At 42.5% G+C, this 72,089-nt stretch overlaps 1 protein-coding gene across 1 annotated transcript; it reads left to right on the top strand.

Annotated features, from left to right (window-relative positions):
- The first annotated feature begins 32,787 nt into the window (after positions 1-32,787).
- LOC115931550 (pregnancy-specific beta-1-glycoprotein 5) lies at positions 32,788-50,997 on the top strand. The gene is given in 7 exon segments (XM_063701406.1): positions 32,788-32,976; positions 34,202-34,567; positions 38,320-38,324; positions 42,827-43,100; positions 43,497-43,751; positions 48,861-48,944; positions 50,861-50,997. Coding segments are annotated over 6 exon segments (1,008 nt in total). The 5' UTR covers positions 32,788-32,912; the 3' UTR covers positions 48,905-48,944; positions 50,861-50,997.
- The last annotated feature ends 21,092 nt before the right edge of the window (positions 50,998-72,089 follow it).

The raw sequence follows: 72,089 nt of genomic DNA, 5'->3' as shown, positions 1-72,089 counted from the left end.
AAACTTGAAACTTAACATTTGTCAGTCATCTGAGTTAGGAAACAGACCTTCAGGCAAGAGACTGAAATTCACCACATCACCATCAGACAATGAGACACCAGATTCTTCATTTATCATGATTGCTTCCTTACCCCTCTTTAATTGCTGTTTTCCCTGCTGGTAGTTACCTCCCTTCCCAGCTATATAAACCCTCCAATTTGAGTTGGCTGCAGAGATGAATTTAAGACTGATCTCCCACCTCCTTGGCTGCAGCACCCAAATAAAGCCTTCTTCCCTGGCAATGCTCATTGTCTCAGTGGTTGGCTTTCTGTGCAGTGAAAATGGGACCTAGACCCAACCCCTGGTGTTTCAGTAGCATGGGGAAACCAAGGCATGTTGTTATCTCACAGAACCAGGATTTGAACCTCAGATTCTGGACCTAGTGTCTTCTTGCCTGGTCACTGTGCCATTGTCTATTTTTCTGCTTACTTGCTCCTTGAAGGTGATTCTGCATGTTAGAATCACCTTCTTCCAGTGGAAACTCTCCCTCTCCACCTGTTCTTGTGTCAGTCTCATGTGTAGCCTGCTCACTGTCATCAGGCTGAAATTCTTTAGCAGAGAGCAGTCACACCATGTTCTTGCTCCTGGACCCTTTGTGGCTTCTGGTGAAATTCACACTGAATTTTGGAAAAGGCATTCAACTTCAGCCATGATTGAAACCAAACACACATTCCAATACCTCATACAACTTCTTGTGAAATCAATGGCCCAGCATTAGTGAAACATCACTGGTATTCAAAGATTGCCTTCTCTACCTAAACAACAGCAAAAAAATCAACCGAATTTAACAAAATAGGCAGACGACCTGAATAAACATTTCTCCAAAGAAGATGTACAAATGGCCAGCAAGCATAGAAAATATTGATCAATATCACTAATCATTAAAGAAATGAAAATGTAAACCACAATGAAATTATACCTTATGTCAATTTAAATGGCTACTCTCAAATACAAAGCAAAAGCCCCAGAAAATAATAAGTGTCAATGAGACTGTGGAAAAATTGGAACCCCTGTGCACTATTCATAAGAATTAAAATGGTGCAGCCACTGTGAAAAACATTATGGTGGTTCCTCAGAAAACTAAAACTAGAGGTACTGTATGACTTGTCCATTCCACTCCCGGGTATAAACCCAAAATAATTGAAAGCAGAGACCCAAACAGATATTGGTACCTCCATGTTTATAGCAGCATTATTTACAATAGCCAAAAAGTGAAGGCAACCCAAGTGTCCATGGATAGATGAATGGATAAACAAAATGTGGTCTATCCATACAACAAAATATTATTCAGCCTTCAAAAGGAAAAAAATTCTCACGTATGTTACAACATGAACAAACCTTGAGGACATTATGCTAAGTGAAATAAGCCAGTCACAAAAAGATACACAGTGTATGATCTCATTTATGTAAGTCCCTAGAGCAGTGAAAATCATAGACACTGGAATAGTGGTTACCTGGGGTGGGGAGGAGGAAGAATGAGGAGTTAGTGTTTCATGGATATGAATTTTCCCTGTTACAAGATGAAAAATACTCTCTGAAGATGGGTGGCTCTGATGGTTGCACAATGCAAATGTATTTCTGAACTGTGCACTTAAAAATTTTTAAGATGGGGTCGGGTGCAGTGGCTCATACCTGTAGTCCCAGCACTTTGGGGCTAAGGCAGGAGGATCATTTGAGTCCAGGAGTTTGAGACCAGCCTGGGCAACATAGGAAGATCTTATCACTCCCAAAAATATAAAAATTAGCTGGGCGTGGTGGTATATGCTGTGGTCGCAGCTACTCAGGAGGCTGAGGTATGAGGATTGCTTGAGCCCAGGAGGTGGAGGCTACAGTGAGACATGATTGAGCTACTGCATTCCAGCCTGGGCAACAGAGCCAGACGCTGTCTCCAAAATAATAATAATAATATGGCAAATTTTGATGTGTATTTTATAATACTGCTATTAAAAAATTAAAACTGCTCACCCTTGCATCACTCCTGTACCTCTGCTCACTTTCACTCTTCCTGCTTCCATATCCTTCCTTTTAAATTCTACCAACTTTTAAAGGTCTAGTCCAACATGATCTCCTCCATGAAATAGTCCTTCTTGCAAACTGTGGAATGGAACTCTACCTTCTCTGAATGGCCATCAGTTTACTTAGGTTTTGATAGCCCTTGACTCACAAGTCCACACTTAGCGCTGCTCCAGGCAGGTCACACCACCACCCCTAGTGGCCCCCACAAGACTGTGAGTTCCCTAGGGGTAGAAGTCATATTTCCTGCCTCTCTTCATCTGCCGAGTGACTTATACATACATAATAAGCATTCGAGTTGAATAATTTGATAGTTATTTTCCTTTTTGTCAGAACTCTAGGAAAGATACTGGAATTGTCTCCTGTGCTTCTAAGGCTTTGCATTCTTTCATCATTGGACTATATATAGTTTCTCATATAGCAATTTACATTTTACAGAAAGACCTCAAACTCGCCTAAAGCTCTTTGAATGAATCCAGATAAGCTGCTTCCTAAAGAAAGAACCTCCTGACTTCCTAATACTCCTTTCATACCCTAATCTTTAAACAATGTTTCTAGCAATAATTCCATTTTCCACATATGTAGCAGAAGATCTGAGTATCATCTAAATATAAAATCACTATTTTTCAAATTTTATTAGGTTTCTGTTTAATGGAGAATTATCACTGTCAGTACATCAGATTTAAACATATGGTCATTTAAATGAATAAAAGGCAAACGTTTCATTATGATCTTTATGTTGTGGTAAGTTGTATATGTTTGTATAGAAAATTTTGGGAAATGAGCAAACTGTTTGGGTTGGATCAACTATTTCATATCAGTCTTTGTTTGTAAGCCACGTTATTGTTAAGGAGTCAGTCAGAACCACCCTTTTTGGTAATTTTACCTGGCTCACTCTTGGCAGATCTGGCTGTGAGTAGGGTTTAAAGTTGGCTTACTATATGGAATTATTTTTAGGACACCTTCAATGCACTCTACACTGAGCTAAAACAAAAAAAAAAATATGAGGCTTAGCTCCTGACTCTGGACAATCTAAATCTACATTTGCTACATCCAAAGCAAATAATTTCTGTTTATTTATTTATTATTACATAAGGAGTTCATTCTTATTATAAAAAGCATGAAACCGGCAGGAGCAGTGGCTCACACCTGTAATGCCTGCACCTTGGGAAGCCAAGGCAGGTGGATAACTTGAGTCCAGGAATTCAAAACCAGCCTCAACAACATGGTAAAAGCCCATCTCTACAAAAAATACAAAAATTAAGTATGCACGGTGGTGTGTGTGTCTAGTCTCAGCTACTCAGGAGATCGAGGTGGGAGGACGGCTTGAGCCTGGGAGGCACAGGTTGCAGTGAGCTGAGATTGCGCCACTGCACTCCAGCCTAGACAGCAGAGTGAGACCCTATCTCAAAAGAAAAATTGGCTAAAACCCTTGCTGTCTTTATTATTTATTCCTTCTCTTCTTTTTTTTTCCATGACAGCTGCTTCAGGACAAGAAAGTTCTTTTGGTCTCTCAGTTGGGGCCAATGTCAGCATCATGACTGGTGTACTGGCTGGAGTTACTCTCTTTATTATACCAAACTCTTATCAGAGTTTTAGCAATACTCATTTTACATGTTGGTCATTCACAGATAGTTGTTTTGATTCTTCCTGAAAGCATCTGCAATCAGCTACAGTCCAAAATTGCTTCTATTTCAAAAGATTTATGGAAAAGATACTGACAAGTACTCTTGCATACAAGTTTCTGAGCAGTTCAAGATTATATCACTGGACTGTCTATAGACTTCCAAAACTTTAACAAACTGGTTGATGCCTTCATGAAATATGCCAACCTAGATCAAGCAGAACAAAATAATTTCATTGAAATAAATGATAATGTGGATAATGTTTTTATAATTTTTATTTGAAAATTTGCTGATTCTTTAAATGATTTTTTCCAGATTTATGGAATTTTTCTTCTTTTAAGCTAGCTATATCTAAAGCAATTTGGTAAAGTATACTTTTGGAAACAATAATTGAAGCCCATTGATTTTTGCTCTTTACCTAACTGTCCCAGGATTGGGAAACTATTCATGAGTATTCATATGATTATGCTAATACAGTTATTTGCACAAGTTTAGTAAGAATCTTCTCTCTTTACAAAAGGGCACGTTTCAAAACATTGGTTATATTACCAAGGCTTTGACTCAGATGTTATATTTGAGAATATACGTAGAATGGACCCATAAGTACTGCAGTCCAAGTCTGAAGATGGCCTTCAAGAGGTTTGTAAAAGTTTAATCTGAGACTACTTATAAAAACTTCTAGCGAACCAAACTTTAGGAAGAGCCTCTGTGGTCCATTGCTACTCTTGATGCACCTATGTAAAGAATCCCGGCAAAGTTTGATAAGACTAAACCTACTTTGGAAACAAATTTGTTCTACTGGGTTTATGTTTGGTAAAAACAGATATGCCTATAGAGAGAAAAATAATGTTGAAAATAAAAAGTGTAGTATACCTGCTATGAAATTGCAGCTCTGTTCATTGTTTTTGAGTTTTTATTATTCACTGGTAGACTGGACTAGACCCTGAATTCTTCTAGTTCCTCCCATCCAGTTTTCTCTTACTGAATCAGTAAGAACAAATTCTGCTCTGTTCCTGAAGCCCCATAAGTTGGAGGTGGAAAGCTCAATGTAAATTTCACAGGAAAACCCTCGCGCCTGATGTATGAGTCACTCAGAGTGCACCAATATATTTGACACCATAACTACAGACATTCAAACGGAAAACCAGGATAAGAAGTTGACAGCTTCACACTGTGAAAAGCTTTCCCCAAGTTGTCTCCACATCAAAATCAGGCTCTTACCCCTCTTAATTTGTCCATGCTTATGCCTGCCTCTTTCACTTGGCAGGATGATGGTATCATTAGAATTTCACATGAAGTAGCTTCTGAGAGTGGCGTAACAGAGTAACAGATATATCATGTCACCCTCAAATTTTTACATAAGATAACATTTAGTCCACCCAATGGCTGACATTAGCAGCATCTTTAACACAATTGTTTGTTTAAATGTACAGTGGTCCCTTTTAAAGTTACATTTTCAGACTCACTTGTTCTCACTCCCTGTTTTAATTTAATGAGCCATCGAATGCTACATAATAAAGTTGTTCCCTACCAACTGAAGAGGGAGGAGCCTGTGCAGTTTCTGACACTGATTGTTGCACATAAACAAATATATTGAGTATAATAATGACTCAATCACAGAAGTTACCAAAGATACTACTTGGTTAAAACTGCTAGACTCTTCTGGCTCATTCTTTGATCTATTCTATTTTACTTGGTTTGCATCTTGCCTAAAGCGCATACTCCAAACTTTTGGTGTTATCCTCCCAATAGTCATACTAGTAGCCTCTCTGGTGTGATAAATTCTACAGGTTTTTAAATTCTACATTTTGGTGTGGTGAATTCTACAAAAGTTTTAAAAAAGTTTTGTGTGCAGCCATCAACAAATACCAAAGGGTCTCTCTTTGGCTGAAATGACAAAAACTCAAAGAAATGTGTGATCAGGAAGACATCATAAACCTATAAATGATGGAAGCCCAATATGATGGTTACTGAGATGAATGCCAATGCTTTAAATTTTGGTCACACTCTCACCTAAGTGAGAGCCTAGAGACTCCAAAATAGAACCACTCCTGCTAAATGCTACAGTCTACAACTGAAATTTTAATGAAGCAAAGAGATACCAGAACAGACCTTTGTTTTTTGTTGAAAACAGGAGATTCCACTCTACCTGAGACAGCATAATAAAAGTTTCCTCTGCTTTAACTTTTACAGAAAAGAGACCTGAAGTACCCTACTGTTAACCAATTTATTTATTTATATGGCTTTGTTTACTGGTTCCCACTTGACAAAACCCACTGTTTTGTTATTGTATAGCCCAGGGAGGGCTGTCACTATCTTTGTAGAGTAAGAGCTACCTCAAATACTAAACAAAAAATAAAATCTATAACTACATAAGTTGTAATTTTGTCTTTTGATGCATGCTCACACCCAGCATTGGCCAGTGGAGTTTCACAGGCTCATCATTCTCGCACTGATGCCCCTGCTTTTCTTTGTCACTTACAAGGACACTTCTGATTACAATGGGCCCACCCAGATAATCTAGAATAACGTCCACATCTTAAGATTTTAATTTTATCACCCCCACACCATGTTTTTATGAAGAAAAGTCAATGCACAAGTTCCAGAGCTAGGGTGCAAACATTTTAGGAGTCCATTATTCTGCCAACACAGGTAACTTTCATAAATGTTACCCACAACAAAAACTTGCTTTGCCTTCCTTCTGTGTGTCACTTTTCTGTCTGTGCACAAACGTCAAGGTGAAACACACAAGCTCTGTGAAGTAGCTGGATGACTCTAGACCACTCATTTGAGATCCCTCAGCCTCTTTTCTCATCTTCAGCAGAAGGGTGACCCTTTGCACATCAGAAAATGAAAGTGGAAGAGTAAATCAAAATGTGTAAGATATTAGTCACAGAGCAAGGTACCAGATGAGCCCCTGGGTAAACTTTTGTTTCTTTTTCTTTGAGATTGAGTCTCATTCTGTCACCCAGACTAGAGTGCAATGCCGCGATCTCAGCTCACTGCAACCTCCGCATCCCAAGTTCAAGAGATTCTCCGGCCTTCAGCCTCCTGAGTAGCTGGGATTACAGGTGCATGCCACCATGCCTGGCTAATTTTTGTATTTTTAGTAGAGATAGGGTTTCACCATGTTGGTCAGGTTGGTCTCAAACTCCTGACCTCGTGATCCACCCACCTTGGCCTCCCAAAGTGCTGGGATTACAGGCATGAGCCACCATGCCCAGCCGGTAAACATTTTTATCAGACCTTTCCTTTCACCATTCCATTTCTGTCACCCTCACCCATCTTCTCCTCTGACTTTTTTCTCTTCAGTGACTTACTCAGTCTAATACGCTGTTTAGCATCAAAAGCCACACTACAAATTCTTTTGTCACTCTCTTGGAATGTTTCTGTGATGCTCAGAACTTTGGAAGCCTAAGCCTTACCTCAGTGTGCCCTGAATATGAGATATGGGGTCAATGGAGATTATTTTGGAGCTTTAAGTTTTAAAGACTGCGCTGCAAGTTTTCAGACTTTCATGGGGCCTGTATCCTATTTCCTTCAGCCTATTTCTTCCCTTTGGAATGGGAGTATTTACCCAATGCCTATACCTCCATTGTGTCTTGAAAGTAACTAACTTGTTTTTGAATTCACAGGCTCATAGGTAAAAGGAACTTGCCTTGTCTCAGATGAAACTTGCTATTTCAGACTTTTGAGTTAATGCTGGAATGAGTTAAGACTCTAGAGACTGTTGGGAAGCCATTCTTATATTATTCAATGTGAGGAAGACATGAGATTTGGGAGGGACGAAGGGGGGAATAATATTTTTTTGGACCTTTACCGCCACCCAAATCTCATGTCAAATTGTAATCTCCAAAGTTGGAGGTGGAGCCTGGTTGGATGTGATTGGATCATGGAGGTGGTTTCTCATATGTTAACACCATTCTCCTTGGTGCTGTTGTAGCAACAGTGAGTTTTTATCTGGTTGCTTACCAGTGTGCAACCCTTGCTCTCTTCCTCCAGCTCCCATTATATAAGATGTCTTCCTCCACAATTGGCTTTCTCTGTGATTGTAAGTTTTCTGAGGCCTCCTCAAAAGCTGAGCAGATGCCAGAATCATGCTTACTCTACAACCTGCTGAATCATGAGACCATTCAAACTTTTTTCTTTATAAATTATTCGGGTTCATGTATTTGTCTGTAGCAATGTAAAAACAGACTTATACAGCCTTATTCTCAGTAGAAAAAAAACTAGGGAGTAAACCATTCTAGCTATGTACCAGATGCAAAGCTCAAGACAAAGAACAGAGCTATGAAGAAAATGCCTGGATAATCTAATCTCTCCCAGCATGGCCAAAAGGTACAGCTGGAGGATGGGATGGGTTTTGTCCCCAGTTCTTACTATGGTCATTCATCTAGAACTCAGAATTTAAAGCTTCAAATATAAAGACATAAGCTCACAGACAAATTAAGAAAATGTATATATATGGAAGCAACTGTTTGATAAACTTAAAACACCTAGTAAAGACAATGTAAACCTGCCTGCCAACAGACCTAGGCAAAAACGTATAAATTAAATTATGAAGACATTTCTACTTTATTTTACCAACAATTTTAAAGCTATCTATATTCACCAAAGGTTATTAAAATCACATGTATAGAAAAGCATTTGGGCTTATTCACTTAATTTGTGAGTACCCATTTATTTTTACGTTAATTAGAAACTGTGTGTCAACAGTATATAAATGTGTGACATAAACATGTATGTGATAAAACATATAACATATATGTGTTCACATAAGGATAGAGAGAGACAAAAAGATTTTAGAATTTTGATTTTAGGGCTTTAGGCATGAGATCAGTAAAACCCACCATTTTAAAGGAAAGTTGGATTCAAATTGCTTTCTTGTAAATGGTAAAGGTTAACATTTATCTGAGGAAGGCTTTACTGAGTTTTAGAGAAAATAAATAGCACATTTACATCTCAAAGCAAAGAGAGAGAGAGAGAACTTAAGCTTTTTCAAGAAAAAATTTGGTGTGTTCAAGGAAGATTAAAAAGATGCCAAGGTAACACAAAAATAGTAGAAATTTACCATGGGGTTTTATTTATTTATTTCTTATTAGACTTTAAGTTTTAGGGTACATGTGCACCACGTGCAGGTTAGTTATATATGTATACGTGTGCCATGTTGGTGTGCTGCACCCATTAACTCATCATTTAACATTAGGTATATCTCCTAATGTTATCCCTTCCCCCTCTTCCCACCCCACAACAGGCCCTGGTGTGTGATGTTCCCCTTCCTGTGTCCATGTGTTCTCACTGTTCAACTCCCACCTATGAGTGAGAACATGTGGTGTTTGATTTTTTGTCCTTGCGATAGTTTGCTGAGAATGATGGTTTCCAGCTTCATCCATGTCCCTACAAAGAACATGAACTCACCATTTTTTATGGCTGCATAGTGTTCCATGGTGTATATGTGCCACATTTTCTTAATCCAGTCTATCATTGTTGGACATATGGGTTGGCTCCAGGTCTTTGCTATTGTGAATAGTGCTACAATAAACATACGTGCACATGTGTCTTTATAGCAGCATGATTTATAATACTTTGGGTGTATACCCAGTAATGGGATGGCTCGGTCAAATGGTGTTTCTAGTTCTGGATCCCTGAGTAATCGCCACACTGACTTCCACAATGGTTGAACTAGTTTACAGTCCCACCAACACTGTAAAATGTTCCTATTTCTCCACATCCTCTCCAGCACCTGTTGTTTCTTTAGAGATGTAGCTTTTAATTTGGTCTCTGTTCTTCAACTGAATCACTGTGTTCAAGATAGAGCCCACTAAGCAAGAGGGACAACAATGTCTATGCAATTTTTAGATTCTAATCATTTAAATATGTAAAAAAGGGAACCAGTTGGAAGGGACAACATTTAGACATTAAAAATCAAGGATTTCACTGAATCCCAGGTCCCCAAGAAGAGGAAAATGCAATGGGGACCATACTGTGCAACACTCCCACAGATTACCTTGCTACAAAAGCATTTCCTTAATTGTTTAAACTGTGTCTTTTGCATCTAAACATGCAAAGAAATGAGTAGCCCTCTGAAGCTAGAATAATTTATTATAACCACTGTTAGTCACCTTCAAATCCATAGCTCTTACCACTGACCTGGCAACCATTACACACACAAGTCAAATATTTTTACAGTACAAATTAATGTAAAAGGCAAAGAGGTCAGGTAACACAATGGAGAGAAGAGCAGAGTTTTAGACCTGAGAGAAATCCGTTCACTTGCAAACCTTGGGGTTCCATGAGAAAAAAAAACTATGGTTACTCCCCTACAGGAGAGTCTGTGTCATCTTTTCTGTTTTCCTAAAGGGGTCCTAATACAGGAGTTATTGAGAAATTATTTTTAGGCAGCTAGAAAGGGTGAAAGAATTCTTGGTGGAATTTTCCTTTAATAAAAAGCGTCCCCCAACCATTTCTAACAGAAAAAATACTGAATGATCAGGCCGCAAGCACAGATATTCATATATAGATGCAGGCAACTAAGAGCCAGGTACTCCCAATATGGCGGCTCCTGCTCTTTTTTCCTTGTCACCACATGTGCAGGTGTCATGGTGACCACCAGGTAGAAGCCACATTTGCATAATAAAAGATTATTGTGGGAGGGCCAGTCTTTTCTCGGGCTATGTAAACAGCACACCTGGTTAAAAAAACAACCCCCTGGACCTTATGTAAATCAATCAGTGACTCCTCAAGTCTCTGTATAAAATCAATTGCATTCCACCCCAAATTGGAGACCCTCTCTTGGGTGACTGCTTTCTCAGTATGAAAAAGCTTTTTCTCTCTCTCTTCTTTTTTGTCTGTTAAATTTTTCACTCCTAAACCCACTCCTCATGTGTTTCCATGTCCTGAATTCTTTCTAGTGTGTGACAAAGAACCATGGATAGATTCCCAAACACAGCCATTTTATTTGGGAGTTCTCATCCGGGATTGTGATCAGAAGAGAAGATAGAAACATCAGAATGGTGAGTATGGAGCAAACCTCAAATCTGCCCTTTAATTTCAAGGTTCTCTTCAAACTACTTCCCCTTCATGGAGAAACTCACCATCACATGAGGCTGGGGGATGTCCTGGAGCAGCTGAGAATTTCTGGCCAGGAAACACCCTGATGTTATTCAAAGGCTTCTGGATTGAACACAGCCTCCAGCAGCTCATCCAGATGTTAGTAATGGGTCTCCTAATTTGCTATCCTGTTGCAAATTTGTTCTTCCTTTCTATCCATGGTCTCTATGTCTCCTATTCTTTCTGTGTATGCAATATGTGGAAATTTTTACAGTTCAGGGAAACAGTTCTGTTAGGAAAGATCGGTAAATGCTATAATAACTAACCCAATAGGTCCCTTCCTCTCTCTCTCTCTCCTTCCTTTGGTAAGCACATGGTATTTCTAAGCCAACAGTGTCACCTAGTGGAAACAGAAATCCTCCTCATGAGGCACATTGTTGGTCCTTTGCCATAACACTGCACTTTTACAATTCTCTCTTTTTGCACTGATAGAAAAGCCCTTTCTGTGAATGGGAAAGCTCTGGTTTCAACAGTTAGGAGTAAAATGTCTTCCGTAGCCAAATTTTCGTTCTGATACTGTCCCATCAGCAGGAAAAACTGCCATTAGGTCCCTATGTTCATCTAAGGTACTTATTCTATCTCCAATTAGAACAGGATTTAATTAGTAAGGGCATTTTAAGAACAGAGTTAACCAGGACCACTTTTCTGAGGGTAAATGTTTTAGCACGGGCCATAACTGGCAACTGGCACATTCCCTCTGTTAAAGAAAGCTTGCTCAAAGGCAACTGCTACAGTTTCTCCAGAGATCCATTTTTCAGGAAGCCAGGCAGATCACAGGCAGATAAGCTAAGGTTACATGGGTAAAGTGTGGCTAATCCCATCACTTCATTTATCCAGTTCCATGGCTTAGAGGGCCACACCTACAACCATGGGTGGCACATTTTACACAGTGCCAGGACTCAGGAACCAAGGAGAGAAAGCAGTTGGGGGGACGCTCCCACTGTCTTCCACTCCACTCTGGGTCACAATGAAAGAAGGAGGACTCTAAGGACACTTTTATTCTCACTTCTTTTTCTCAATGGCTAACAGCATCTTCAGCTTGCACCCCTCTGGAGTGCACTCTGAGGCACTAGAACTCTTTTAACCTCAGGACTTTGAAGGGAAAAGCAACTAATTCCATTTTGCACAATGACAGGGCATTTTTACTAAACGTTTACAAGCATTGTAACAGCAACCCAGATTTTTTTAACAGCCATATCAGGCAGGCCTATAAACAATAATCCTCTCGAATTAGAAAAGCAAATTCCAAGGGAACCGTCTGAGAACAAACTCCATAATTTGGGGTCCTTCCATGTTCCCTTCTCATTACAGGACCTTAGGCAAATAAAGTAAGACTTAGGCTGATTTTCAGACAATCTCGATAGGTATATAGAAGCTTTCCAGAATTTAAATCAGGTGTTTCACCTCACATGGAAGGATGTTATGCTGCTCTTAAACCAAACCCTAACTGTAGCTGAAAAACAGGCAGCTCTGTAAGCTGCAGAGAATTTTGGAGATGAGCAACATATCTCCTATAATACACCAAAAGGGAAGGAAGGAGATATGGAAAGTGAAGAAATAGCAGAAACACCATTCCAAATAAGAAGTGAAGCAGTACCTCTTGACAACCCTGATTGAAACCCCAATAGCTCTGCAGATGAATGGAAAAGAAAGACTAAGGCCAGGCCTCTTAATTTCTCTAAACTGTCTATGATAGACTCAAAGCCAGATGAGAATCCTACAGCCTTTATAGATAGGTTGAGAGGGGCACTATTAGCACACACCTTTTTATCTCCTGATTCAGTCAAGTGACAGCCCATTCTAAAAGATAAGTTTATTATACAGAAAGCTCCCAGTATTAGAAGGAAACTACAAAGGCAAGCTATAGTAGCAGATAGCACCTTGGAAAACCTTCTGAGGGGAGCCACTTCAGTCTTTTATAATAGGGACCAGGAGAAGGCCCAGAAGAAAGAGAGAAAGCTCAAGAGAAGGACAAAGCCTCTAGTAGCTGCTTTGCAGAGTTGCAAAGTCCAGGATCCCAGAGGTGTATCCACTAGTTGCTCTCGGTATGGCAAGCCAGGGCATTTTAGGAAGGAGTGTCCAAAGAGAAAGAGGAAGCCACCTTGACCCTGTCCAGCCTGTGGTGGAGACCACTGGAGATGCAACTGCTCCCAGAGTTGGAGGTCACTGGGTTCAGAACCAGTCTCACAGTGGTCCAGCAAGACTGATGGGTCCTGGGGCTCAAACCCCTGGCTCCAGCAGCTCAAACTGCCATTACAGCACAGGAGTCACAGCTGATTCTGGAAATTATAGGAAGGAAAGTAGACCTCCTTCTAAACACTAGATCCAGTCTCTCTCTTTTCTCCTTTCTTATCCAGGCCTCCCCTCTTCCCATAGCACAACCATAAGGGGTGTCTCATTAAAAATTCTTATCCAATATTTTTCTCAACCTCTTATTTGCCATTAGGAGGACCTATTGTTTACACCTGCTTCCAAACCACTGTCACAATAGCTCCACTAGTCAGAAAAGCCTCCAAATTAATCCTAGGAAAAAACGGTTTACACCCCCACTTAATGTGGCAAAATTAGTTTCCTCTAGAGGGAGACCTTAGCTAACAAACAGCTGGTAAAGCAAGAAATATATAAGGCAGGATAAGCAGTAGTCACCCTAAATAACATCTCCCTTCAGGTGCTGGTGCTCAATCAGCTAAACAAATGGTTCTTACAAGAGCACTTAAATTAAGCAAGAGAAAGGTAGCTAACATTTACACTGATTCCAAGTATGCTTTTTTAGTTCTTCAGGCTCATGCTGCCATTTAAAATAAAAGGCATTTTCTTACCACTAATGGATTTCCTATAAAATACAACCAAAAAATTAACAGGTTATTATCCTCAGTTTTCTTCCATGAGAAATAGCAGTGATACATTATAGGGAACATCAAAAAGGGAACAGATGAAGTAGCCAAAGGAAATAGGTTCGCTGATCAGGCAGCTAAGTCACTGGCAAGGCATCAACACACCTCAAAGCCTTCTAATCTAGGAAGACTCCATAAGATAAATTAAACCTCAGTACCTTCCTGCAGAAATAAAATAGGCCACTTCTCAGGGTATTCTTTCCAGTCCTCAGAATGGCTGCAGTCAGAGGATGGCAAACTCCATTTGCCAGCCTTCAGCCAAAGGGAAGTCCTTAAAATCCTTCACCAAGCTTTTCACCTAGGAAAGGATAAAACTTATCAGTGTGCTCACAGATTATTTTCATATAGAAAATCTCTACATTTGTTAAGCATGTAACCTCTCTAGCTCACTTCCTACAGGAACTGACACATCTAGCAAAAGCCCAACCCCAGGAAATAGGACCACCCTTATTTAACCCAGATTTGGTATTAGTGGAAACTCTCTTCTCTCTCTCTCTCTCCCCTTAAGTGAAGTAGTTAAAATGGCACATTATATATATCCATATATATATACACACACAGACACACACATATATATACACACGTATACATATATATACATATATACATATACATATATGCGTGCATATTTATAGACATATGTATCTATATATTAAATTTATATAAACATATATTCACATCTAACGAATATAAGTATGTATGTGTTTCTAACACTCAACCACAATTTTTTGAAAAGTGTTTGGTGAAAAAAAACCCACTATGTAAAACACACCCATCCTAATCAGATAGCCCTCATATACTTCCATGCAGACCTCTCATGACATTATCTGCAGACAGGTTCAAGAATTTAGGGACATGAAACAGTCCAGCAAACAGCACATGCACAACATAAATGTATTTGCAGAGACTGAGAACTAAGCTGGAGGCACGAACCTCAGCACCGCCGGGACACATACCCTCCCCCCATGGATTCTGACTTTATCTGACCAAGCCCACTATCCAGATCTTGCTGTGGGGCTGGGGCAGAGAAAGTCACAAAGCCTGTTCCCTGGACACTCTGTGTGACACACAAGACCACCCCCACCCCATCATTAGGTCTCCCCACACAGGTCTGACCATCAGGCATCGTGAGGAGGACTCTAGCATGGGCTCAGAAATCACACAAAAGAATTAGCCACAGAGAGAAACACTGAGCTAGAGGAGCTGGTTGCTGACATGGAACAGGGTCCCTGCAGTTCACGAGTCCAACCTGGCCTGAATTCCCCTCAATTCATAAGCCAGGCACCCCTGAGAAACAGCTTTATCCCACGGTCTCCTCTGTGGTAACACATTAGGGTCCCTCGCTTTCAAGATTCCAGAGATGGAAGAAACCTGGACAGCACACATCCCAGCTTCACCCATACTCTCTCTCTCACTCCCTCCCAGGAATCAGGGCTCAGGGCTCAGGGCTCAGGGCTCAAAAGGAAAGGCAGAGCCCAGTGAGGCCAGAGTTGGTGAGATATCTGAAAGGTGTTCAGTGAAAAAAGTGCATCCCCCTTTCATTCTACCTGACGAGCCCTGTCCTGCACAGCTTCCTCCACCCTGAGGACTTCCCCAGACACCCTCTCTAACAAAGCTGACTGCCCCGTTTCCTTTCTGCTCACACTTAGGCCTGTCCTGCCTTCCGGGAAATGAAAAATGTACCAAAATCAGCCAGAGTAGCCACCCCTGCCAGGATCCATAATGAGGCAATGTCCCCGGTCAACAGGAGAATGAGCTTCCACTGTGTCCCAGTCCAGGGCTCTTTCCCTCTGAGAGGCTGACTCATGAAACAGGCCACCTGAAAGAGATCAGTGACTCCTCCATCCATTCTTATAATCACCTGACAGGTTCTTGCCCTCTGCACAGGCAAAGCCAATTTATTGTGAAGGTGATGTGTAGTCAAGAATAGTTTTACTTAGCCCAAGGCTGCCAAACAGGAGGACAGAAGTTTATTATGACTCAAATCACCTTCCCCAATGGCTCTGAGGTTAGAGTTTTTCAAAAACTTTGAGGGGCAAAGGTGTAAGGAATAAGTACTGTTGACTGGCTGGAGATGAAATGATGCAGGTAGGGAAAATGGTATGTATTTGTTGAATCTGCCTCTGAGTGGGGGCCACATGACTGGTTGAGCAATTGGTCATGAGTCTAGATGAGGTCAGCTGGTTGCCAGAATGCAAAAGTCTGAGAAACATCTCAAAAGATAAATCTCAGATTCTACAGTAGTGTTGCTATCTATAGGAGCAACTAGAAAAGTCACAAATCTTGTGACCTCTGGGTACATGATTCCTGAGCAGTAAGGGATTATAGAAACTATGCCTGCATTTTAGCAGAATTTGGCCCCCTCCATAATTCATGGTCTTTTCTTAGATTTACCAAGGTAGTCCCCAGCAAGGAGGAGCTAATTTTAGGGAGGGACTATTATCATCCTTTCTTCAAAGTTAAACTATAAATCCTCCCATGCTTACCCTGGCCTATGCCCAGGAATCAGAGAAGAGAGCCAGTTTGAGGGTAGAGGTGAGATGCGGTCAGCCAAGCTAGCTTCCTCTCACCATCATACGTTTTGCAAAGGTGGTTTCTCTTTCTACATTGACTCACCAGGGTGTCAGAGGCAGAAGGACAGATCTGCAGTTTCCAAAGCCCATGGGCTCATTTCACCCATTTCACTCATGACTCCCTCTCCTCAACCTGCTGTGGGGCTCATATCCTCCAGTCATGCCCTAGAGAGTTTGAATTTCCATCAGGCATGTAAGTAGCTTAAAATTTTCACTCAGTTCTAAAAATAAGTAAAAAGCTGAACAAACTGAAAAATCAACAACTCGTTTAGATTTCTCAGGAAGCAAGGTCTCAGTGCTAACTGGCCCACATATTGGAGAGACCCACAGGCAAATACAGAGCATGCACCATACCTCAGCAGAAACACAGGCACAGAAACCCCAGTGGGAACCAGTGCTGGGGTCAGAAAACCTGAACTGTAATTCAGGAAATTCTGGAGGCTCAGTGGGGACACAGCACAGAGATAAACACACCAGTGGATGGATTAGTCTTGGAAATAGGGGGACAGTTTTATGACTCTTAGCTCCTGGAGCTCTACCAGGTTCTCACAGTCAATATCCAAAAAGAATCCACATCCTTCTTGTAGGAAGAAGGGAAAAAAGAACACTTGGAAGGTTGTCAGTGAATTATATTCTTCTTGGTAAGGCCTACATTTAAGAGAAACTATTTTACTGCTGCCTAATTAGCTGGGGTTTGATGGGAGCTTAACTGGCCAGGGGGAGGGGAAATATCCAACTCCAGCCTCCTCAAGTCATCATATTCCACCTGATGGAAACAAAAACCTGAGAAGCACTTGTGACATTCACAGCCCAGGACACAGACCGCATCCAGAATCACAGAACCCTTCCCTCCCCACACTCACCACCATGTCACTGAATGCCTGCTCACTCAAGCCCCTTTTACGCAGTACATCATGTATGGTTTTCAAAAAAATACAAGACAGACTATGGCAAAAAAAAAAATGCAGTTTGAAAGACAGAGCAAGGATCAGAACCAGACACAGATGTGGTAGGGATGATGAAATTATGAAACTGGAAATTGAAAACAAATCTGGTTAAGGATTATGATGGAAAAAGGAGACACCTTTCAGGATTGGATGGGTGATTTAAACAGAGATGGCTATTCGAAGAAAGAAGCAAAAGAAATGCTAGAGATTAAAAACACTTTAAGAGAAATAAAGAATGCCCTCCATGGGCTTACTGGTAGGCTGCACACAGCTGAGGAAAATATCTCTAGTTTAAGTGTGTATCAATAGAAACTTCCAAAACTGAAACAGCAAAGTTTAACAAGAGTGAGAAAAAGTGGAACAACATATTCAGCTTCATGTTCAATATTTTGTATTGACAATAGCATATTTTATATTCTGTAGTTGTATTTTATATTTTGTAGCCTAAAAAGCTGTAACATACACATAATGGGAATACTGATGGTTCCTAGGACCAGTTGGAGGTGGCCAGGTGGGTGCTGTCTGATTTACTGCCTGTTTCAGGCACACCTGTGTATTCATAATAACAACACTGTCATAAGGTGCGGTACTTCGGGTGGGGAGATGCATGAGCCACTGCTGCCTCACTTGGACACTTCTCAATTTAAACAATGTTAATCAAACTCTAATTGTTTGACCCTGCTCCATTCACAGTTCACCAATACTGCTGCTCAAGTCACACTTCAGAAGTCTGTGCATCTCCCACACAGAGCAGGTGGCCCCATGGCCTCTGAGCCCTCAGATCATCATGCATCCATCTATCTTTTGACACACAGACCTGCTGTGGGCTTTTAAGGACTTGGATTGGCTGAGAGGTGGGAGATGTCAACTCTGATTGGAAAATGCTCATGGAGAAATCAATGGTGCCACACAGGAGAATCTTCTCTGTTATCTGCACAGCGAATCTGCCCAAGCCCTATGTCACCAGCAACCCCATGGAGGATGAGGAGGCTGTGGTCTTAACCTGTGAACTTGAGACTCATGGCACAGTCTACATGTGGTGGGTAAATGGTCATAGACTCACACTCAGTCCCAGGCTGCAGATGTCCAATGATAACAGGATCCTTGCTCTGCTCAGTGTCACAAGGAGTGACACAGGACTCTATGAATGTCAAAGGAATAATGTAGTGAGTACAAGCCACAGTGACCAAGTCACCTGGATGTTCTCTGTGAGTATCCTCTTTTCCTTCATGGACAAGGCTGCCAGCCCAAATCCACATAACACGAGGCCAGGCCTCTCTGTCTCTCTCAGGTCCAAGTATGAAGACACTTACCCCTGGATCCCCAAGCTGGCCATGACTTCCTGTCCCAGGCAAACCTGGGTAGGCCCAGGAAGGGAGGGGCTTCTCTGGTCTTAGGAGACTCTGGTTCCACAGCTTGTGATGGGAGAAACAGGTGAAAGTCGTTGACTCCTCCAGTTCAGTGAACACAGAGGAAGTTTGGCTCGGACTTCGGGGTTGTGACTTGGCAAAAAGGAACACTGTGTCCCTTTCACAGACCAGGAGCTTCCCATTCCCTCTGATAACATTACCTGAGGCTTTATTCTCTTTGCTCCAGATGGCCCAGATGAACCCACAACTTATTCTTCAGACACCTATTACTATTGAGGGTCAAACCTCAACCTCTCCTGCCTCACGGGCTCTAACCCATCAGCAGAGTATTCTTGGCTGCTGAATAGGAATAACCAGCAAACAGGACAAGAGCTCTTTATCCCCCAAGTCACTACTGAGAATAGTGGGTACTATCTGTGTTATGTCCATAACCCAGTCACTAATGGCAAAAACTTCGCAACCAAGAAAATCACAGTCCCTGGTAAGTGAATCACTGGAGTATTGGCAATATGCTTTCAGGTGAAGCCTATCTGGCTTTCCAAGAAAGAGCCAGGAAAACATTTTTATTCTCAGCCTGTGTCCCATGCACAAACTAAATCTCAAATTTTTCTCCTGAACACTCCCAATTCATATCTACAGATTCTCTTCCCTTTGTTTTCCGGATTTCTGGCGGATGACCTTGGGTCCAGCCTGAGAAATGTAGGGAAATGGCTTTATCACCCCAAGCCCTATGCAGTGTAAGGGCCTTCACAGAGGGAGAAAGAGGAGGGTCCTCATGGTCAAGCTGTTTCTGTCACCAAAACATCCCTTCTGTCTCCTTTGTGTGTGTCTGTGTCTGTGTGTGTGTACTCCATGAGCTGCGATGAACATCAGAGTCTTCAAAACAAGCCCACACTTTTCCCAAATGAGAGGAGGAAGCCCCTTGGTGAGGGAGAAGCAGCTCAGACTCTGCTCCCTGCATTGCTGTGGGCTCCCCAAGTGACTGACCCTGCCCTGACTCCATCCGGGCTGGGGCATGTGGATAAGATGCCTGGGTGGCCTGTTCTGAATCTGGCTAAATCGAGCTGCCAGTAGAAGCCAAGCCTCCCATGGGTAAGGCTTTAAAAAATGGGAATAGGGCTGTGTCCTGGCTCTGAAGTCACTGCCTGTCTGAGTCTGTGGACACAGCTCTTGGAACACAGCACAGAGGACAGCGAGTGATGCACACTTGGAGAAATAGGGAGATTAACTCACAGAAACTCTCTATGGCAGGGAAGGAACAGTGACAAAAAGTGTGTATTTATAGAGAGGGTAAGAGTACCAGACACTATATATGTAAGACTTACCGTTAACTGTTTCTAAGCGTGCAATTTAGTGTTGTGTTACTAACAACACTATCCATTTCCAGAGCTTTTTTTATCCCACTATACTAAACCTCTGAACCCAATAAATGATAACTCTCATTCCTTCTCCCCTTAACCCCTGGTAATCACCATTCTAATTTCTGTCTCTATGTAACTGACTATTCTAACTATCTTACATAAATGGAAGTTTATAATAATTATCCTTTTGTGTCTGGCTTATTTCCCCTTGCATAATGTCTTCAAGGTTCATCCATTTTGCACCATGTGTCAAAATTTTATCCCTTGCTAAGATTGAAGAACATTCCAAAGTGTGGATATACCTTTTTGTTCATCCACTTATCTTTCAATAGACTTTTCGGTTGTTTCCACCCATTGGCTATTGTGAGTGATGCTGCTGTGAACATCAGTGTACGAATATCTGTTCAAATATTTTTCAATACTTTTGGCTGTATGTCCAGAAGTAGAATTGCTGGTTCAAGTGGTAATGCTTTAATTTTTTTAAGAATCTGACATACTGTTTTCTTTCCTGTTGTTGATGTTGAGACAGGGTCTTGCTCTGTCACCCAGACTGGAGTGCAATGGTGCAATCTTGGCTCACAGCAATCTCCACCTCCAAGGTTCAAGTGATTCTCATGCCTCAGCCTCCTGAGTAGCTGGGATTACAGGCGCATGCCAACATACCCAGCTAATTTTTGTACTTTTAGTAGAGATGGGGTTTCACCATGCTTGCCGGGCTGGTCTCAAACCCCTGACCTCAAGAGATCCACCCATCTTGGCCTCCCAAAGTGCTGGGATTACAGGCATGAGCCGGCCGTGCCATGCCATTTTTTCCACAGTGGCTATAACATTTCCCATTCTCATCAGCAATACACAAAGAGCTTCAATTTTTCCACGTAGTTGAAAACACTTGTTTTGTGATGTTGTTGTTCATGTTGTTTTTATCAAAGCCATCTTAATGTGTGTGAGGTCATGTATCACTGTGGTTTTGCTTTGCATCTCTCTAAATATTAGTAATATTGAGAATCCATGCATGTCCTCATTGGCCATTTGTATATCTTCTTTAATAAAATCTCTCCTTCAGTCCTTTGTCCATTTTTTAACTGGGCTTTTGTGTTTTTGCTGTTTTTGATTTGCAGTGTTCTTCATGTATTCTGGAAATTAATCCCTTATCAGATATATGATTTGCAGAAATTTTCCCTATGTCATAGTTTGCCTTTTTACATTCTTGATAATGGCCTTTGATATATAAAATTTTTAATTTTCATGAAGTCCAATTTATCCCTTTTTTGTTGCCTATGCTTTTGTAGTTATAACTAATAAATCATTCTGAAAGTCAATATCATGAAGCTTTTTCCTTATGTTTTCTCCTGAGAGTCTGGTAGTCTTCACTCTTCCATTTAGGTCTTTGATCCATTGTGGGTTCATTTTTTTGTATATGGTGTGAGGTAAAGGTTCATTTCATACTTGTCCATGGATAGCCAGCTTTCCCAGTATCATTTGTTAAAAAGACTGTCCTTTCCCCATGGAATGGTCTTGGCACTCTTGACAAAAAGCATTTGGCCATGTATGCTAGCTTTCTTTCTGGGTTCTCTATTCTATGCCACTAGTTTCTATGTCCTCCTTTATGCCAGTACCACACTGTATTGATTACTGTAGCTTTGCAGTAGATGCTGAAATCTGAAAGTGTGAGTCCTCCAGCTTCCTTTTTCCTTTTCAAGATTGAAGTGTTTAATTCCATCTTGTACATGCTGCACTCAGATATTTTTGGAGGTTTTGGGATGTGAGAAAGGCTGATTGCTATTTTCTATGACTATAGAACTCTTCACCCTTTCATAGCTGCATCTTTCTATCGGTGTCTCAGTTGTGGCAGCCATGAATGGCCTCCATGGCAGGGACTTGACTGACAGAGGGCCCTGGTCAGGGCATTCCAAATTCACCTTATATATGATAAGTCTATCATGTATACACTTACTTATGTGTGATAAAATCGGCATTTATATTACATATGTGGATTTTATGTATAAATGGCCTAGTGTTTATGTGTTACCTTTTTTCATAGATATGGAAATATGTACATATTTAAAATTGTTACATATTCTATATTTTTAGATTATTATATATTGTATATAAATCTATAGAGAGAAATATGTATATGCTTTTTCCATATATATAGAAAAAGAGAACACATAAAACACTAGGAGGCTGTGGACACAGCACATGGGCCACAGCACAGAGGACAGTGAGTGACACACACTTTGAGAAATAGGGAGATTTGGCCATGGGAGTTCTGCATGGGAAGGAAGGGGCAGTGACAAAAAGTGTGTATTTATAGAGAGGGTAAGACTACCAGACACTACATATATGTATAACATATGCCAATTTTATTATATGTAAATGTCCTGGTGTTTTATGTGTTACCTCTTTTTCCATATACATATATGGGAAATATGTATACGTTTTACATTACTATACATTTTATATTACATATTTTATCATATATTACATATAAATAAGTATATGGAAATATATATATTTTTTATACACATGAAAAAAGAGGTAACACATAAAACACTAGGACATGGTTACTGGCTACATGTGGGAGAGACAGAAAAAAGCTAAGTGCAAAAAAATCAAGCCTGGTATGTTAGTTTATGCCCACTGAGATGCATCCAAGATGAGATTAGACATGCAGGATAATGTATTAGGAAATATGCCTGTGAGGGAAAGTGGGGCAGGCATGAAAAAAGTCTGGGGAGCTTCGGGACCACCATGCAAATCTGATTCCTGTGAAGGAGAAAGAGAAAGAAGATTTAGCTACAGTTCAAACAGAGCATGGCAAGACTGATGGGGAGTCTTCCCACCAGTCACCCAGGAGAATAAAACAGAGTCTCATAGAACTGGGCTTGCTTTCATATCCCTGCTGGGAGCTTCAGGAAAGTGAGGACTCTATGCAAAGTAGGTTGTCAGTTTGGAATGCACTGATCTGGGCCTTCTGTCAATCAAGTCAATTGATTATTAATTAATCAATTATTAGCTGGGAGTGCTGGAATTACCTAGGGAAATTTTTCAACATACATAAGCCCATACTTTCTCGGCCCTATTCATTAATGGGCTCTACCAAGAACTCAGTAATCCTCTTGAGAAACACAAGCTGCCATGGAGACCTGACAGAGTCTTATTCATGCCTACCACAACTGACACACTGAGAAAAAGATGCAACCATGAAAGGGTACAAAGTTCTAATGACACAAAAAATAGCAGTCAGCCTTTCTCACATCATAAAGCCTTCAAAAATATCTGAGTGCAGCATGGTCAGGATGAAATTGACAGAAGACTGATCACTAACCTAGAAACACATTGATAGAGAAAAAAAACTACAAGAATATAGTTGGCTAATCATCTACCAGCAACCCTCCCACAAAATTAATGTAATCCCCAAAGGGACAAATAGAAACTACTTCATACTTAGTGATGGTTCCTAAGGTACCACCCTGTAAAATAACATCACCTTTATTCCTTCTCTTCTTTTCTTTCCATGACAGATACTTCAGTACAAGGAAGTTCTCCAGGCCTTTCAGGTAGAGCCACTGTCAGCATCATGATTGGAGTACTGGCCAGTGAGGCTCTGATCTAGCAGCCCTGGTGTAGTTTATTTCAGGAAGACTGGCAGGTATGATGGCCTTTCCTTTTGTCCTGTTTCCCGCAGGGCTGACTGCCATGCTTGGGAGAGGGAAAGGACGTTTTTGCCGGTATTTGGGACTGGATCTCCTCCTCCTCTAACTAAACTCCTGCTTCTCAGCACTCATTCCTGCAGGTCTCTTCTCCCCTGTTCTTCATGATCCCTGTACCCCACTGTCTCCTACAAATGATTATCCTCAGCCTCTGCTCATTTGTTTCCCAGATTCAATACCTTATAAAACCCTCTTGATCCTTTTTTTAATATCTCTCACTTGTGTCATTCTCTCCATTCCCACAACTTCAACAACTGCTAGAGGTACTGCTTGACTTATCTCCAGTCTTTGAAATCTTCCTTGTGTATGACTGCCTTATTACCTTCCTAAAATCTAGTTAACTCACCTATTCAAAAATCTTCAGGGATCTACTCTTGCCTATTTGATAAGTTCACATTTCTTCTCTTTACTAATTTTTATTGCTTCCATTCCCTCTATTCCCTAGTATAATTCCTCCATTCTAATTAAATCTGTCTTTCTACACATCCCTTCCCCTCCACCTGATATACACATAGAATGCTTAGTTCCAATGCTATGCCTAAAGACAGGGTGATCTCCCATCTACCATCTGCATTATGGGCTTACCCATACCCTTCATCACAAGCAACCTCTGACCTCCTGGAGAACAATGACTCTAGCATTAATGTGTAAACCTGAGACTCAGAACACAACCTACATGTGATTGAAAACATTTTCATGATGACCAACTCATATATTCATGAAAGATACAGAAATGAAGAAGGCAAGGTTTCTACCCCAAGGAACATAAAGCCTAAGATAGATGATAAGACCCAAAAAATAATTATAATACCAAAATAGAAAAAAGTGAATGCCACAAGAAATCAGAGGAATCTGAGGGGAAATACAGCTACACATTGGAATCACCGGAAAACGTTTTTTTAAATGGATGCCCAAGCCCCACCCATAGGATCCAATTTAATGGTCTAAAGTGAGACTCAGGCATTGGTAATTTTTAAGTCTTCCCAGGTGCTACTAATGTGTAACCAGGATAAAGAACAGCTGTTCTAATAGGAAAACTGAGACCTAAATTCATGGTTATTAGCTGGGAGTGTTAGAATTAATTAGGGAAATTTTTCAACATACATAAACCTATACTTTCTTGGCCCTATTCATTAATGTCCTCCACCAAGAACTCAGTAATCCTGTTGAGAAACACAAGCTACATGGAAAAGCCACTTTATTTGACATGTAAAATTATATGAAAAGCATTTTCAAATCAGAAGTGGTAAAGGATGCTAAACTTTCTCTATGTTATATTTATGAATATGCTACTGATATGATCGTTCCAGAAATTGTATGAGATTCCTAGAAATTAAATATGTTATCAGCCATAATGTCATATAACCACAGAAGTAACTAACTTTTTATGTGAGCTGTGTTATCATAATGAATTCTCATCAGAGTTTCAGCCATAGTCATTTAAAATCTTTGTCATTCACAGACGTTGCTTTATTCTTCCTCAAAGCATTTCCAATCAGCTACAGTCCAAAATTGCTTCCTTTTCAAGGAGATTTATGGAAAAGATGCTGACAAGTACTCTTTAATACAAGTTTCTGATAACTTTCACATTATACCACTGGACTGTCTAAGAATTTCCAAAACTTTAACAAACAGGCTGATATCTTCATAAATTTCTCAGCCTACCAAGCAGGAAAAACATTGATTTCATTGAAACAATTGATAGTAATGAGGATAATGTTTTTATGATTTTTATTTGAAAATTTGCTGATTCTTTAAATGGTTTGTTTCCTAGATTTATGGAATTTTTTTCTTTTAATCTATCTATAGCTTATAGCACTTCAATAAACTATACTTCTGGGAACAATAATTGAAACATTTACTTTTGCTCTCTACCTGACTGCCCCAGAATTGGGCAACTATTCATGAGTATTGATATGTTTATGGTAATACAGATATTTGCACAAGTACAGTAACAATCTGCTCTCTTTGTAACAGGACACATTTGAAATCATTGGTTATATTACCAAGGCTTTGACTGGGATGTTATATTTAAGAATATAGATAGAATGAACCAGCATGAACGGCAGGCAAAGTCTGAAGTCAGCCTTGGTTTGGCTTCCTATTCACAAGAGGTTTGTAAATGTTTAATCTCAGATTCCTTATAAAAACTTAGAGCAAAGAAAATTTTAAAAGACAGCCTACATGGTCCATTGCTACTCTTGCTGCACTTATGTAAAGAATCAGACCACGTTTGAAGAAACTCAACCTATTTTGCAAACAAACTTATTCTACTGAAATTATCATTGGTAAAACTAGAGATGCCCATAGAGAGAAAAATTATGTGGAAAATAAAAACTGTAGTACACCTGTTATGAGATTGAAGCTCTGTTCATTGTTTCTGTGTTTTTATTATCCACCTGTAGACTGGACATTACCCTGAATTCTACTAGTTCCTTCAATTCCATTTGCTCCCATGGAATCACTAGGAGCAAGACCCACTCTGTTCCAGAAGCCCTATAAGCTGGAGGTGGACAACTCAATGTAAATTTCATGGGAAAACCCTTGTACCTGAAGCGTGAGCCACTCAGAACTCACCAAAATGTTCGACACCCTAACAACAGCCGCTTAAACTGTAAACCAGGACAACAAGTTGATGACTTCACACTGTGGATGGTTTTTCCCAAGATGTCAGAACAAGACTCCCCATCATGATGAAGCTCTCACCCCTCTTAACTGTCCTTGCTCATGCCTACCTCTTTCACTTGGCAGGATAATGCAGTCATTAGAATTTCACATGTAGTAGCTTCTGAGGGTAATAACAGAGTGTCAGATATGTCATCTCAACCTCAAACTTTTACGTAACATCTCAGGGGGAAATGTGGCTCTCTCCACCTTGCATACAGGGCTCCCAATAGAAATGAACACAGAGATATTGCCTGTGTGTTTGCAGAGAAGATGGTTTCTGTAAAGAGTAGGAAAGCTGAAATTATAGTAGAGTCCCCTTTAAATGCACATTCTGTGGATAGCTCTTGCCATTTCCTAAGAGATACATTGTAAAACGTGACAGTAATACTGATTCTAGCAGAATAAAACATGTACCACATTTGCTAATACTGTTCTCTTAAAATAATTTTAAAAGAATGGGGTGGGCCCTCCCATGTGTCCAGGCCAGGTCTCTGAACAGAATCCTCCATCTGCGGTAACAATGCCTAAGAAGATGACATGGACTTGGTCCTGATATGCAGCCATTCCTGTATACCCTTCCCCTGCTGCAGGGCCGTACCAGCCCAGGGCCCAAATCTTCAGCTGCAGAGCTGAGACAGAACATGGGATACCCAGCATCCCTTACCTTCTTCCAGTCCACTGCAGTGGCTACTGGCATGGCCCATTTACCCCTGAGGACACCCATCTGCTGACCCACAGTTTCTAAGATTCAGACTTTCCTGGCTTTTCTGAGCCCCAGCTGCTTTCACTCTGCTGAACCCTTCTCCTCCCCACAGGTGTCATTGCCTTAGCAGACACCTCTTTCAGCTGCAGCTAACAGGTAAGCCAAGACCCAGACCCCAGAGGATAAACAAGGATTTCAAAACCTACTGTGTCCAGTGGAGATGCCCACTTGTGAGCGGCAGGACACCCAGTTGCCAAGGCAAGAGACTGAGGGCACGAGCCGTTCCAGTATAATAAAATATAAAAGAAGAATAGTTATACCAGATATACATCTTAGATATGATTATATATGAATATCATTAATCATTAGTTGGTAGCAATTGCTCTTTATTCCAATATTATAATAACCCTTGGTCTATAATCATAACCTAGGAAAAGCCCGGCCATACATAGATAGGAGCTGGGGAGACATAGTGAGAAGTGACCAGAAGACAAGAGTGCGAGCCTTCTCTTATGCCCAGACAGGGCCACTAGAGGGCTCCTTGGTCTAGCAGTAACGCCAGCATCTGGGAAGATGCCCATTGCCAAGCGGACCGTAGTCTAGTGGTAGCCTCAGTGTCAAGGAAAAACACCCGCTACTTAGCAGACCGGGAAAGCGAGTCTCCCTTTTCCTGGGGGAGTTTAGAGAAGACTCCACTCCTCCACCTCTTGTGGAGGGCCTGACATTAGTCAGGTCCACCAGCAGTTATCTGGAGGCCTGACCGTCTCCCTGTGATGCTGTGCTTCAGTGGTCACGCTCCTAGTCCGCCTTCATGTTCCATCCTGTACACCTGGCAAATTAACTAACTGTTTAGTTAGCAGTAGCAAATTAGTGAAAGTACTAAAAGTCTCTAATAAGCAGAAATAATGGTGTAAGCTCTCTCTTTCTCCTCTCTCTCTCTGCCTTGGCTACCAGGCAGGGAAGGGCCCCTTCTCCAGTGGACACGTGACACATGTGGCCTTACCTATCATTGGAGATGGCTCACACTCCTTATCCTGCCCCTTTGTCTTGTATCCAATAAATATCAGCGAAGCCTGGCATTCGGGGCCACTACCAGTCTCCACATCTTGGTGGTAGTTGTCCCCCAGGCCCAGTTGTCTTTTCTTTTATCTCTTTGTCTTTTGTCTTTATTTCTACAATTTCTCGTCTCCGCACATGGGTAGAAAAACCCACCGACCCTGTGGGGCTGGTCCCTACACCCACTGTACAGAGACATAAAGAAGTAGAGATGTATACAACTCCCCCAACAACACTGTATCACAAAATAATGTCCTCTCTGCCCCTCATCATGGAATTTACTGTCTCTTACCACTTGGGCAGGTGCTTCCAGGGTCTCACAATTCTTCCACAATAGGCAATGCACACTTTAACATAGCACTTCAGCAAATAAAGTGGTGACAGTTTATCTACTTAGATAAAGTTTCTTAAAAGGTTCTCCCAAATTTCCCCCTGAAGAAGACAGAAAAGACTTTCCCAATTGTGAAACATTGGCCTCCCCACCTTTCAAAAATGGACACCTGAATAGCCAAAACAATCTTGCCAAAATAAATTGTAGGACTTGAACTTTCTAATTTGAAATCTCACAAAGGACTACAATTATTAAAACAGAAGCTGCTGGCAAAAGAATGGACATAAAGAAAAATGGGATAGAATTGAGAGTCTAGAAATAAACCCTCACACTTATGGTCAATTACTCTTTGAAGAGGGTGTCAAGACAATTTAATGGATGAACAATTCTCCTTTCAAATGATAGTGCAGAAACAACTAGATAACCACATGCAAAACAGTGAATTTAGATAACTCTAGCTCCCATCATATCAAACAATTCTCTAAAAAATTCATCAGTGAGTTAAATATCAGACTTATAACCATAAAAACATCTTAAAATAGACATAGCGGTAAATATTGATGACCTCAAATGTGCAATGGATTCTTAGATATGATACAAAAGCATGAGAAACAAGAAAAAAAGATATATTGGGCTTTATCAAGATGGGAGCCTTTTGTACATCAAAGGAAATTATCAAGAAAATAATTAATAGACATAGAATGAGAGAAAATATTTGCAAACCACATCAAGAAGGACATGAAAGGATACTCAACATCATTAGTCACTAGGAAAATACAAAGTCAAAGCTGCAATGAGACACCATATCACACCTACAAAACTGGCTACCATTCTTTTACAATGTTAAATAACAAGTAGCAGCTTTATGTAGAATTTGGAATCCTCATACATTGCTGGTGAGAATATAAAAAGTACAGCCCCTAGGAGAAAGAGTTTTGCTTTTCCTCAAAAAGCTAATCATAGAATTCTCATTTGACCCAACATTTATTCCTAGGTGTACACACAAGGAATTAAATCCAGGGACTCAAACAGGTACTTGCATGGGAATGTTCATTGCAGCATTATTCAAGAGATAAAATATGACAACAATCCAAGTGTTCATCAACACATGAATAAATAAATATGGTGACACACACAACAGAATGTTAATCTGCCATAAAGAGGAATGAAGCTCTGACACCCGCTGGAACATGCATGGATTTGGAAACATTATGCTAAGTGAAATGTGTCAGAAACATAATAACATAATTGTATAATTCCATTTATGTGAAACACCAAGAATAGGCAAATTCATAGAGACAGAGTAGAGATGATCAAAGTCTAGGGTGGAACATACAGGGAGTTATTCTTTGAAAGATACAAAGCTTCAGTTTAAAATGATAAAAATTTTCTAGGAAAAATACTGGTGATGGTAATTTAACACTGTGTATGTGGTTAATTTCACTTGATTGTGGATTTCAAAGTGGTTAAAATAGCACATTATTCACAGAACTGTGAAAAATAGATTTCTGTTATTTAATTCACCCAGGCTAAGGCGTTTGTTATGGCAGCTGAAGCCCATGAATACATCATCTGACCCAGTGTTTCAATGAAAGGCATGAGTTTTTCAATCAAGTTACCTGGAAGCTCCTGTCCCCAGGAGAACCAGAGGCCCCAAAACAAGGGCTCCAGCAGGGGCTCAACCAGCAGAGGTCCCATAGGGCAGCCTCAATGTCAGGCCCTGGATGGCATGTGAGGCTACAATGATACAACCACAAAGTGAAAATGTAAGTATTTTTAATACTTACAGACACTAGGGAGCACTCAGCACACCTGGAGACCACAGAGTTCAGTGAGCACAGGCAGGGAGGAGAGAAGAGACCGGTAAGCCAATGGCTTTATTAAGTCCAGGGTGTTATCTGACAGGTTTCCAGCAGGGAGCTTTAATGGGTGTGTAGAAAGCAAGCAGCAAACACTGCGACCAGGAGCTCACGCTGTGACTGAGACATGGTCACTTTAAATCTGAGGGCGAATGTCAGAATTATCAGTTTAAAGAAAGCAGCTGGAGAGAGGGGAGCCCAGCACACCAAGCAGGAGAGATGCCTCTAAGATTTGATCTCTGGACACCAACTGGAGTCACTTAAACAAGATACAGTATTGAAAACTGCCATGGTGACCAAGCCCTGCCTCTGATTTGAGGCAAATAAACTTACACCTTAAAAAATGAATGCCAAGGCAACATGACGCTATGAGCATCACGACATTCAGGGACACCAGAAGGGTGTGATACTGTGCCCTGGAGTCAGAATCCTGGGTTCTGGTCCCTGGGAGTGAGAAAAGGAAAATGTCTTGTCCCTGACCCTCAACATTGATCTTCCCACCCTGCTGCTCCCTCTTCTGCTCCCAAGCCCATGTGCAGTGCTCAGCCCCAGACATCACTGCCCCCAGGGTATACACAGTGCCGCCTACTGCACACAAACACAAACTCACAGAAGGTGACAAAAATCTGCGTTTGGGACATCTGATTGTGAAAGAGGGAGAACAGTGAACGTAGAGCCACAGAGACTGGGACTCACGGGGCTGGAAGGTGATGGAGCTGTAACATAACATATGTGTGACCTCGTGTGAAGTGTGCAGATCCACATGGAATAAAACATGCAGCCTGGCCTGGGATTGCTGCCGTTCACACTTCCCTCCCTGTCCACAAGAGGGCGACAGAGTCCCTTCCAGCCTGGAGCCTTCCCAGAGGATGCCAACCTCCCTCAGCGGAACCCAAAACCCAGCAGGGTCCACCTCACCAGGGTCGCTTCGGCCCAAGTCCTCAGCGCCCTCCATGCTCCCCACACGGACTCTGTCAGTTCCTCCCTGACCTGGTGGCCGCCAACCTAACACCAATCCCTCTGCAGGGAGCTCCTGCCCCACACACCTGCTTCTTCCCTGGGCCCAGATAAAGGCATCTCCCATGGCAACGCTGCTACACGCGACGTCACACCGGGAGCTTTCCCCTCCTGACCTCCCTCCATCCTCATCAACTCTTTCTGTCACTGCTCCCTAAATGCCCACCCCTGCTCCATCTGTCCTGTTCTCTGGGGATTCCCAGGCCAAGCCTAGCGCTGACACAGAACAGCGGCTGCCTGAGGGCCCACAGCCTCCCCGGGAATCAGCCAGGCACCCTGTGTCCTGCCTGCCCGCTGCACCCCGCGGGGCTCAGAGCTCATGTGATGGTCACACACAGGCACCATCCGGGATGGGGCCACCTGCCCCGAGCTGTCCCTTGGGAAGACAGAACTCTCCTGTGTGCTTGCTGGGAGAAGGGGGGTGTTATTGCTCTTTGCTCCCAGAACACAACTCACCCCCACCCGCCCTCTCAGGTGTGAGCAACGTCCCTCCAGACAGGATCTCTGGCCACTGCCTGTTCCTCCTCTACAGAGAGCAGCTTGGCCAGGTCAAAACCCTCAGGACAGACCCCTGGGTATGCCAGCACATGGAAGGCTGAGCCCATCATGGCCACGGAGAAAGTCAGGATGAATCTCTCCAGCTCTGAACCCCTGCTCTGTCCCAGGCTCCCCCTCCTGCATCTCAACGAGCCATGTCCCGCGGGGTTCCTGGGTAACTCCCACTTCCTCCTGCACCACCACAGGGAAGGTGTGGTGACCACAGGACAGTCAGCTGGGCAGAGAAGAGAGGACATCAAAGATGGTCAGGAAGAACATGAGAAACCCTGAGCACTAGCTCAGCAGCCAAACCCCAGGGAGTCAGAGAGTGACCGAGAACTTTCCCTTGACTACGGGACTCACAGCCCCCACTGAGCAACCAGCACAGGCCTCTCCTACCAAGAGGCACGAGAGATTCATCCTGCACACCTCCAGGAAAGACAGTTTCCTCTGGGACACCCAGGTCCTGAATGTCCATTCTTGGAAGCTGCAGCCAAGCTAAACACGATTAGAGAAAGGAAGGGTCCCTCTCACCAGGCAACACACAGCTCACCCACAGCACAATGGGACGTCACTGTGACAGGGACCTGGTGCAGCTCCAGCCTCCTGCACTGCAGGGGAGAGCCAGATGTGGATGGAAGAGGCCAAAGGGCGTGAATGTGCACCCTGACCCAGAGCCATGGGGACAGCAGGAGGCTGAGGCCCAGGACTGTCCTTGCCCAACCTGCAGGGTATGTGTGTCACTGTGTGGGTCTGTGTGTGTCTCTTTTGTGTGTGTGTGTGTGTCTGCACAAAGTGTGTGTTGAGGTTTGGTGAAAGAATCACTGTTGAAAAAGGCAGAGGCCTCCACAATTCCCAGGGACCTGAAACACAGACAAAAGGAAAACAGAAGGAGGGACAAGGAGGCAGGACTGAGAGAGGAGGGGACAGAGAGGTGTCCTGGGCCTGACCCCGCCCATGAGCCTGAGAAGTGCTGCTGCCCCGGGAAGAGGCTCAGCGCAGAAGGAGGAAGGACAGCACAGCTGACAGCCCTGCTCAGGAAGTTTCTGGATCCTAGGCTCATCTCCACAGAGGAGAACACACAGGCAGCAGAGACCATGGGGCCCCTCTCAGCCCCTCCCTGCACACAGCACATCAAATGGAAGGGGCTCCTGCTCACAGGTGAGGAGAGAACTTCCTGGGAGAGGACAGGAGGAGGAAGCAGAGTGACTGGATGGGGTCTCCTGGAGAGGATGGAGTACTAAAAAATGAAAGAAGCCAGCACTTTGGGACGCTGAGGTGGCTGGATCACGAGATCAGGAGTTCAAGATCAGTCTGGCCAACACAGTGTAGCCCTGTCTCTACTAAAAATACAAAAAATTAACCAGGTATTGTCGTGTGCTCCTGTAATTCCAGCTACTCAGGAGGCTGTGGCAGGAGAATCACGTGAACCCAGGAGGCAGAAGTTGCAGCGTGCCGAGATAGCGCCACTGCATGCCAGCCTGGGTGACGGTACGAGACTCCGTCCCCAGAAAAAAAAAAAAAAGAAAAAAGAAATAAAAGGAAAGAAGGCTCTGTTGGAGCCTGGATAGGGGAAAATATACCAGAGAGGGACAGGTCAAAACAGGAAAGTCACATTGAACCGGAATTGGTAAGAGGTAGGAAAATCTTAAGTGTTCTGTTTTCCTGATTAATCATCAGGGGCCACCACATTTTGAAAAACGATAATAATAACTATATCAGATGACACTTCAAATAAAAATATAAGCAGGACATGAAACACTGTCCTCAGCAAAAAACCTCAACAATTGGGGGAGAAAAAAAAACACCCAGGGCATGGAGGGCCCTAAGAACTCTCACATCTACAGGAGTCTGCAGCCTGTTCCAGGCACTGGGGTGCAACCAAGATCACAAAAGTCCCTGTCCTCACAGAGCTCACACTGTCATGGGGAGGAAGACAGACATACAAAGAGATCTAGAATGTGAGGTCAGCTGTTAACAAGAACCCTGGAGGGAGCAGAGCAGGGAAAGGTCAGAAAGGGAAGACCCAGGGTCTCTGAAGGAGGTGTCAGGAAAGAAGTCTAAGGATGCCCTGATGTGAGCAGCACCTGACGGGGTCATGCGGACCCCTGGGCAAGAGGATTCCAAACAGAAAAATGCCAAGGTCAGAAGTGGTGAAGGAATGGGGGTCATGCTGCTGACCTTGACCTAGTAGGACAGTAGGACACACACACATACACACACAAAAACACACATACCCCTTTTGTGTGTGTGTTTGTGTGTGTGTGTGTGTGTGTGTGTGTCTTCAAGGCTGAGGATTGAAGAGACCTCCTCAGGACCCAGGGCCCCATCTTTTCACCCCAATACATAGGTATCAATATTGACTGATGCTCTCTCCACCTCCTAGCATCACTTTTAAACTTCTGGAACCCGCCCACCACTGCCCAAGTCACGATTGAAGCCCAGCCACCAAAAGTTTCCGAGGGGAAGGATGTTCTTCTACTTGTCCACAATTTGCCCCAGAATCTTACTGGCTACATCTGGTACAAAGGGCAAATCAGGGACCTCTACCATTACGTTACATCATATGTAGTAGACGGTCAAATAATTATATATGGGCCTGCATATAGTGGACGAGAAACAGTATATTCCAATGCATCCCTGCTGATCCAGAATGTCACCTGGGAAGACGCAGGATCCTACACCTTACACATCATAAAGCGAGGTGATGGGACTGGAGGAGAAACTGGAAATTTCACCTTCACCTTATACCGTAAGTGATTCCACATGATCCCTGGGTGTTGGGGGGCAGGGGTCATTTCTACTTCACACACACACAGGATTGTCAGGCCTAGACTGTGCCTGTGTCCCTCTCTTCATTATGTCCCATGCTGGGGTTTGGGCATTTAGTGCAGGACACACACACAGGAGACAAATTTCAACAGATCAGAATTCCATTCCCGCATCCAGACCCTGCAGACACTTGCTGCAGAGGAAGGACAGTCTGATGGGGGACTCAGCAGGAGGAGATCAGTCTCAGCCAAGCACCTCATGCCCTCTTCATAAATTTGACCCTGAGAAAGACCCTGGAGAACTGAGTAGGGCTTGGCCTGAGGGCTCCCTGAGATACTCTCAGAGAAGCTCAGCCATAGAAACCTCAACCTCCAAACCGTGTCCCTAAATCCTTGCTCCAGATAAAGCTGAGGAGCCTGTGCCAGGGCTGGGTTGTGGCTTCATGGGCAGGGCTTACTGGGACCAAGGATTTACCAGCTATGTGAGGACTGTGTCTCCTGGAGCTGTTCACCAGCCAGGGCTCAGCCCTCAGAGCCTCATCTGGGCAATGGTGTAGAGGACAGAGGTCAAAACAGGAGAGGCAGAGTGGAGAGGACAGAAAGACAAGCTTTGTAGGCCATCAGCCAACTGTCTTAGGAGGCTTAGGAGAGTCCATAGGAAGTCTAATGTCCCTAGAAGCAGAAACAGAAGAGAGAAGATGTACCTGGTAGCAGCTTGTCCACAGGAATCTGATGTAATGGTGCTTTCTCATGGAAGCAAATTAATAATAAATGCTGTTTGTGTGAAACCTCCACTGTGCCAAGCATTAGGTCAAGTGACTGTGAATACTTTAACATTTATTCACAGATAGCATGAAAAGCCACAGTCCATTTGCCATTTAGCTTATTTGATTGAGAGAAAACTGAGGCACAGGAAGGCACAGTCACTGAACCAGAGTCACACCAACACAAAGGGGAGATCGGGGTCACATGAGGTCTGTCTGCAGCCACAGGCCCATCCTCTCCTCCACCAGAAGTGAGGGCTTACTGGGTCCCAAGGACCCCATGTCATTTATTGGCTCAAATCCTCTCTTCTTAGGCATCCAAACCTCAGAGGAGTGAGAGCAAATGGTCAACTGATTAGTCTGTACTCCAGAACTAAATCACCTGCTTCAACCGTCAGAGTCAGTGCAAAAAACATGTCCAGGCCTCCCTCTCAGATCTTAACCCCCATCACTGAACCTGAAATCCTGTGTTTCCCAAAGTGTCCATGTCACTGTCATGAGAGGATCAAGGAGAGGACCTTGTTTTCTTTCCGCACTCACACCCTGCACCAGCACAGGCCCAGCGAGAGACCCACACTCAGGAGCTCTCACATAACAAATGAAGGAATGGAATGAAGAAATGAATGATCCAAAACCTCTTTAGAGACTGGATCTTGGATGCAGAATCCTAGGAGGTTTTAGCCACACCTGTCCCTTGTCCTTCAGAGGCTGACACCCATGTTTCATCCCCCCACTACCTCTTGCCCCTAAAGCAACCCCATCTCATGTAACTCTGAAGCTCTTTGGCCACTGGAGGGTTCTTGGGGCTCCTTGGTCCTGGACTGTGGAACTGGGGGCAGCTGGTCCCTGGGTTCTCTAAAGTCAGTGTAGCCCTCACTGCTCACTGCCATGGTGTCTCTGCCTCTCTCTGCTTCTCTGTGTCCCTCATCTTCCTCCCACTTCATTCTGACTGGCAAGCCCTGTCCTGCACAGCTTCTTCCTCCACCCCTAGGCCTTCCCCAGACACTCCCTCTAACTACGCTGGCTGTTCTGTCCCATTCACACCAACACTGTGGCCTAGCCAACCTCCCAGGAAATAGGAAAGGTGCACAAATCACCTGGAGTTGCCACTCCTGCCAGGCTTCATCTCGAGCCAATGTCCCCAGGTCACTAAGAGAATGAGCTTCCACTGTATTCCCATCCATGGCTATTTCCCTTTGTGAGGCTGACCTGTGGACAAGACCATGGGACAGGGATAGGCAGTCCCTCCAACCACTCTTATAATTGTCAGACAAGTTCTTCTGGCCTCCTGAACAACAACAAAAAAAAATTATTGAAATGGTGATTTGTAGTAAAGAAAGATTTTAATGACTCCAAGTCTGCCAAACAGGAGGACAGAGGTTCATTATTACTCAAATCAGCCTCCCCAGTGGATCAGGGATTAGAGATTTTCAAGGATAGTTTCAGGGGCACAGGACTAAAAAATTAGTACTGCTGATTGTTTGGTGATGGAATCATGCGGGCGGAGGGAAATGATCAGTTTGTGCTTGAATCCGCCTCTAGGTAGGGACCACATGACTGGCTGAGCCATTAGTCATAGGTATGGATGAGGTCAGCCGGTTGCCAGAATGCAAAAGAATGAGAAACATCTCAAAAGACCAATCTCACGTTCTACAATAGTGATGTTATCTATAGGATCAATTAGTTACCAATTTTGTAAACTCTGGCCAAATGACATCGGAGCAGTCAGGGATTATAGAAACTGTGCCAACATTTTAGCAGATTTCTGTTCCCTCCTATAATCTTAATCTCATGGTCTTTCACTAGTTTGACAAAGGCCGTCCCTGGGCAAAGTAAGGGTGTTAGTTTTATGGAGGAACTATTATCATTCTTGCTTCAAAGTTAAACCATAAACTAAATTCCTCCCAAGGTTAGCCTGGCCTATGCCCAGGAATAAGTGAGGACAGCCAGCCAGAGACTAGACGCCAGATGGAGTCAGCCATGCTAGTTTGCTGTCACTGTTGTAATCTCTGCAACGACTCACCAGGGTGTCAGAGGCTGGACAGGCCTGCAGTCACCCAAGCCCATGGGCTCATATCACCCATTTCACTCGTGACTCCATCCTCAACCTGCTATGGAGCTCACATCCTCCGGTCACTTCCTAGAGACTTCTGGCTTCCGGTCAGGCATATAACAAGCTTGGAATTTGTCACTCGATTCCAGCACTAAGTAAAAAAGCTAAGGAATCCCTAGCTTGAGGATGTGTCAATAGAAATTTCCAAAACTGAAACAGGAAAGTTCAAAAAGAGTGGGGAAAAAAAGTGGAACAACTTATTCAACTTCATATTTAATATTTTGTTTTGACAATAGCAATTTTTAAATTATGTAGTTGTGGGACAAATAGAAATGCTGTAACGTACATGTAATAGGAATACTGGTGGTTTTGAGGACCAGTTGGAGGTGACCAGGTGGGTGCTATCTGATGGTTTTACTGCCTATGCCACACACAACTGTTTCCTCATGATGATGCCGTTTTCATAAATTGGAGTTCTTCTTGTGAGGAGACACACGAGCCATTGGCATCTCACTTAGACTCTTCCTATTTCACACAAACTTAAACTCTAGTGGTGTTTCCTGAGCTTAAGAGAAAATGAAGAAAGCATTTCACATACATGTTTTGGGGTCCTCCCGATTTTTCCTAACTCTGCACAGAAATTAGAAGCAGGGAGTTGTTTCTATATTTACTAACATAACACACATCACTTCTTTTAATTTGGCATCCTTCCTCCCTTTATGTAATTGATGCACTGACCAGTTCTTTCCTTTTAAGGGGATGCTCTACTTAAGGAATTGCTAATTTCAAATCACCTTTGGCATCTTTCTTTGAGCATAATGTGATCCTGCTGCAATTCATGGCACACCTAAACATTATTTTGGTCTCAAGAGAAATACTACTACCAGCAATTGATCTTAGATGTTTGGATCATCAGTAAAAGTTTCCACTTATGAAAACATTTTAATGTTTCCTCCAAATTTTTTTTGTTACTAGAGTCAGAACATAACATGAGGTCTAAACTCCTGACACCTTTTTACGGGAAAATTATAGTATTACAAATTGAGCATCAGAAATCCAGAAATCCACAATCTGAAATGCTCCAAAACTCAACACTTCTGACCGCTGATGTGATGCTAAAAAGAAGTGCTCACTGGCGCATTTTGGATTTTAAATTTTTCAGATTTGGGATGCTAAACCAGTACATATATGGCAAATATTCCAAAATTAAAAAATTAGAAATCCAAAACACTTTGTTTTAAGCTTTCTGCATAAGGAGCACTTTATCTGAATGAACTATAGGCACGAGGCTGTACAGGAGATCTCTAGAACCTCCTCATCCTGCATAACTGAAACCGCACACCCACGGAACAATGCCCTATTCCCCTGATCCCAGCTCCTGCAAACTACTATTCTACTCTCTGATTCACCCTGGAATCCACTGATATCAGGTACATAGGGTGGTCAAACTCAGAAAGAGAGTAGAATATCTAATGAGAGAAAGTATCTGCAAGACTTCTTCCCAAATACTGGTCTAATATCCACCAAACACATATGGTCCATGAGGGCCAGACTTCCATCATCAGTTCATGTTCACCCTTTCCACCAGTCAGTTTCGCATTTGCAAACATCCACAAGTATTTCTAGAAAGAGCCACATGGTCCTCACCTGCCCTCTACAGGGGGAAGGGAGCATTGCGGACCCAGAACAGGGCACATGGTCTTGGTCAGAAGCTATCAGCTCTTGCCTGTCCCCTTCACTCTTTGTAGGTCATTCCTTGGACTCTGCTCTATCGTTAGAGGTCACTGGCTCAAGTCAGTCACTATAAGACACCTGGGAAAACTGCAAACTGCCCCACCTTGTGGCTCCACTGCCTGATGACTGAACTGACCTCCAGGCTTGACTCTGGTCTCCCCTGTGTTATTTATGCTGAAGTACCCAGTCCCAGGCCAGGCTTTCCAGTACCCAAAGGGTTTAAGGACAAGGGGAAGTTCCATCATTCATCTCTCGGATGTCCTTGGAAAGGGAAGCTGCAGAGAAAACATACATCGGGGGGCAAAGTAAGACTGAAACTAAGAAGATTCCAGCACTGCATGCTCCAAGTGAGGACCACAAGGTGGGCCAGGCAGGCAGTTGGAGATGGAGGGACTCAGAGAGGCACCAGGGGTTGTGACTGCTGGTCCTGTGTCTTTCCATGACCCAATGCTGCTGCTCAATTCACACCTGAGAAAGTCTGTGCTTCTACCACATAAAGCAGGCAGCCTCACAATCTCTGAGCCCTCAGATTGCCATGCATCTGTCTTGCAACACACACACCTGCCATGGGCTTTTAAGGACTGGGGTGGGCTGAGAGGTGGGAAATGCCAACTCTGATTGAAAAATGCTTTCGGAGGAATCAAAGGTGCCACACAGGGCAATCTTCTCTCTGTTTTCTGCACAGTGGAGACTCCCAAGCCCTCCATCTCCAGCAGCAACTTAAACCCCAGGGAGGCCATGGAGACTGTGATCTTAAACTGTGATCCTGAGACTCCGGACGCAAGCTACCAGTGGTGGATGAATGGTCAGAGCCTCCCTATGACTCGTAGGTTTCAGCTGTCCGAAACCAACAGGACCCTCTTTCTATTTGGTGTCACAAAGTATACTGCAGGACCCTATGAATGTGAAATACAGAAGTCAGGGAGTGCCAGCCGTAGTGACCCAGTCACCCTGAATCTCCTCCGTGAGTATCTTCTGTTCCTCTGTGAGCCAGGCTGCCATCCCAAATACACATGGCCAGAGGCCAGGCCTCTCAGTCCCTCTCAGGTGCAAGTACAGAAACCTTTACCCCTAGGCATCAAAGCTGGCCATGACTTTCTGCCCCAGGCAAACCAGAGTAGGCCTAGGCTTGATCAACAATAGGAGAAAAGAGGCTGCTCCTGTCATGGGAGACTCAGGGTCCACAGCTTGTGATAGGAGAAACAGGTGCATGTCCCAGGCTCCAGATCAATGAACAGGGCGGGGATTTGGCTGGGACTTCAGTGTTGCGACTTGGCTCACAGGGTCACTGTGGCCCTTCCACAGACCAGGATTTTCCCTTCCCTCTGACAATAGTGCCTGTGACTTTATGCTCTTTGCTCCAGATGGCCTGGATGCCCCTACCATTTCTTCCTCATACACCTACTACCATACAAGGGAAGTCCCCAAGCTCTCCTGCCTCACAGACTCTCACCCACTGGCAGAGCATTCTTGGCTGATAGATGGGAAGTTCCAGCAATCAGCACAAGTGTTCTTTATCCCTCAAATCACTAAAACATATAGAGGGCTCTATGTCTGTTTCATCCATAACTCAGCCACTGGTGGAACAAATCTCATAATCAAGAGTACCACAGTCCCTGGTAAGTTGATCCCTGAAGCATTGGCAATATGTTTTCCAGTGAAGTCTATCTAGCTATCAGGGAAGAGCCACCTGCCCTCTGCAAAGGGAGAGGGAAAATCAAAACCCCAGGACAGGGAATATGTTTCTACTCCAAAACCACCAGCTTTTGCCTGTCCCCTCACTCTTTCTAGATCATTCTTTAGACTATACACTAACAATGAACAGTCTGAAAGGAAATTAAGGAAAGAAATTCAATTCACATTAACATCAAAAGGAATAAAATATTTTGGAATAAGTTTAACCAAAAAGTCAAATGATTATACCTTGAAAACTACAAAACATTGCTGAAAGAAATTAAAGATGATATCAATATATGGAAAGACATTTCATTTTCATGGATTGGAAGACTCAATATTGTTAGAAAGATAATACTACCCAAAGTGACTTGCAGATTCAATGCAACCCCTCCCAGAATCACAGTAACATGTTTTGCAGAATTAGAAAACTCCGTCCTAAATCTGACCTGACAGGCTCTTATTAATGACTGCCACAACAGAAACACTGAGAAAAAGATGCAACCATGAAAAGGTGGAAAGTTCTGATGACATAGAAAATAGCAATCAGCCTTTCTCACATCCCAAAGCCTTAAAAAATATACGAGTGCAGCATGGCCAGTATGGAATTGACCAAAAACTAATCACCAAGCTAGAAACGTGACGAGAGAAAAAAAGGGCAAGAATATCTTTGGCTTATCACCTCCCACTTTTGCCTACTAATCTGACGCTGAAAAGAAATGCTCACTGGAGCATTTTAGATTTTGAATCTTTCAGATTTGGGATGCTAAACCAGTAAGTATATGACAAATATTTCAGAATCAAAAAATGTCAGAAATCCAAAACACTTTTTGTCCTAAGTCTTATGCATAATACTCAATCTGTGTGAACTATAGGCATCAAGCTCTACAGCAGATCTCTAGAAACTCCCTACCTTGCATAACTGAACCTGCACACCCATGAACAACTTCTGATTCTCCCCACTCCCAGCTCCTGGCAACCAGCAGTCTCTTCTCATATTCACTCTGGAATCCACTTACATGAGGTCCCTAGAGTAGTCGAACCCAGGAAATCACAGAGTAGATTGTTCAATGAAAGAAAATATTTGCAAAACTTCGCTCCAAATTTGTCTCATATCCATCAAACACACGTGGTCCATGATGACCAGATTTCCAGCAGTTCATTCCCACCCTTTCCACCAGTCAGTTCTACATTTGCAAATGTCCACATGTATTTCTGGAAAGACCAACATGGTCCTCAGCTGCCCTCTGCAGAAGGAGAGGAAACTTAAAGAACCCAAGACAGGGAACATGGTTCTGCTCCAAAGCCACCAGCTCTTGCCTGTCCCCTTCACTCTTTCTAGATCATTCCTTGCACTCTGTTCTATCTTTAGAGGTCACTGGTTCAAGTAAGTCATCATGAAACACCTGCAAAAAACTGCCCCACCTTGTGCCTCCACTGCCTGATGACTGAGCTGACCTCCAGGCTTGACTCTGGTCTCCCCTGTGTTATTTCTGCTGAAACATCCAGTCCCAGGCCAGGCTGCTCAGTATCTTCAGGGTTTCAGGACAATGGGAAGTCCCATTATTACTCATCTCTAGAATGTCCTTGGAAATGGAAGCTGCAGAGAAATCTCATCTAGGGGGGCAAAGTAGGATGGAATTTGGAAGGGGCCCAGCAGTTGCACATTCCAGGTAAGGAACCCAAGGTGAGCCAGCCAGTCAACTGATTAGGGAGGGACTGGGAGGGGTACCGGGGCTGTGACTCCCACTGACGTGTCTGTCCATGACCCAACACTGCTGCTCAATTGACACTTCAGAAAGTCTGTGCTTTCCTAAGAAGAAGCAGGCGGCCTCACGGTCTTTGAGCCCTTAGATCATCATGCATCTGTCTTGTGACACACACACCAGTTATTGGCTTTCAAGGACTCAGGTGGGCTGAGAGGTGGGAGATGCTAACTCTGATTGAAGGATGCCTGTGGAGGAATCAGAGGTGCCACACACGACAATCTTCTCTCTGTTATCCACACGGCGAAGCTGCCCAAGCCCTAAATCACCATCAACAACTTAAACCCCAGGTAGAATAAGGAGGTCTTAGCCTTCACCTGTGAACCTAAGAGTGAGAACTACACCTACATTTGGAGGCTAAATGGTCAGAGCCTCCCGGTCAGTCCCAGGGTAAAGCGACGCATTGAAAACAGGATCCTCATTCTACCCAGTGTCACGAGAAATGAAACAGGACCCTATGAATGTGAAATACGGGACTGAGATGGTGGCATGCGCAGTGACCCAGTCACCCTGAATGTCCTCTGTATCTTTTGTTCCTCTGTGGGCCAGGCCACCAGCTTAAATCCAAATGACCAGGGGCCAGGCCTCTCAGTCTCTCTCCAGTCCAAGTATAGACAACTTTACTTCTGGACATCCAAGTTGTCCATGACTCCCTGCCCTGGGAAAACCTGGGTAGGCACATCCTTAACCAAGAATATAAGGGGAGTGGACGCTCTTGTCATGGGAGACTTGGGGCCCACATCTTGTGGAGGGAGAAACAGGTGAATACTTCAGGGTTCGGCTCAGTGAACATAGAGGGGGTTTTGCTGGGACTTGAGGGTGTGTCTTGGCTCAGAGGGTCGCTGTGTCCCTTTAAGAGACAAGGAACATCCCCTTCCCTCAGATGACATCACCTGTGGCTTTATTCTCTTTGCTCCAGATGGTCCAGACCTCCCCAGAATTCACCCTTCATACACCAATTACCGTTCAGGAGATAACCTCTACTTGTCTTGCTTCGCGGACTCTAACCCACCGGCACAGTATTCTTGGACAATTAATGGGAAATTTCAGCAATCAGGACAAAATCTCTTTATCCCCCAAATTACTACAAAGCATAGCGGGCTCTATGTTTGCTCTGTTCATAACTCAGCCACTGGCGAGGAAAGCTCCACATCCTTGACAGTCAAAGTCTCTGGTAAGTGGATCCCAGCATCCTTGGCAGTAGGGTTTTAGGTGGAGTCTATCTGGCTTTCAGAGAAGAGTCAGGAAAACATTTTTATTCCCAGCCTGTGTCCCATGGGCAAAAGCAAATCCCGAATTCTCCTCCTGAACCCTCCCAATTTGTCTCTACAAACTCTCTTCTCCTTGTTTTTCTGTTTTCTCATGGCTGACCTTGTGTTTGGCCTGAGAAAGGTAGGGAGGGGTCATTATCAGCCCTGAGCCCTATGTGGTAGAAGAGGCTTCACAGAGGGACAAGAAGGAGAGTCCTCAAGATCAAGTTGCTTCTGGATGTCACCAACACATCCCCTTCTGCCACGTCTTTTTTTTCTTGTACCTATTCCATGAGCTACAAGGAACATCTGAGGCTTTGAAACAAGCTCACACTTTTCCCCCAGATGAGAGGAGGAAGCCCCTTGGGTGAGGGAGGAGCAGCTCAGACTCTGCTTCCTGCTCTGCTCCGGGCTCCTCTGGTGACTGGCCCTGCTTGACTCCACCTGGGGTGGGACCAGCATGTGTGGAGAAAGAGCCCTTGTGGCCTGCCCTGAATTTCGCTAAATGGAGCTGCCAGTTGAAGCCAAGCCTCCCCCGGGCCAGGCTGCAGGGAAATGAGAAGAGAAGGAGCCTCAGGGCAGACTCCTGAGCCTGGTCCTGGCTCTGAAGTCAGCGGTTGTATGAAGCTGTGGGCACAGTACGTGGGACACAGCATGGAGGACAGTGACTGATGCAGAGCTAGAGAAATAGGGAGATTCACCCCTGGGGCTCTGCATGGCAGGAAAGGGGCAGTGCCAAAAAGTGTGTAATTATAGAGAGGGTAAGACTACCAGACACTTTATATATATCTAATATAAGGCTTACCATTAACTGTTTCTAAGTGTGCAATTTAGTGTTGTGTAACCATCACACTATCCATTTCCAGAACTTTTTCCTCTTACCATATTAAACCTCTGTACCCAATAAACAGTAACTCTCACTCCTTCTCCCTCTAACCCTTAGCACCCACCATTCTAATTTCTGTCTCTATGTAACTGGCTATTCTAACTATCTTTTATAAATGAAATTATATAATAATTATCCTTTTGTGTCTGGCTTATTTCAGTTAGCATAATATCTTCAAGGTTCATCCATTTTGCACGATGTATTGGAATTTTATTCCTTGTTAAGGTTGAATAACATTTCAATGTATAGACACACCTCATTTGCCTACCCACTTATCTTTCAATGGACTTTTTGGTTGTTTCCATTTTTTCGCTAGTGTGAGTAATGCTTCTCTGAACATCAGTGCACAAATATTTGTTCAAATTTCTTTCAATTCTATGGGGAGTATGTCCAGAAGTGGAATTGCTGGATGAAACGGTAATTTATTGTTTAATTTTTTGAGAAACAGCACACCAATTTTTACAGTGGCTATAACATTTCCCATCCCCATCAGCAATGCACTAGAGCTCCAATTTTTCCATCTGCTTGAAAACACCTGTTGTTTTGTGTTGCTGTCATTGTTGCTGTTTATCAAAGCCATCCTAAAGTGTGTGAGGTGGTGTAACATTGTGGTTTTGATTTGCACATCTCTAAGTATTCATGATGCTGAGGAACTTTGCATGGGCTTACTGGATATTTGTGTATCCTCCTTGGAGAAAAATCCATTTTAATCTTTTGTTCATTTTTTAATTGGGTTTTTGGATGTTTGCTGTTGTTGACTTGTAGCTTTTCATGTATTCTGGAAATTAATTTCTTATCACACATATAATTTGCAAGTATTTTTATCATTTCATGGGTTGCCTTTTTACTTTCTTGATAATGTTCTTCAATATATAAAAGGTTTTGATTTTTATGAAGTCCGATTTATCCATTTTATTTGTTGCCTGTGCTTTTGTTGTTACAACCAGGAAATCATTGTGAAATCCAGCATCATGAAGCTTTTCTTCTAAGAGCTGTATAGTTTTTGCTCTTACATTTAGATCTTTGATCTATTATGGGTTGATTTTTTTACATGGTGTTATGTAAAGGTTCTAGTCTTCTTGCCCTTGGATATCCAGCTTTCCCAATATCATTTGGTGAGAACACTGTCCCTTCCCCATTGGATGATCTTGGCACACTCGATGAAAATCATTTGGCCATATATGCAAGAATTTCTTTCTGGGCTATTATACTTCATTAATTTCTATGTCCTCCTTGATGCCAGTACCACACTGTATTGATTACTGGGGCTTTGTAGTAAATGCTGAAATCAGGAAGTGTGAGTCCTCCAGCTTCATTCTTCCTCTTCAAAGCTGTGTGTCTATTTAGAGTCATGAGATGCAATATAAATTTTAGGACAGATTTTTCTTTTTCTGCAAAAATGTCACTGAGATTCTGATAGGAATTGCATTGAATCCGCAGCTCACTTTGGGCAGCACTGTCCTCCTAACAATATTGAGTCTTCCAATTCATGAAAACAAAATGTCTTTCAATTTATTGATGTCATCTTTCATTTCTTTCAGCCATATTTTGTAGATTTCAGGTATAATCATTTCACCTCTTTGGTTAAACTTATTCCTAAATATTTTACTCTTTTTGATGTTAATATAAATTGAAATTTTTTTCTTAATTTCCCTTCAGACTGTTCATGGTTAGTGTATTGAAATACAACTGATGTTTGAATGTTGATTTTGTATTGTGCAACGTTACTGAATTTATTTATTAATTCTAATAGGTTTGTTCCACCTTTAGTATTTTCTACATATAAGTTCAAGTTATCTATAAACAGAAATAATTTTACTCCTTCCTTCCAATTTGAATGTCTTTTTTTAAATTCTTGCCCAATTTTTCTGACTAGACCTTTCAACACTATGTTGAATAAAAGTGTCAAAAGTGGGCATCCTTGTCTTATTCCTGCTCATACAAGGAAAGCTTTCAGTCTTTCTCCGTTGAGTATGATGTTACCATTGGGTTTTTCACATATTGCTTTTATGTTGAAGTGGTTTCCTTCCATTCTTACAATGTTTTTCTGATGAAAAAATATTGAATTTCATCAAATGCTTTTACTGATTCAATCTTATTACTGATTATAGTTTTATTCATCTTTTTGTGTGTTTCTAGGAGTTTGTCTATTTCATCTAGGTTATCCAATTTATTGGCATAAAATTATTTATAGTACTTTCATAAGCATTATTTTATAAGAATTGGTAGTAATCGCTTCATTTTTCTTTCTTTCTTTCTTTTTCTTTCTTTTTTTTTTTTTTTTTTTTGTTGTTGTTGAAGAGAGAGAGACAGGCTGTCACTCTGTAGGCCAGCCTAGGATGGAATACAGTGGTGTGATTATGGCTCACTGCAGCCTCAACCTCCTGGGCTCAAGCAATTCTCCTTCTTCAGCCTCCCAAGATGCTAGGACTACAGGTGCATGTCACCATGCCCAGCTAATTGGTTTTTTATTTTTTTGTACACACAGCGTCTCCCCAGGTTACCAACGCTGGTCCAAACACCTGGTCTCAAGAAATCCTTCTGCTGTGACCTCCCAAAGTGCTAGGATTAAAACATGACCCACCATGCTCAGAGTCCATTTTCATTTCTGATTTGAGTAATTTTAAACTTTTCTCTTTTTTTCTTAGTCAATCTAGTTAATGGTTGTCAATTTCGTTGATTTTATTTTGAAGAATCAACTTTTGGTTTCATTAATTTGCTCTATTCTTTTTCCATTCTCCATTTTATTTATGTCCACTCTAATCCTTATTATTTCCCTCATTCTCTGTGCTTGGGTTTAGTTTGTTCTTCTTTCATATCCTGAAGTGTTAAAGTAGGTTGCTGACCTGAGATCTTTCTTCTTTTTTAATGTAAGAGTTTACAGTTATAAATTTCTTGCACAAGACTCAACTTCTCTGAACCTCTGACTCCTTACCTGAATATTGCAATGACAGTGCTTTCTTCATACCATTCTTTTAAAGATGTAATGCAATCAATGAAACAAGATGCCACACACAGAGGAACCAATGTCAGCTACTATATTACTGTCATCATCATTAACCTTGAGGTCAAATAGTCCTAGAATGAAATCTCAGATCCACCTGTCACTAGCCATATGACACCAGGAAAGATTTACACCACGCTAAGCTTCTGTCTTTTCATTGCCAAAATGGAGATAATGTCTACCTGACAGGGCTATTGTGTGGATTAAATGAGATACAGGGAAGTATTTAGCACAGGGCCTGACACATAGGAAGTGCCCCTTAACAGTACCTACCTTTTTCCATATATATATATGGAAAAAGAGGTAACACATAAAACACTAGGACATGGTTACTGACTACTTGTGGGAGAGAAAGAAAAAAAGCTAAGTGCAAAGAATCAAGCCTGGTATGGTAGTATTTACCAACTGAGATGCATCCAAGATGGGATTAGACATACAAGATAATTTATCAGGGAAGACACCTGTGAGGGAATGTGGGGCAGGCATGAAGGTAGTATGGGAGAACCCACAGACCACTATACAGAGCTGATTCCTGTGAAAAAGAAAGAGAAAGAAGTTTTAGGTACCAATGCAGTTCTAAGAGTTTTTTCAAGGCTGATGAGGAATCCTCCAACCAGTCACCCATTAGAGTTAAAGAGAGCCTCAGAGAACTAGGCTTGCTTTCACACCCTTGCTGGGAGCCTGTAGGAAAGAAGCTTTCTGTGCAAAAGAGGTGGTGAATTTGAAATGCACTGACGTGGGCCTTCTGCCAATCAGGTCCCTGCCATGGAGACCTGACAGAGTCTCATTCATAACTGCCACAACAGAAACACCGAGAAAAAGATGCGACCATGAAAAGGTGAAAATGCGGCAAGCTCTAATGACATAGAAAATAGCAATCAGCCTTTCTCACATCTGAAAGCCTTCCAAAATATCTGAGTGCAGTAGAGAATTGACAGAGGACTGATCACCAACCGAGACACATGGTGAGAGGGAAAAAAAACCTGCAAGAATATAATCATCTCCCATCAATATTCCAAGAGAAATAATGTAGTCCTTGAAGAAACAATTATAGAGTACCTCATGTTACATGCTTTTTCCTGATGCTCCCCCATGTAAAATAACATCACGTTCATTCCTTCTTTACTTTTCTTTCCATGACAGCTTCTACAAGAATAGGACTTCTTCCTCTCCTTAATCCAACATAGCAGCTGTGATGTCATTTCTGTATTTCAGGAAGACTGGCAGGTATGATGGCCTTTTCTCTTATCCTGGTTCCTGCAGGGCTGACTGCCATGCTTGGGAGAGGGAAAAGACTTATTTGCCTGTATCTGGGACTGGATCTCCTCCTTCCTCCACTAAACTCCTGCTTCTCAGCACTAATTCCTGCAGTTCCCTTTCTCCCTGGCCTTTATTCTCCCTGTACCCCACTGTCTTTTAGACATAATTATCTCCAGCCTCTGCTCATTTGTTTCTCAGATTCAAATGAGAAACACAGTTTCACATGGTGAAACCCTCTTCATTATTTTTAACATCTCTCAATAGTGTAATTCTCTCCATTCCCATAAAGCTCAACCACTTCTCAAAGTATTGCTTGACTTCTTGTCTCCAGACTTTGAAATCTTCCTTGCATATGATTGCCTCATTACCTTTCTAAAATCTAGTTAATTCACTTAATCAAGAATCTCCAGGGGTCTACTCTAGCCACTTTGATAAGTTCACATTTCTTCCATTTACTAAGCCTTCTCACTTCCTTTACCTCTACTTCCTAGTATAAATCCTCCATCCTAATTAGAACTGTCTTCCTACACATCCCTGCCCCTTCACCCATATAGACATAAAATTCTTAGTTCCAATGTTATGTCTAAAAACAGAGTGAAATCCTTTCCACCATCTGCACTGCAGACTTAACCACACCCTTCATCACAAGCAACATCTGACCTCATGGAGAACAAAGACTTTAGGATTAACATGTGAACCTGAGACTCAGGACACAACCTATGTGTGGTTGAGATCTTTTCCTGATGACCAGTTCATGTGTTTAAAAAAGATACAGAAATGCAGAAGGCAAGGTCCCTACCCCAGGAGACATAAAGCCTAAGACAGGAAATGAGACCTGAAAATAATCATGATACCAAAATAGAAAAAATTGAATGCCACAAGAAATCAGAGAAATCTGATGGGAAATAGAGCTACACATTGGAATCACTGGAAAACATTTTTAAAAGTGGATGCTCAAGCCCCACCCATTAGTTCCAGTTTAAAGGTCTGGAGAGGGACCCAGGCATTGGTAATTTTTAAGTCTTCCCTGACACTACTAACATGTAACAAGGATGGAGAACTCTTGTTCTAATAGGTAGAACTTAAAACTAAATCAATGATTTTCTGCTGGAAGTACTGGAATTACCTAAGGACCTTTTTCAACATACATAAGACTATACTTTTTTGGCCCTATTTATGAATGGGCTACACCAAGAACACAGTAATCCTATTGAGAAACAGAAGCTGAATGGAAAAGCCACCTTATTTGATATATTAAATTATATAGAAGGCATTTTCAAATAAGGGAGAAGTGATGCTAAACCTTCTCTAAATAATATTTATGGGAATGTTAATAATATGAGTATTCTAGGCTGGGTGCGATGGCTCACGCCTGCAATCCCAGCAGTTTGGGAGGCCGAGGTGGGCGGATCACGATGTCAGGAGATCGAGACCATCCTGGTTAACACGGTGAAACCCCATCTCTACTAAAAATGCAAAAACAAAATTAGCCATGTGTGGTGGCAGGCACCTGTAGCCCCAGCTACTCAGGAGGCTGAGGCAGGAGAATGGCATGAACCCGGGAGGCGGAGCTTCCAGTGAACTCAGATCGCACCACTGCACTCCAGTCTGGGTGACAGAGTGAGACTCCATCTGAAAAAAAATTTTTTTAAATGAGTATTCTAAAAATTATATGAAATTTCTGGAAATCAAATATGTTATCATAGTGTCATATGCCACAGAAGTAACTAGATTTCTATGTGAGCTGTGTCTTTACCATAATAAATTCTCATTAGATTTTTAACCATAGTCAGTTTAAATCTTTGTGATTCCCAGACAGTTGCTTTGATTCTTCCTCAGAGTATTTACAATCAGCTACAGTCCAAAATTGCTTTTTCTTCAAGGAGATTTATGGAAAAGACTATGAAAAGGACTCTTGAACACAAGCTCCTGATAACTTCAAGATCATACCACTGGACTAAGAACTTTCAAAATTTTAATGAACAGGCTGATACTTCATGAAATTCAAGACAAAGAAGAAAAATACTCAATGTTATTGGACTAAATAATCAAAAGGATAATGTTTTCATAATTTTCTATTTGAAAATGTGCTGATTCTTGGAATGTTTTATTCTCCAGATTTATGAACTTTTTTTCTTGAGCAATTGGTAAAGTATACTTTTGTAAACAAAAATAGAAACATTTGCTTTTGCTCTCTATCTGAGTGCCCCAGAATTGGGAATCTATTCATGAGTATTCATATGTTTATGGTAATAAAGCTATTTGCACAAGTTCAGTAAGAATCTGCTCTCTTTATAACAGGACACATTTGAAAACATTGGTTATATTACCAAGGCTTTGACTGGGATGTTATATTTGAGAATATACATAGAATAAACCCATAGGGAATGCAGGCAAAGTCTGAAGTGGGCCTTGGTTTGGCTTCCTAGTCTCAAGAGGTTTTTGGAAGTTTAATCTGAGATTCTTATCAAAAACTTCTAGCAAAGGGGAGTTTAAAAAGAGCCTCTATGGTCCATTGCTACTCTTGCCGCACTTAGCTAAAAAATCTGGGCAAGTTCGGTGAGACTCAACCTATTTTGCAAACGAATTCATCCTACTGGAATTATCTTTGGTAAAAATAGAGACTCCTATAGACAGAAAAACTATGTTGAAAAGAAAAACTGTAGTACACCTGTTACCAGATTGAACCACTGTTCATTATCTTTGAGTATTTATAATCCACTGGTAGACTGGACTGGACCCTGAATTCTTTTAGTTCTTCCAATTCAGTTTTCTCCAATGAAATCATTAAGAACAAGAGCGGCTCTGTTCCTGAAGCCATATAAGGTGGAGGTGGACAACTCAATGTAAATTTCATGGGAAAACCCTCGTGTCTGAGGTGGGGGCCACTAAGAGCTCAGCACATGTTCAACACCATAACTTAGAGACACTCAAACTGCAAACCATGACAAGATGATGACTTTACACTGTGGACAGCTTTTCCCAAGATGTCAGAACAAGACTATCAATCTTGATGAGACTCTTACCTCTCTTAATTTGTCCTTGCTTATGCCTGTCTCCTTTGCTTCCCAGAATAATGCTGTATTTAGGATTTCACAAGAAGTAGCTTCTGAGAGTAAGTTAACAGTGTCAGGTATATCATGTCAACCATACTTTTTTTTTTATAAGATGGAGTTTCGCTCTTGTTGCCCATGCTGGAGTGCAATGGCATAATCCTGGCTCACCACAACCTCTGCCTCCTGTGTTCAAGTGCTTCTCCTGCTTCAGCCTCCCGAGTAACTGGGATTACAGGCATGCACCACCACGCCCAGCTAATTTTGTATTTTCAGTAGAGACAGGGTTTCTCCATGATGGTCAGGCTGGTCTCAAACTCCCGACCTCAGGTGATCCTCACGCCTCACCCTCCCAAAGTGCTGGGATTACAGGCGTGAGCCACCGGAACCAGCCCACCCATTTTTACATATCGAGAGATCCTTTAATCCACCCAAAGTCTGACGTTAGCTGCACCTGTAACACAACTTTTTCCTCAAATGTATGGAGATTTTTTTAGGCTTCCACTTCTATACTTGCCTATTCTCACTCCCTGTTTTAATTTAACATAGACATGCAATGCTAGATAATAGAATTGCTCTCCATCAGCTGAACAGGGGGAAGCCTGTGCAGTTTCTGACCCTTCTTGTTGCACATGGATAAATACATCGGGTTTTATAGAGACTCAGCTGTAAAAATCATTAAATGTGCTGCCTGGTTAAAATGACTAGACTCTTCTGGCTTCTTCCTTGATCTATCCTATTGTAGTTGGTTTGCATCTTGCCTAAGGTGCATATTCCAAACTCTTGATATTTTCCTCCTGATAGTCATACTGGTAGTCTCCATCGTGTGGTGCAATCTACAGATGTTTTTATTTGTGTGCAGCCATTCTTGAAATATCAAATGGTTTCTCTTGGGCTGGAATTACAAAAACTCAAAGAAATGTGTGATTTACGGGCCGGGCGCTGTGGCTCACATCTGTAATCCCAGCATTTTGGGAGGCCAAGGCAGGCAGATCACAAGGTCAGGAGCTCGAGATCAGCCTGGTCAATATGGTGAAACCCTGTCTCTACTAAAAATACAAAAATTAGCAGGGCATGGTGGCGCACACCTGTAGTGCTGTAGGGAGACCCCCTGAAACTATTGCTACAGAATAAAAGATGAAATGCTCCTGATTATTGTAAATACAAAATTGCATGCAGGATTGTGTAAAGACAATGCCAGGTTGGGCTGCCAGAATGAGCCTACAGCACGTGATGTGCTTCTGTTATATGGATGGGAGATAGAATTATGAGTTTAGAACATAGATTACAAATGCAACGTGATTGGAATACTTCTGATTTTTTTATAACTCCGTTCCAATATAAAGAGTCTGTTCACAATTGGGAATCAGTAAAATGTCATTTACAAGGAAGTGAAGATAATTTAAGTTTAGACATAAGCAAGCTGAAAGAACAGATTTTTGAAGCTTCTCAAGCACACTTATCTGCTTTACCCAGTGCTGAAGTTTTAGACAGTATCTCTGAGGGGTTATCTAATCTCAACCCCATTCAATAGGTAAAATCTTTGGGAGGATCCACTATCGTTAATTTTGTTCTGTGTATAATTTGTGCTATTGGTTTGCTGTTGGTGTGTAAAATTGGAAAAAGTATTCTTCAATCCAATTGTGATCAGTGCCAAGCTATGATTGCTATGGTTCATTTAAATCAGAGAAAAGGGGGAGATGTAGGGAGACCCCCTGAAACTATTGCTATGGAATAAAAGATGAAATGCTGCTGATTATTGTAAATACAAAATTGCATGCAGGATTGTGTAAAGAAAAATGCCAGGTTGGGCTGCCAGAATGAGCCAACAGCACATGATGTGCTTCGCCCTGCAGAGAGCCTATGAATGGACATGCAGCCAGGGAGGTTTCACATAACCAAGATTCCTATCCCAGAAAAGCAGATGTCCATATCTCTGGGAATGGAATGCAACCCTTGTGGAGAGCTTACAAATGACCTTAAATCCCTCACTAACCTACCAACACTCTCACTAAACTTAATAATAAATGCTGGTATATCCAGTGCATTGGCAGCATCACAGGACCAGAAGGCAGTGACTCCTCTGGACCCAGCTTTCACTATCTTGTGTGTGTCTTTTATTTCTCAACCTGCCAATCTGCCTGGGAACAAAGAAAGAGCCCTGTTGAATTGCAAGCTGCTGGCCAGATCCGGCAATATAGTCCCAGCTACTTGGGATGCTGAAGCATCTGTAGAGGGAGAGCTGCCCCAAATCATAAATCACAAATAAAAGCCAATTACATCTATAACTAAATTAGTTATAATTTTGTCTTATCACACATGTTCATAGGAAGCAATGGCCAGTGGAGTCTCTCAGGCTGCATCATTCTCACCCGGACCCTCCTGCCTTTCTCTTTCACTTACAAGGACCCTTATGATGACACTGGGAGCCACACAGATAAGCCAGAATAAGCTTTCCTTCTCAAGATACTCAACTTCATCACCTTTGAACAGTGTTTTTGACAAGAAAAGTAAATGCATGTGTTCCAAAAGTTAGAATGTGGATATTTTTTTTTTTTTTTTGAGACAGAGTTTCATTCATGTTGCCCCGGCTGGAGTGCAGTGGGACAATGTGGGCTCACTGCAATCTCCGCCTCCCAGGTTCAAATGATTCTCCTGCCTCAGCCTCCCAAGTAGCTGGCATTACAGTTGCCCGCCACCACGCCCAGCTAATTTTTGCATTTTTAGTAGAAATGTGGTTTCATCATGTTGGCCAGGCTGGTCTCGAACTCCTGACTTTGTGATCCACCCGTATCAGCCTCCCAAATTGCTGGGATTACAGGCATGTGCCCCTGCACCCGGCCCAGATGTGGACATTTTTAAGAGGCCATTATTCTGCCTCATACGGGTCACTTTCATAAACATCACCCACAACAAAAATGTTTTGCCTTCCTTCCATGTCTCACTTTTCTGTCTGCACAAACCACAGTGAAACACACTAGCTCTGCTATGAAGTGGCTGGATGACCCTGGGCCACTCATTTGACCTCCCTCAGCCTCTTTCCTCATCTGCAGTGTAAGGCCGACTCTTACTGCATCAGAAAATGACAGTAGAAGGGTAAATTAACATGTGTAAGACATTAGTCACAGAGCCTGGTACCTGATGAGCCCTTGGTAAACATTCCTTTCAGTCCTTTCCTTTCACCTTCCCATTTTTCTTGCCCTCACCCATCTTCTCCTTCAGCTCCTTTCTCTTCAGTAACTTACTCAGTCTAACCTGTCAATTAAAGAAGCCACACTACCCATTCTCTCATGACTCTGCTGGAATGTTCTTGTGATGCGGTCTGCTATCCACTCAAGGCAATGGGTATTATTTATATAGAGAGGTCTGTTTGCAACAAGAAATCCTTCTTATGTTCACACAAAATTTATACACAATTTCTCTTAACTTACATGTAGCAGTCTCAATTCTACCCTGTTATTTCATTCATGTACTCCATTATTTTATTCTTCCATCTTTCTCCTTACACCTTAAAAATCAGGAGAGTACAAAAACAAAAATAATGGCCTGGGCCAGAAGAGGGGATTCCTTTAGCAAGATGAATGCTTTCCTTTTTCAAGATGAATGAATGCTATGTGCAAGGCAGCCCTGAAGCCCATTTCTGGGTTTGGCTTATATCAAAGCCATTTGACTCTAGGACACATTCTTAGAATCCCAGGAGATAATGATTGCCAAGGAAGCTACACCAACTCTGAGTATTCCTACTGTTGGGTAAAGGAATGTTTGCAGAATGTTGTGCATTCTGTTTACTCCTCCTAAATTCTTCCACTACTGGAAGTTAAGCTTCCCCACTAACCAGCTTCATCTCCAGCTGGCCTGCCTGGACCCTGACTGGAAAATACCTCCCCACTCTGGATGGCCAGGGGGGCACCTTTATGTATTCCCATAATTATAATAGCTCACACTGATGCAGCATTCACTATGTACCCGGTATTATCCTGAGAGCTTTCCAGGAAACTACAGTCCTCACCAAAAAATCCCAAGTACCACAATCCCCATTTTTACAGATTTAAAAAAAAAAACTGAGGCAGAGAAGTATGTACCCACTGTCACCTAACTCCATAATTCAACCTCATCCTCCACTTCATCTGGTAAGAGGACACTCTAAGATTTACAAGGTCTCCTGAATGACATCCTCCTTCAAAAATGATTTTTGTCCCATTCACTTTCAGGATTTGACAAATAGCCAGCATTTTGTTTCCTGTCTCACTCTTCACTTATACACCTGTTCCCTAACACTACACTCACAACTGCACAGCCCTGCATAAAAGCTAGCTTTTAGAAACCTCAATCTCTTTTGGAAAAAAGAAAGGCCAGCTTCCAAGTCTGACAAATCTTCATTTTTTATTCTATTGTCAACTATTTACATGGCCATTCTCTGGACATAAACGAGTGCATTAGAAACAGAAAGTGTAATGAGAAGAAAGTAGGAGGAGGGTGAATTTCTAGATAGACACACAGGGAAAAGATTCTGAATCCAGAAAATTTCACAAAATGCACCCAGTGTGTGTGGCTTTGAGCAATGACAGCCCTACCTGCCACTTTCCATGGCAGTTGGCCTCTTACTTCCTTCTCAACCTGCCCCTCCTGGTCTTGCTTTCTTAGACCAATACAAACAACCTCAGAGCTGGGGTCAGATCAGAGCACACAGCACTGAGTGGTAGGGTTGGGAAAGACAGAAAAGGAAGACGAGTGTTTGACTCATGAAGATCTGACTCATCTAGGTACACATCACCTAGGCAGGCAATAGATTACTGAAGGGCTTTGCAGGACTCATGGTGGTTATCCAGAATGACTGACTGAGGCAAGGATCTTGACCAATTGAGTTTTATTGAGCCAGAGCCTGACAGTGCACCCTGGGAATACATGAGTTGCAAAAAACCTCTGTGGCTTGTGTTTTCTCTGAAGAGGTTTCAGGAGGCTTAGTATTTATACATTTGATTAAAGGGGAGAAGGCAGTTTGGAAGAGATGGAGTGGGCAGAGAAACAATTGATCTAACGTTGTCTTTCTTCTTTGCCTCAGAAAATAAATATTATCAGAATGAGAGTTAAAATACTTCAGTTTTAGGAGCTAGATTTTGATTGCTCACTTAAATTTACAATTGGCATGCCCTTCTTTTACAAAGAAATATACATCTTGAAAGGTTTTGAAGCCAAGAAAAAACAATTTGTTCAGGCAATCATCTGGAGATGCCCGAGATCTTTGGCTTTCCTGTTTACCCCGTTCTTTTCCTTTCCTTTTTTTTTTCTTTTAGAGACACAACCTTGCTCTGTCACCCAGACTGGAGTGTACTCACTGCAGCCTTGAACTCCTGGGCTGAAGCGGTCCTCCCACCTTAGCCTCCCAAGTATCTGAGACTAGAGGCATGCACAACTGCACCTGGCTAATTTGATTTATTTTATGTTTTGTAGAGACGTGGTCTCCCTTTGTTGCTCAGGCTGGTCTTACACTCCTGGTTTCAAGTGATCCTCCTGCCTTAGAGTCTCAAAGTGCTGGGATTACAGGTCTCTGCCAGCACACCTGGCCCCCCAATTCTTCAAAAGCTTTCAGAGAAAGCATTGTAGAAGACATGACTTTGTGACTGTAAGTTTCATCTGATCCTACATCACTAAGAAGGCTCATTCTTAAGAAGTCATGCCCCATGGAAAAGGGGATGAAGACAAATCAGAAAAGCGCAATGGGAAGTCACAGCAACAAAGGGACAGTATAATCCTGGAACCTTATTAAAGTCACACAACTGCTGCTTCAATTAGAGCAATTCGTTTGGCAAACATCGTTCTAACGCTATAGACTTGGTTTTCTAGAGTTTCTGAAGCATCTTCTAATTGCAATGGCAATGTGACACATTTCTCTGAATTGCAGTCTGAATCCAGTGTTCATCTGTACCTTTTGTATAGTCCACACATCAGCAGCCACAAAGGTTGTTTATATAGAAGTTGCTATGATTTCTCCAGAAGTTTACATAAGTCATTGAGTTTCAGCTTGCAAGGTTTAATCTATCCATCTTACAAAAGGCTAATATCCAAAATCTACAAGAAACTTAAACAAATTTACAAGAAAAAAAAACAAGCCCATCAAAAAGTGGGTGAAGCACACGAACAGACACTTCTCAAAATAGGACATTTTTGTGACCAACAAACATACGAAAAAAAGCTCATCATCACTGGTCATTAGAGAAATGCAAATCAAAACCACAATGAGATACCGTCTCATGCTAGTTAGAATGGTGATCATTAAAAGGTCAGGAAACAACAGATGCTGGAGAGGATGTGGAGAAATAGGAATGCTTTTACACTGTTGGTGGGAATGTAAATTAGTTCAACCACTGTGAAATACAGTGTGGCGATTCCTCAAGGATCTAGAACAAGAAATATAATTTGACCCAGTGATCCCATTACTGGGTATATACCCAAAGGATTATAGATCATTCTACTATAAAGACACACACACACATATGTTTATTGCAGCACTATTCACAATAGAAAAGACTTGGAACCAACCCAAATGCCTATCAATGATAGACTGAATAAAGAAAATGTGGTACATATACACCATGGAATTCATTGCAGCCATAAAAAAGGATGAGTTCATGTCCTTTGCAGGGACATGGATGAAGCTGGAAACCATCATTCTCAGCAAACTAACACAGGAACAGAAAACCAAACACCGCATGTTCTCACTCATAAGTGGGAGTTGAACAATGAGAACACATGGACACAGGGAGGGGAACATCACACACTGGGGCCTGTTGAGGGGTGGGGGACTAGGGGAGGGATAGCATTAGGAGAAATACCTAAGGTAGACGATGGGTTAATGGGTGCAGCAAAACACCGTGGCACGTGTATACCTATGTAACAAACCTGCAGGTTCTGCACATGTATCCCAGAACAAAAAGTGTAATAAAAAAATGATAAAAATTTTAGAAGCACAGTTTTAATTTATAATATACCAAAACGGAAGAAAAATGGAAGAAAATTCTGAAACCATTAGTTTTGAAACTTGTAGCCAGGAAAAAATTTAGGATTCAGTCCAAATTGTAGGTAAATAACAAAATCCAAAAAAAAAGAATAGATCTAAAATTTAATAGCTGTTGTTCTGTTGTTTTCTTCTGAAAAATAATTTTCCCCCTCCTGTCTCCCATTTTTATGAAATAGAAATCATATGGGACCAACGTATTTCCAAAATAAGTTTTAGTCTTCTACCTGGATTGTTTACATAAAGTGCAGCAAGAATGTAGATTCAAGGCCTCTATGAATACATAAATTTTATATCTATGTATAAATATAAGAATATATATATATTCTATCATGTAGAATGGCACTAAAGTATATTAATGGCAGCAAATCTGTAGAAGTCTGCAGCAGCCTCAATTCTTGCTTCTTCAGAAGAAAGAATTCAACTAAGTGTCATAAGGCAGAAGAAGAGACTGAGGCAAATTTTAGAGCCAGAGTGAAAGTTTATTTAAAAGCTTTAGAGCAGATATTAAAGAAAGTAAAGTACACTTAAACAGGGCCAAACAGGCGATGAGATTTCAAGTGTGTGGTTTGACCTTTGACTTAGGCTTTTGAATGTTGGCATAATTCTGGGGTCTGCATCTCCTCCCGTGATTCTTCCCTTAAAGTGGGCTGTCTGTATGTGCAGTGGCCCACCAGCACTTAAAAAGGGAGCCTGTGTAGTGCGTTTCCTGGAATGCAGCTGGAAAACAGAGACCAAAATAAAAGCTATGTATGTAAATAAAACTGGTCTCCTTATAAAATCCTGTTATAAATTTCTATCATTTTTGTGTTACCTTGGCATCTACTTTTAATCTTCCTTGAACACACCCAAATTCCTTCTCTCTCTCTCTCTCTCTCTCTGTGTCTGTGTGTGTGTGCTTTGAGATGTAAATTTACTATCTACTTTCTCTAAAACTCAGGAAGGGCTTCCTCAGATAGATGTTAACTTTTCTATTTACAAAAGCACAATTTAAATCCAGCTGGTTTTTTTTAACAGTGAGTTTTATGTGTTCATGCATAAAGTTTTAAAATCAAAAATCTGAAGTATTTCTGTCTCCCTCTATCTTTATGTGCACATGTGTATGTTCTATGTTGTATCACATATATATATGTCCATACCTATGTTTATATATTTTTTATACATGGTATCAAATTAACGTAAAAATAAATGAGTACTCATCAATTAAGTAAATAATCCCAAATGCTTTTCAACACATGTGATTTTAGTAATCTTCAGTAAGGGAAGAACACCTCCAATGAGCATGCATACCCATCTGCAGCCTCCTTAAAAAAAAATTATCAGGCCGGGCGTGGTGGCTCACACCTGTAGTCCCAACACTTTGGGAAGCTGAGGCGGGTGGATCACAAGGTCAGGAGATCAAGACCATCCTGGCTACCATGGTGAAACCCTACCTCTACTAAAAAAACAAAAACAATTAGCTGGGCCTGGTGGCAGGCACCTGTAATCCCAGCTACTTGTGAGGCTGAGGCAGGAGAATGGTGTGAATCCAGGAGGCGGAGGTTGCAGTGAGCCGAGATCATGACACTGCACTCCAGCCTGGGAGATGGAGCAAGACTCCATCTCAGAAAAAAAAAAAAAATTATCAGCCAAGAATTTTGTATCCAGCAAAACTAAAGTTCATAAATAAAGGAAAGATAACAGTCTTTTTCAGACAAACAAATGCTCAGAGAATTTGCCACTACCAAGCCAGCACCACGATAACTGCAAAAAGGAGCTCCAAATCTTGAAACAAATCCTGGAAACACATCAAAACAGAACCTCTTTGAGCATGAATCTCACAGGACCTATAAAACAAAAATACAATAAATAAATGAATAAAACCAAGCTATTCAGGCAACAAATAGCAGGATGAATGGAACAGTACCTCACATCTCAATACTAACATTGAATGTAAGTGGCCTAAATGCTGCACTTAAAAGATACAGAATTGCAGAATTGATAATAATTCACCAAGCAAGTATCTGCTGCCCTCAAGAGACTCCCCTAACCATAAAGCGTCACATGAACTTAAGGTAAAAGGGTAGAAAAAGACACCCCATGCAAATGGCCACAAAAGTGAGCAGGAGTAACTATTCTTATATCAAAAAAACTAACTTTAAAGCAACAGCAGTTAAAAAAGACAAAGAGGGACATTATATAATAATAAAAGGACTTGTCCAACAGGAAAATATCACAATCCTAAATATATGTGCACCTAACACTGGAGCTCCCAAATTTATATAGCTGTTACTACTAGACCTAAGAAATGAGATAGACGGTAACACAATAATGGTGAGGGACTTCAGTACTCCACTGACAGCACTAGACAGGTCATCAAGACAGAAAGTCAAGGAAGAAACAATGGATTTAAACTATGCCCTAGAGCAAATAGACTTAAGAGATATTTACAGAATATTCTACCCAACAACCACAAAATATACATTCTATTCATCAGCACATGGAACTTTCTTCAAGATAGGCCATATGATAGGCCACAAAACAAGTCTCAATACATTTTAGAAAATTAAAATTATATGAAGTACTCTCTCAGACAACGGTAGAATAAAACTGGAAATCAACACCAAAAGGAACCTTCAAAACCATGAAAACACATGGAAATTAAATAACTTGCTCCTGAATGATCATTGGGTCAAATATGAAATCAAGACGGAAATTTAAAAATTCTTTGAACTGAATAATAGTGACACACCCTATCAAAACATCTGGAATACAGCAAAGAGCATGCTAAAAGTTTATAGCCTTAAATGCCTACATCAAAAAGACTGAAAGAGCAGAAATAGACAATCTAAGGTTACATTTCTAGAAACTCAAGAAACAAGAACACACCAAACCCAAACCCAGCAAAAGAAAATAACCAAGATCAGAGAAGAACTAAATGGAATTGAAACAAAATAATACAAAATATAAATAAAATGTAAAGCTGATTTTTGGGAAAAATAAATAAAATTGATAGACCATTGGCAAGACTAACCAAGAAAAGAAGAGGGAAGAGCCAAATAAGAGCAATTAGAAATGAAATGGGAGCTATTACAACCAACACTGCATCACTGCACTTCAGCCTGGATGACAGAGAAAGACCCCCTCTCAAAAATGACAAAGAAAGAAAGAAATAGACAAAGCCCAACGCTGGCAGTGCTGTGGAACTAACATCTTAGGATTGATGGAGAGAGTGGACTCAGCACTTGTGGAGAGAGCCGTATTTCCTGGGGACCACGAGGCCACATATGCCCTGTGAAGACTGATCAGGGAGTGTTGGGCTGCTACCCACATTTCATGTATTTGTCAGGCAAAAATACTTTAAAGATCTTTCCACTTGATTTTCCTTTCACTAAAAATAATGTGGGAATGCAATGCAATTGCTGAGTGGCATGGTGGGTGTATGCTGAAAATTTTAGAAGCTGCCAGACTGCTTTCCATAGTGGTTGTACCATCTTACATTCCCACCAGCAGCATGAGCGTTCCAGTGCCTCCACATCCTTGCCAACACTTGGTGTGGTCACTCTTTCTAATCTTAGCCATTCTAATAGTTCTGTAGTGGTATCTTATTGTGGTTTTATTCTGCATGTTTTTCTTGAGACAGAGCCTCATTACGTTCCCCAGGCTGGAGTACAGTGGGCCCATCATAGCTCACTTTCTCTTCAGGAAAGTCTTCTCTGAGCTTTCAGTCTAGGTCAGAAGCCCAGTAATATACAGTCATGAGGCCCCGTATTTATTCTTTTTGTGGGTTTTTTTTTGAGATGGATTTTTTTTCTTTTTGGCACTCCAGACTGGAGTACAATGGCACAATCTTGGCTCACTGCAAGCTCCACCTCCTGGGTTCATGCCATCCTTGTGCCTCAGCCTCCCAAATAGCTGGGATTACAGGCATGAGCCACCATACCCAGCTAATTTTTTAATTTTTGGTAGAGACAGGGTATTAGCATGTTGCCCAGGCTGGTCTCGAACTCCTGACTTCATTGGCTTCCCAAAGTGCTGAGACTACAGGCATGAGCCACCATGCCTGGCTCAAGGTTGACTCTTTTTTTTTTTTTTTTTTTGAGATGAAGTCTCACTCTTGTCTCCCAGGCTGGAGTGCAATGGCACAATCTCGGCTCACTGCAACTTCTGCCTCCCGGGTTCACGTGATTCTCCTGCCTCAGCCTCCCGAGTAGCTGGGATTACAGGCACACAGCACCACACCCGGCTAATTTTTGTATTTTTAGTAGAGACGGGGTTTCACCATGTTGGCCAGGCTGGTCTCTAACTCCTGACCTCTGGTGATCCACCTGCCTCGGCCTCCCAAAGTGCTGGGATTACAGGCTTGAGCCACCACTCCCAGCCAGGTTTGACTCTTAAGACTACAACCTTGCTACTTCAGAGTTGGTCTGAGGACTGAAATATATCACCTCTTATCCATCAGGAAATAGCATCACTTCTCTGAGCTTCAGTGTCCCCATAGGAAAACAGTAAAAATTCCATGGCATGCTAGGGCTGCCATGACAAAATATTGCAGAGGAGTAGATAAGCAACAGGAGTTTATTGTATCCCAGTTCTAGAAGCTGGAAGTCCATACACTTTCCTCCTCTGTAAGAGGCCACAGTGTTTCCCATGAGCTCATATATATGTCAGAGGGAGAAACAGAAGGAGCAGGTGCCATGGGAGTCTGAGTCACCCATTGGGTCACTGGTGCCCTGAGACCTGCTTGAGCCTGACCCCATATACAGCTCTCCCTGGGATGCTGGAGGCTGCAGTGCACGCCCCAGGTAACTCAGATGTCACCACGACATGATGTACCATTCAGGTCCCAAAGCCCTTGGTGTCCTATTGTCAGGTATTCGAATTCCACTAAGCCCAGGGATAAGCCAAGAGCTGCTTCCTGAATCAAGAATTACCTGCAGGAGGAGGCGTGGTCTTTCTCTAGAACCTCCAGTTCTGTACGGTGAATCTTTTGGAGCTTGTGAAAGCCTGCATAAAACAATACACCAGATTTGGAACATAGACGCTCTTACATTTGTTAGTTTCTTTTCTTTTTTTTTTTTTTTTTTGGTTGAGATGGAGTTTCACTCTGTCGTCCAGGATGGAATGCAGTGGTGACATCTTGGCTCACTGCAACCTCCACCTCCTGGGTTCAAGCGCTTCTCCTGCCTCAGCCTCCCGAGTAGCTGGGATTACAGGAGCCTGCCACCATGCCTGGATAATTTTTGTATTTTTAGTAGAGACGGGGTTTCACCATATTGGCCAGGCTGGTCTCAAACTCCTAACCTCAAGTGATCTGCCCGTCTCAGCCTCCCAAAGTGCTGGAATTAGAGGTGTGAGCCACCACACCCAGCCTCATTAATTTCTTAATAGGCTCTTCCAGGAGTTATTGAGAAGAATATTTTACAATTCTAAGTGGAATATTTTAGTGTGAAGGACCGTGGTTTACTTCTACAATAATTCTATTGTGGCTTAAACAGTTTGTTCTTTTATAATTTGGGGTATTCCCACTACCACCTATTGTTTACTTTTGACCTTTGATATTTACCCTATGCAGATTTATCAACCCCTGATTTTACTTCTTCAAAGCCAGTATGAGGCTAGTCAAGCCTGGTTTCCTCTTACAGGAAGTGAGGCTTCAGCCCCATGGTATTTGTGTAACCAGGTTACAAGATTTAAAAATGTATTGCAAGTGACAGTAATTAAAAAAAAAATCAAATGTGAGCTACTCTGGAAGAAGAAAGTATTGGAATGTAGATTTCATTTGTTTATTTGCAGAGACTTGAATCAGCTTATGCTCTTTTGATTTCCACATTATTCATGGAGAGTCTAAAATCAATTTCTGGGAACAAAAAACCAACTTGAAAAGCTGTTTAAATTCTATTAGTGGGACTTCCAAAGGTACAAGGGTTAAGAAAAAGAGAGGAGAAAAGAGAAAAGAGGGGTAGGGAGAAATGAAAACGTGACACAAATGTGAGCCAGACAATGGAGATAGAGAAAAAGCAGTCAAGAGGGACAGAGGGCGCGGTGGAGGTCTGCAGGATCTGAAGATCCGCCTCTCTTCTCCGGATGTTGACCTCTTACCTGATCCCAGAAACAGACTGAGCTTTAACTCTGACCACATACTCCTCAGAGTGATGGAGAGTGGGGCCACCAGCACCCCACCAGCCTTCCACAGCACCTCCGCATGGGCTCTGTGCTGCACCCTACACGTGCTCTGAGTCCTCTTATTGCAACAGATGACTTCCTCAGGCTTCCATTCCCTCCACCGCCTCTTTCTTCTCGCTCAAGCATCTTCAATGGTCTGGATACGTTTCTTTGCTTCCGTTTGTCACTTTCCACTCACTCGCCCATGTCCACTTCCATCTTCCCCTTTCTCTAACATTGCTTGTACTGAGATCAGCAACATCCTCCTTTATGCTAAACCTGCCAGGAACTCACAGGTCAGTTTTGCATCCTTTGACACTGAGGGCCACTTCTTTTCCTGGAATAATCTCTGTGAAGCAAATATACATTCTTAAAAATTTTGCTTAGCCTGTTGCAAAAAGATAAAGAGACTCTCCTCTTTTCACTCAGAGCATTTTCTATTCATTCATTTATTCATTCATTCATTCATTGATAGAGTCTCCCTCTGTCACCCAGGCTGGAGTGCAGTGGTGCCATCCAAGCTTACTGCAGCCTTAACTTCCTGGGCTCAGGGGATTCTCCCTCCTTAGCCTCCTGAGTAGCTGGGACTACACGCATACCCCACTATGCCCAGCAAATTGATTATTGTTATTCTGTGTGTGGAGGTAGGATCTTGCTATGTTGCCTAGGATGGACTTTGAGAGCATTTATTTTTTAGAAGAGGTGTAATTGAAAACTCTTTCTCTGTCCCTTGAAGATGTATGTAAAACTTTCTAAAGCATACATAAGCATCTTGCCTGCCTCACAACCCAGAACTGTTCTCCTCAAGGCCATAGGAGCCCTCTCTTTGAAAGGCAGGCATCCGGGCAGAAAGCGCCCCTGTCTCCCAGTTTCTGTGAGAAGGAAGGAACCTCAGTTCTGCGGGCATCTCACTCCCAGTTGCAAAACTACCTCCTGTCATAGATAAGAGAGGTTTGTTTTTCCTGTGGATAAAGCCAATTAACCACACAGAGAATCAACACAGTTACTGGGTGAATTTAGGATGAACTATGTGTGACAAATGGTGCCATTGAGTCCTCTCAACTAGGAACTAGTCACCGTCTATCTGGAGACCATGTGTGTAATGGGTTGCACCTGCTTGGCTGGATACAAAGGTGGGATTTCTTTCTGTCTTTGTCATCTCTTAGCAGATTGCATCACATTTTGGCTTAATGCTTACTCAATCATAAGACAGGTTTCTTTTACTTCTATGGATATGACAGGGGTTTCTGGGCTGAGCAGAAATTTGTTTCTTAATTATCTTTTTCCAGCAAACCCCACCCAACCTACCCCACCTTCTCTGAAGCTACTTCCCCCGCGCTTTAAAGGAGGCTGCTCCCTGGGGTTCCTCCCAGAACCTGCCTCTCCTGGTTCCATCTGTTCTCCCACCCTTGAGGCATTGTAGCTTCCCTGCCTTCCATGTGCTGATGCTTCTCGGATCTCTAGCTCTAGGCAGAAACTGGCTTCTCAGTTCCTCAGCTCAAATACCCACCTTGGGACGGGTGTCTGCACCTGGACATCCTGCCGGAAACTCTCCTGGTGGAACACGGTGCATGTTCTCTGGCTGCCCTGCAGTTTTTAAATGCCACCAGTACACATGGGGAATGTTCTGCCTTCCCAAGGAGGAAGCCGGAAAGTTCATTTTCCCAGCACTCCTTGCAGGAGGGACACCGACACGGGTCCAGGCTTTCCCCTTCAGGTGCTCCCGTGAAAGACTCAGGATCCCGAACAGCACCAGGAAGCAGAGGGTGCATGGCACCGAATTGCTTTTGTTTTTGTTTTTATTTTTTGAGTAGGGATGGGGGACAGAAGCTTCTGGTGTAGAAGCTTCTGGACTCCAGGGCCAGCCTCAGCAGTGCAGGATGCAGGGTGTGGTTTCTGCCTCCTGCGGTAGCCAGAAGATCTTGACCAGAGCTGTCCTGTGCCTGTGGTTTGGTCCTTGCCCTGGGCCCTGTGGCCTCCAAGCCAGATTCAAGAGGGCCCTTGGAGCTTGGTGACCTTCCTACCCCGTCCTTTAACCAGTCCCTTTTCTGCTTCTTGCTGGAGTGAGCTGGGCGGTTTTCTCTGAATCTGCTCCTGTCCTGGGTTCTCCCTTAGGGAAGGGCACCCTGGGCAAACGACCCCTCAGCCAGATGCCCAGCTGATGTTCTCATGCTTCCACTTTCCTCGCCCCTTTAAGTCCAGTGGTCACTCCTTTCTGTCCCTTCCATGTCCTACATCTCTCTCTGCTGTGTCCTGTCTTCTGCACCCTGTGGCCTCCACCCAAGTTTGCATCACCACCCATTCCTCCTTGAATGAATACAGTTGTCTCCCTGGGTCTCCCTGTCTCCACAGTGGCCACCAGCATCTGAGCCAGCTTCTTCTCTGTGGCAGAGATGATCTTTTTCAGGCCTCCTCCGGCCATGGCCCTCTCCTGCTCCAGAGCTCCCAAGTCCCTGGGATGCACTCCAGCTGCTAAGAGAGGCCTCAAAGGTTGGGTGATGTGGCCTCCACAGTCCTCCTGAGCAACCGCCCCACCTACCCTTATCCTTCAGCTCCATTACATTTCCTTTTTCTGTTTGACTTTTTGAATAGGTGTTATATTTAGATGGCTCAGAAATTTGCATCTGTGTGTATCTGTATATGTGTGCAGGCATGAAGAGCCTGTGTCTCATCCCTGTTTCCTATGCACCCAGGTCCTAGCCCCACGCCAGCCCCAGTGGCCAGCTGTGCTGTTCATGACCTGCAAAGCTTTCTACAGCTGTTTTATGCAAAACAATAGGAATTATTGTAAATTATGGTAAAATATATATAACATAGAATTCACCATTTTAACGACTTTTTTTCTTTTTTCTTTTTCTTTTTTTTTCAGAAGGGGTCTTGTTCTGTTGCCCAACCTGGAATGCAATGGCGCGATCTCAGCTCACTGCAACCTCCACTTCCCGGGTTCAACTGCTTCTCCTGCTTCAGCCTCCTGAGTAGCTGGGACTACAGTTGCATGCCACCATGCCCGGCTAATTTTTGTATTTTCAGTAGAGAGGGGATTTCATCATGATAGCCAGGATGGTCTCGATCTCCTGAACTCATGATCTGCCTGCCTCAACCTCCCAAAGTCCTGGGATTAGATGTGAGCCACTACGCCCGGCCCATTTTAACCACTTTTAAGTGTACATCCAGTGGCAGGAAGTACATTTAGGTTGTTGTTCAACCACCACCACTGTCCATCCCCACCCAGAACTTTTTCGTATTCCCCAACTGGAATTCTGTACCCATTAAACACCAACTCCTCTTTCTCCCTCCCTGAAGCAGCTGACAACCACCTTTTCATTTTCTGTCTATTCATTTCATGACATTAGCCACCTCTGTTAAGTGGAATCATGTAATATTTGTCTTTTTGAGTCTGATTATTTCACTTAGCAGAAAGAACTCAAGGCTTAATAATGTGGAAGCACACATCAGAACCACTCTTCTTGTTATGGCTGAATCCCATTCATTGGTATGTATAGAACACATTTTGTTAATTCATTCACGGATGGATGGACACTGGGCTTGTTTCCAAATTTTAGCTAATGTAAATAATGCTGCTATGAACAAAGACATGCAAATATCTGCTGGAGCACCTGCTTTCCGTTCTTTTTGGAATACACCAGAAGCTGAATTGCGGCATCTTGTGGTAAGTCTATGATTAATTTTTTGAGAAATGACCACAGTGGTTGCGCCATATTACATACCCACAAGCACTACACAAGCGTTCCTATTCCTCCTTGCCAACACTTTTCTTTTCTGTTTTTCTTTTTTTTTTTGAGAACAACCATCGTAATGGATGTAAGATGGTATCTCACTGTAGTTGTGATTTTTATTTTCCTAATGATTAGTGATGTTGAGCATCTTTTCATGTGCTTATTGGCCATTTGTAAATTAATTTTACATTTCCTCCTATGTAATGTAAGAGCTAGCACACCGTGCATTGTTCTGCTTCTTGTTTTTCTCACTGTGCAGTGTATCTTGGAAACCTTTCCCGATGCACAGACAGAAGGATACCTCATTCTTTGCCACAGCTGCACAGTATCCACGATGTGGATCACAGCTCATGACCCAGTTACCTACGGATAAACGTCAGGGTGGTTCCCGGTCTGTGGTCATCACCAACACTGCCGCGACTAGTCTAGAATGGGTGCCATTTCATGTATTTGCAATTCCCAGAAGTACACTGGTTAGTCAGCAGGTGAGTGCATTGGTGACAGGATGTGACTCCAGTCTCAGGAAATATGGAAACCTTCTTCCCTTTCCTACTGCAGCACCCCAAGTCTGGACACCATATGGAAAGCACACATGATCATTTGAAAATCACAAAATAATTTTAAATTTCTGCACAAGTAAGTCATCTACCACTTGTCATTCTAATTCCACACTAGGCACTTTAAGAACATGCACCCCTGGGCTTTTGCTACACCCTTTTCTTATGTTGGTACCCACCTTGTGGTGACTGAGGGTACTCTTAATATCCCCAAGTCTGAGGAAACTGAGGCACAATTCGATTATCCACTTATGAAGTGGTGAAGCTGTGGATTAAACTTATAAGACATATCCACTTCACACTCCAGAAAACTTCATCATTACCAACATTGTTGTCTGCCACCATTGGGAAAGAAATACTTTTCTTGGTAATTAGAGGAGAAAATGTGTTTGGTGTTTCATTGTCACTTTCCTGGTGTAGACCAGATACTTGCGGGTCTTTCCTAGGGCCAGTGAGTCCTAACATGTTTGAACATCTACCCATGCTATTTAAGGCAGCACACCAAACACATTCCTGCTTGAACTGCAGTATCTCTTCCATCAAGAAGAGTATTTTCCTTAAATAAGTTTGAGGTGCCTACTACTTGGGGAAATACTAAGCCTTTGGTATGCTTCTGCTCATCTAGGCATGAGACGGCTCCCTCATTACTTTGGTCTCAGTTTTCTGAATCTGCTTCTGGCAAACACTGCAAAATGTCATTTTTAAGAACTGCTGCTTTGCAAATGCTTTTCATGCCTATGTGATATGCTGTTATTCTCATTTCCTTGCTAACGTACAGTCATGTATATGAAGCAAGTTATGAGCCAGTTAAGACTGGATCTGAGTCAGCCAGATTTGCATGCATTTTCAGCCCCCGTGCAGGTTCCTAAAAGTCATCAGATGTCTAGTCTCAAAGTTCTTATAGAATAGCATCTGATTATTATTAAGTAGATTTTTTAAGTCCTCTCAAGGATAAAGATCTGAGGTGTTATACCCATTGCTTTCCTCCCTCACACTGTTTTGACTTTTAATTCTTCCCTTTCTCCACTTTAATTTCTAGTCTACCACTGCTAAATCTCCATATGACCCATCCCCACCACCATCACCCTCAACAGCCACCAGTGAGAATTCTTACTACCTGAACTTCACTGTGACAAAAATCAGCCTTGGACCTGTGGGCTAAATTGTTCCAAGAGTCCTGATGAAGTTCTCAGATTCAGGCAAAGCTAGGTCTCCTGATACCCTGTCTTAGTCAGTTTTGCATTGCTATAAAGGAATACCTGAGTGAGGCTGGATAATTTATAAAGAAAATAGGTTTATTTGGCTCACAGTTCTACAGGCTGTACAAGAAGCATTGCACCAGCATCCGCTTCTGCTGAGGCCCCAGGGAGCTTCCACTCATGGTGGAACGGGAAGGGGAGCTGCTGTGTGCACAGATGACATGGTGAGAGAAGAAGCAAGAGAAAGAGGAGAGGAAGGTGCCAGACTCTTTGTAACAATCAGCTCTTGCAGCATTGAATAGAGAACCCAGTCATTACCATGAGGGCAGCACCAAGCCATTCATGAGGGATCCACCCCCATGACCCAAACACCCCTCTGTAAATCCCCATCTCCAACACTGGGGATCAAATTTCAATGTGGGGTTTGCATTTTCCTGCAAACTCATGTGCTGTGCACTCTCTCATGTCATCTATGAATGATCACCTGCCCCAGAACTTCCTTGAAGGAATAGCTCAAATCATATTCTAAGAGTTCTGGGGGTAAAAAAGCAAAAAACTAACTCTACTGACTCCCTTGTTTTTCTCCGAGTGTTTATGGAGGGTGACCAGTGTTCACAGCCCTCTCCCAGGCATTGCAGATAGAGAGGTCAAGGAGATAGACATAGCCCTGCCCCCGTGAAACTTGTAATATAGTTGGGGAGACATATGAAACCATTGCTCATGTAAAGGTCTGATTGCCAATTATTACACAGGCTAGCAAGGGAAAGAACAGAGTTGATGACAGAACGACTCTGGGCACCTAATTTAATTCAGGTCTTGTATAGGCCAAGGAGTGGGCCTCACTACAGAAATGGCATGGAAGGTGAAATCAGGCAGGAGTAGAAGTCCAGTTTCTGAAAAGTTAGAACACAGATTCATCATACAACCCAGCAATTCTACTCTTTGATGTCTACTCCCCCCTAAAAAATGAAAACATATGTCCACCCAGAAACTGGTACATGCATGTTCACAGCAGCTCTATTGATATTGAAAGGAGGAAATGACAAGGAACTACCAAAAGAGAACAATGTGAAGGGCTGGGTGGAAGTTGGTTCTTCAATGAAATCTCACAAATTCCAGTGTTTCTAGTACTTCTTACCAACACTTACATGTATTCACCCTTATTAGCTCATGTGAAAAAGATCTTCCTGTATTTCTAACAAGTGTAATATGCAGAGTAGATAGATCTCAGGTGAGGACTTTGGAGCATGCCAAATGAATTAATGGACTCAGTCCATTTTCTAACTTAACATCACTCACTTACTTAGCAATACATGATGTTGGTGAGAAGAACCAGCAGAGGACACAAGAAGTAGAAGATGAGCTCACATCTCTCCGTGATTTATATTGCACTTCAGTTTATGTGGT

This window comes from Gorilla gorilla, chromosome 20, assembly GCF_029281585.2.
Source record: "Gorilla gorilla gorilla isolate KB3781 chromosome 20, NHGRI_mGorGor1-v2.1_pri, whole genome shotgun sequence".
NCBI classification, from domain to species: domain Eukaryota; kingdom Metazoa; phylum Chordata; class Mammalia; order Primates; family Hominidae; genus Gorilla; species Gorilla gorilla.
The sequence above is the reverse complement of the archived record's forward strand: the minus strand, read 5'-3'. Positions and strand labels throughout refer to the sequence as shown.